Source organism: Juglans microcarpa x Juglans regia, chromosome 4D (genome assembly GCF_004785595.1).
Source record: "Juglans microcarpa x Juglans regia isolate MS1-56 chromosome 4D, Jm3101_v1.0, whole genome shotgun sequence".
NCBI lineage: Eukaryota > Viridiplantae > Streptophyta > Magnoliopsida > Fagales > Juglandaceae > Juglans > Juglans microcarpa x Juglans regia.
Window position 1 is genome coordinate 7,157,079 of NC_054600.1, and position 59,073 is coordinate 7,216,151.

Sequence of the window (59,073 nt, forward strand, 5' to 3'; positions counted from 1 at the left end):
GTGATGAAAAGCGATAAAAAAATGAACCCATGACAACGGTTAAAAAGACAAAAAGTTGTATAAAACCTATAATATTATAATAATTTGTTAAAATTTTAAAAAGATAATAAATTTACAAGATAGTGATCAACTAGATCTCCTCTCTACATGTCCATCGTAAGGTGGATGGATAGCATGACCATCTCAATGTAGAGGTGGTTGCAAACCGTCTTGAGTGGATGTTGCCACCCCAGTTTGAGGTGGTCATAGACCATCTTGTTTGGGATGGTCTTATGGCCACCTCACGTTGAGATGGCTGCAACAAATGAAATTAGAATAGTAGCCGACCATATCTTGAAAATAGGGTTAGGCCACTTCAAACAATCTGATCATCATTTTGGAGTGGCAGGCAACCAGCCTTGCATTCTTATTTTAAATTTTGAATTTGTTTTTAATTTCAACTGTAGGTGGGATAGTTTCTCATTTATTGATGAAAAATTGATGTGTCAGATTTTGGTTGAGGAGTGAAAGATCTTAACGTATTACACAAAATCGTAATTGAAGATAAATTTTAAAAGAAATGGTATTCCACTATATTAGGGGGTGTGCCACATTTTGATCGAGATCATTCTTTTAAACCTATTAAAAGGTCACATTTAAATTAAGATCATGTGTGTATATATATATATATATATATATATAAAGAGCAATGCTACATACAGTCATGGAGTATGCAAGTATCGTGCAGTCATTTTGAAAAATAGTGGGATCTACTATTAAAAAGTTAATTTTTTTTTTTCACGTGGGTTTTATATTTATTCACTTTTTCAAAATAATTGTGCGGCGTTTGCACAATCAAGACTACAACTATCATTTCTCTATAAATATTATCTCTTGAGATCAATGAATCAAATGCTAATTGATTAAGAAATTAAAAAAAATAAAAGAAATGAAACGCTTTTAGTACTCTAAAAGGATTGGTTCTCCAACCCTACCTATAATATCTTTATTTAATTTAATTTTATTATATTAGTGGATGGATAGGATTAACCTAATATTCCCGTTATCTTTGTTTTCAGACTAAGCATTAGCTTTATCTATATATGTCCGAACCTTCAAAGCAGGCAAACACCTATAATTACGAAATAAGATTATAGGTTGTATGAAATGTCAACATGCATGCATAATGCAGAAGAAAACAAAAAGTTAAACAGCTCCACCAAAACATATGTAAAAGAGCTAGAAGACCCATGCACGCAACATCTCGAAAGCTGCATGGGAACTAAGCAACTCATCTTCTAGAAAACAAATGGGGTAAGTTATTCCACATCTTTATTAAATAAAATTTAAATTATAACTTGCAAAGTTAGAATAAAATTTGGATAGTGAGGTATTTTCAGATATTCTATGAATAATAATAATAAAATATTAAATAGTAATAAATAGTAATAAAAAGTATGTAAAAAATAATAATAGAATAGTAAATAGTAATATAATAAGATATTCTCAAGAATACTCAAACTAAGCCTAAATGTCAAATTTTTATTGGGTGACGAGTGTCATTAATATCTGCGTCAACCAATCAAAGGTGGTTGACTGATACATTGATGTCACGTGGCAATCCACCCATTATTTGTTTAAGGAGAGATTGACATAAATACATAGTTTCCATTTTTTTAAAAAATTTAGGTATTAATTTTACGAAAATTTAAAACTCATGTCTTTAATTGCTAAACAAGAAATCCTAGATACTAATTTGCAATTTATAACCAAAAATTGAAAAACAAAAGTGATCTTATCACGTTATATTAATTTAGAGTAGTGCTACTTACACAAACACTAATTCAAACACTAATTCACTACAAAAAAGAAATGAAAAGGAAAGGAAAGCTATAGATGTAATTTGATTGTCCATTTACCACACTGAAATACTTGTTTCATTATCCAATCATTTTTTATTAATACAATCTCGCTACGAACTCGACAGCTGACATTGTAAATGGAGGTTGACTAAGCTCAAAAAAAAAAAAAAAAAAAAATGGAGGTTGACTAAGCCACTAAAGATAAGGATGTTTGGGAAAATGAGAATGTGAAAAATGAGAACTTAAATTATGTAAGGTCCGGTTTGGATGTTGAGAGAGTTTCATCTCAATCCATCTCCTTTCAACATCCAAACAGTACTACTCAACATATACTTTCAATTGTAAATCTTCAATTTTTCTTTTTCTTTATCTAATCATTACAATTTTTTCAAACTTTCACAAAATACAAAAAATAATTTAATTTTCTCAAATCTTAAAACAAAAATTATATTTTAATAATATTTTAACTTTATAATAGTTTTATTCAATTTTTCTCTCTCATTTCATAAAATCCCATAAAATATTTTAATTCAAACTATTTCACTACTATTCATGGTTTATAAACCATTTCACTACTATTAATTGATTTTTTTTTTTTATTTATTTATTTTTTTTATCTCATTTCATCTCAACATGTCTAAGTTAAATGCAAGGCATTGATATCCCAACAAATCTGATGAACGAGCTGGGTGATACGTGTTAGTGTATACATATATATCTTAGATTATATCTAGTATTCTTAGAATATTATGATAATATTCTTAATTTTCTGTAATTACTTTAGGTTAGAATATTTCTTCCATCATTATATTTCAACTATATATATTTCAACTATATATAGACCTGTTTTGTACAGTTTTATTGACAGAAAATATAAGTGTATTATTTTCTCCAAAACCCTCTCTATTTCAACAGTACGGAAGGCATAGACGAACATGTAGCCCACATGCACTAGTTGTACAAGATGATCTTAGGAAACGGCCATGGTCGACTGAAAAAAAAAACATGGTAAACCGAAGTAGTTTAAGGTGCCAAGAACATGAAAGATTCAGCTTGCTGTAAAGGCTTTATTTTTTTAGCTGGCTTCGGGTTTACTTTCCTACATAGTCGCACTTGGATGGCACCAATAATTTTTGAGTTCATTCGTTCTGTCAACAGGGCAGGTGAGTCAACATCGAACCACTATTGGCACCATCCTGAATTCTCTATTTCATGATAATGTCTTTCATCTCCCGACCCAAAAACAACCAGGAGTAGATGCAGTACTGCAGGTTGACCAACTTGTGAACTTCTAGATTAATCTTTATAACAAACAAGAATTAAAGCTCATGACTAGAGAACACGTTTTAGTGATTTTAATCAATTGAGTATCGTAAAATTAATATAATGCTAATTAAGAAGCAGAGCTCTTGATTTAGACCTTTCATTCCACCGGTTTTTATGAGAACGATCTACCACCCAATGGATTGCGGTTTTCTGTTAAAATAAGGGAATTTATAGCGATGAACAAGCAAGCCCATGCTTGGGAAAGCTACTTTCCCATTCCAAGTCTCTTGTTACTTTTTGGGTTCCTTTTTCTTTGACATTAATATAAAGCTAGATAGATACCAACTCCAACTTTTTTGTTCCCTTCCCAGTTTTTTCCTCTCTCTCTCTCTCTCTCTATATCTTAATTACGTAGGACTTTGTCAAATGTCTACAAAAAGTTTCCCCTATAAATCCCCCCTAATGCCATTCAACAGCTTTCATCATAGCAGGTCCTGACCATTTCTCTGCAAGTGTTTTATACAGAGAGGGGTCTTGATCTTGAAAGGATTGGGACAAAAAGAGAGAGTCAATACTAATATATGTCTCAGTTTTCGAATATTTTCCTAGTTCTTTCTCTTTTTGCCTTTGCTCCCCTTTGCTGCTTCTCTAGCAAGACCCATGGGGGCTACCTCTACCCACAGTTTTATGATCACTCGTGCCCAAAAGCTCAACAGATTGTGAAGTCCATAGTGGCCAAGGCTGTGGCCAAAGAAGCTCGCATGGCGGCTTCATTGCTTAGGCTCCATTTCCACGACTGTTTTGTCCAGGTCTTCCAACTTCCTAAAACTCATCTCATTTAACAGGTTATAAAGACTACACTACATTATCCATGCATGCATGTCAACTTATATACAAAAAACTCTTCATATTTTGCAGGGCTGCGACGCATCCCTATTGTTGGACAGCAGCGGAAGCATAGTCAGTGAGAAGAGGTCGAACCCAAACAGGAACTCTGCTCGAGGGTTTGAAGTTCTGGACGAGATAAAATCTGCTCTGGAGAAAGAGTGCCCACATACAGTATCTTGTGCTGATATTGTGGCTCTAGCTGCTAGAGACTCCACTGTTCTAGTAAAGTGACATTTTTATAGTCTTGTCATAATTTTGTTGCATGACAGAAATAAGCCAAACTATATTTTCCATCCCTAAACTATATAAAAGAAAATGAATTTTTTGCTCAGTCCATTGAGATTTTTGATACTTAAGATTGAACGTGCAATGTGTGAATTTTGTTAGCTTTATAATTTGTTGATGGAAGAAAATATACTTTTACCTAAAAACAACTCTTGGCTAGCCAGCATATGTGTGTGTGTATAATCAGAACTTGACCATGTTTTGAATATGTAGAGTGGTGGACCCAGCTGGGAGGTTCCATTAGGAAGAAGGGACTCCAGAAGTGCAAGCTTGAGTGGCTCAAACAACAACATCCCTGCTCCAAACAACACATTCCAGACTATCCTCACCAAGTTCAAGCAACAAGGACTTAATGTCGTTGATCTTGTTGCGCTATCCGGTAATATTTAAAGAGCTCGCTTGAACCCACCATTGTGCCAAACCATAATCTGGGTCCTTCATTTAAGGATAAATGATTGATGGAATGGGTGTGGAGGAATCTAAATTACCCAGAACACACGTGATTAACTTGGTTTAACTTCAAAACAAAGTCACCATCTAAATTAACCTGGTTTAATTCAATATGGCAAGAAGATTATTGAAGTTTGAATAATTGTTATGCAGGGAGCCACACGATAGGAAATGCCCGTTGCACCAGCTTCAGGCAGAGACTCTACAACCAGTCAGGCAATGGGCTACCCGACAGCACATTTGATCAATCGTATGCTGCCCAATTGAGAACCAGATGCCCGAGATCAGGTGGTGATCAGAACCTGTTTTTCTTGGACTTTGTCAGCCCAACAAAATTTGACAACAGCTATTTCAAGAACTTGTTGTATTCTAAAGGCCTTTTAAGCTCTGATCAAGTTCTTCTCACAAAGAACGAAGCATCCATGGAATTGGTGAAAACATTTTCAGAAAACAACGAGCTGTTCTTCGAGCAGTTTGCCCAGTCCATGATTAAGATGGGAAATATTTCTCCATTGACAGGCTCAAGGGGAGAGATTAGAAAGAATTGCATGAAGATTAACTCCTGATTAGCTCCATTATAATACTGCAGTTCCATCGAGTGTCGTGTGCTTTTCCTGCAATGTATTCCTGATTAGTTAATACTATATGACATATAAGTGCTTGGTATATGAACCCGCGTAAATGTGCTATATTTACAAGTGATTGGGAATGAAAAGATCTAAGATGAAAAGTAATATTAATCTTCGAAAACAATCTCAAGATTTTAGTAGGTAGGTCACCAGACAGCATAAAATAAAGGAAAATGCCCAGACACTCCTACAACGGATACAATTCCACACGAGGAAACGCTACACCCAACGGCTACATGCACTAGAATGGAAATCACATCTACCGAATCCTCTTATATTACTTTTTTTCACAAACACCTGCTGTTCAATTGTCTTTATGGTAATCAGAACCTTGTGCGAGCAAGAGAGCTTTACTCCCATGGCGTCAATCTCACTTTCGGTCAACAATTTCGTGACCTTACGGTTGAACTAGGGGAATTACCCCTTATGGAGGGAGCAGGTCGTGGCCTTGGCTGAGAGCCAAGACCTCATGGGACACCTAATGGGACACCTCACAGACGCTGCCTCCCCTCCACCGTATGATCTCATCCCCGATGAAGCCACAACAACCAGTCACAAAGAACTGAGTTCTACATACCTGAGATGGAGGAAATCTGACCGACTACTCTGTGGATGGGTTATCGGTACCCTCTCCGAGGAGTCGGTTGGCTTGCTGGTCGGACTTGAGACTTCATATCAAGTCTGGCATGCCCTTCAAGAAGCCTATGCCCAAGAATCCCAAGAAAGGTATTTCTAGCTCACTCAACAATTGACATACATGAGGAAGGAAGCCTGCACGACGTCGCTGCAAGATCACCTCCAAAGCTTCAAGACTGTGTGCAGCCACCTAGCTGCAATCGGACGTCCCGTGAGTCACAATATGAAGGTTTTTATCCCTCCTCAACAGCTTGGGTCCGAAATACGAACCCTTCACCACCCCCCTGCTCAAGCCACCGATGCCCTCCTACGCCGAGCTTGTGCCGCTGCTGCAAGGATACTTGATGCGGACTCAACTTCATAAATCCTTCAACACACAGGCGTACGCTTTTTATGGGAACAAAACTAGACACGGGAACAAGGGCAAACAACGCCCGTTCTCCTCCAGAGGACGTGGCTTCTCCCCAGCCACTCACAAGTCCCGTCTTAATGTCTCCTGCAGTGGGACCCACAATTCTGCTGTCACCAAGACCACAGGTTATGACACAGCTCTGACCTGTTAAATTTGAAGAAAAAGGCGACACGACGTTATGGATTCATTTGAATTTGGATTAAAAATTTATCTCAAATTATTTTAATTTATTTTATTTTATTATTATAATTTTTTTAAATTTTTATATAAAATATAATAAATAATTTAAACTTTATTCTAATATTCATAAATAATTTAAACTCATCTCAACTTATAGATAAATCTAAACTACTCAAAAAAAATTCAAATAATAAACTTTGAATTATCGAAACCTAAACTCAAATTTTCTAAAACTCAAACCTAAGATTAAGAACCTAGACTCCCTATTCATCCCACAAGACTTATTTGTTTTTATTAGTGAGCTAAGATTAAAATTAAAAAATTGAATAAAATATTATTAGAATATATTTTTTAATATTATTTTTATTTTGAAATTTGACAAAATTGAATTGTTTATTTTATTTTATGTGAGAATTCAAAAAAAATTGTAATAATAAGATGAGAGGTTTTCAAAATTTTGGATTTTAATCTTGAAAGCAAACCAGTTGACACCGTTTGATCATGATCTCCGATCGATGATATTTCACAAGCATTGACTTTTATGACTCTTGAAAGTGCACCGCTCAACTTACCGCCAGTTCAAAATTCTCATTTTATTTTATTTTTTAAAAATATTTTTAAAAAATATAAACAAAAATATCAATACACTAATAATAATTTTCTTAACTATTAAGTAAAGAAAAAAATAAAATAAAAAACAAAATATATGAGATGTCAAAATGAAGGAGCAAATGAAGTGAACAAAGTAGCATTTTTCCTCTTGAAAATGGCACTCATGATACGGAATACACTGCAGACACTGGTGCTTCTGACAAATAATTCAAGTATGCTTTTTAATCTTGGTCAATATCTTGGTAATGACGTTTTTTAAATTGGTGATGAAAGTCTTCACGAAATCATACACATTGGTGACACCTTTATTTGTAGTGAAGACTTTTTTTTTCCCCCTTCTCAACAAGCATTCGTTATATATATACATATAAGATGTATATATATATATATAGATGAATTATAATAAGTTTAAGGTGGGTCATTGCCACTATCTATATGAATAATACAATTAGGAATACTAATGAGTGGTATTTGACCAAAAATCATTTCAGTCGCTGCCCATTGTGCCACTGACTGCGCACACTAATTTTGTGATTGGTGTATTTTCTTGATCCTCCAGTTTACCCAGGGATGAAGATTTTTGTTGATGTCTTCTAGGATCGGTAGTATTTGCCACTGTGGTGAAAGCACTTCATCTGTTATAGCATCAATTACTGTTTGGGCATTTCCTTCCAGAATTGATGGTCTTTTTTCCAGATAATTTGCAATTTGTGCTGCAAGGAGAGCTGCTGAGGCTTCTGCAAATGTGGGGTTGATGTTTTGGATCTTAGAGGTCCAAAACTCCAAAATTCTTCCTGAGTCTCGAGAGATGGCAGAAGTGGTTGAAAAAGATTCCCTAATTACTGCATCAAATGAATAGCTGAAGTGATTCGTTGGAGGCTTTATCCAGCTTTCCTTGAGTTTCTTCTTTGCCTTTTGTTCCCATGCCTGTTTATAAGCGTGATATATGGTGTCTAGCTGGAGAGAATCCTTTTCAAGAGTTGAGGATGTATGATTGTGGATAAAATCATTTTCCCCCGCTCCAAATGAAGTCCATAGTGATTACTGCAAAGATCTGAAAATGATGTTTTTCTGATTATGTTAAACCAAGTTTGGAGCTGGATTTATTATCAGATTTATCCAATCTCGCATGGATGTAATTGGAAGTGATGCCAAGGGTCATTTGCTATATTTCCACAACATTTGAACCACAGGATATTCCACAAATAGGTGGAGCAATATTTCTATTGCCTGATTGCACATTGGACAAAATTCTTGAAGTAAATTTGGAATAATTCTGCTTAGCTTTTCCCTGGTCGGAAGAATGTCCCATACAGTGTTCCAAAGTAAGAGCTTTTGATGGTCATGTACTTTCAATCTCCATAGATTTTTGAAGCTGGGCTCTAGAAAATGTTGAAGCAAGATGGAGCCTGTAATCTTGCCGCCAGGTGATATGCTATCTTGATTGAGAATTTACCATTGTAGTTTGGGAGTCGTATCAATGTGTCACTTATGTGGTTGTTTTGGACAAGATGAATCTTTTTAATGCATTCTATGCTTTCCTGTTCAAAAAGTGTACTCATCTTCTCAATATTCCATGCATGTGGGTGGTTGCTGATGATGTCCGAAACATTCAACTGAGGATATATCTCTTCCATATTTTGGATAGGCTTTGGCTTGAAGTCTTCAATTTCTGGTATCCATGGTTCTGTCCATACGTATACTGATAGGCGGTCAAAAATTTGGAAGCATGAGCCTTTTGTTAATAAATCCCTTGTCTTTAGGAGTCCCTTCCATACCCACGAGTCCAAACTTTTTTAATCTGCATTTTTGAACGTGGTTGAGTTGAGGTATTTTTTTGTTAGGAGCTTGTGCCATAGTCCATTATTTCTTTGACTCAGTTTCCATCCTGTTTTTGCTAATAATGATAGATTCATTGTTTCCATTAGTCTGAGACCCAATCCACCTAGATATTTCAGTTGACATATTGATTTTCATGCATTTGTTGTCAGGTTATGATTTCTCCCTTTTTGGAAACCCCACTAGAAAATTTTAAAGCTCCTAGAATTTGGTGTTGAAATCTGTTGTTGTTAGCCAAGAGATTCAGGATTTTTGCCTCCACAGAGTTTCTTCATTCTTCAACTACTTTTGAAGATCAAATTGGAGTTGTTGTTCTCTCATTTGATTTTGTGGAGTTGGAGTTAATCATTACACTTCAAGAAGATCTCTTTCAATTTTGTGAATGTGATGCTAAATTTTTCCGAAGTGAACTTTATTCTAGAGTTTTAATGTTGCTTCTGTTGCCTTAATTTTTTTGCACAAAATGTAGGCTGGAGTTCCTTTGAATTGCTTGTTCCATGCTTCTTGAATAACTATCCGATTGAGGGATTCGTGTATCCAAAATTATTCAAATTTAAATGAGTGCAGCCTACTCTGATGTGCAATTATGCTCAATAGAAGTGGACTATGATCTGATGTCGTAGAAATCAGATTTTGCAAGAAAGCATCTAGATAGAGTATTCTCTATTCTTGATTGACAATCCCCCGATCTAACCTTTCTCTAATGTTTGCTTCCCCATGTCTATTATTACTCCAAGTGAAAGATGGGCCCGAATACCCAATATCAATCAATCCATGGCAATCCATTAGATTTTTTTAACCCTCCCCTTGAAGATGTCGCCACTTGTGTCCCCGCTTTTTTCTAATCGATTAATTCATTAAAACCACCAATACAACACCATGGACCTGGAAAAGATCTAGGTATAGATTCCATGTGCTTTCAAAAAATTTCTTTGAATTGCCAATGTGCCAATGCATAAACAAAAGTGATAAGCCATGGATTATAATGAGGATCAAAGTAGACTAAAATAGATATTGCATTCATATTAATATTGACCGGTTCACTATCTACACTCGATCGCCAAACAAGTAGAAGGCCTCCTTCGTTGCTTGAGGTCGGGTAATTCACAAAATTATGGAAACCCAAGCTATTTACAATAGATATGATGCGACCAAACGACACCATGGTTTCCGACAAAAAGATTATATCTGGATTATAATTCCTAATATTGGCCCTTAATGATCTGATTGCCTTGGGGCGGGCCAAACCCCTATAATTCCAAATCAGTGTCTTCATTTGGATGGGGGAGCCATGTTGGAGCTTGCCTCTTTAGTTTTTTTGGATTTCTTGGAGTCTGGTAAAACTGATCTGAAATATGGAATGGACCTTGATGCTTCTCTTTCTTTCTTAATTTTCCCAACTGGTTTAGATTTCAATTTCAGCAACCTGCAAGCCAAATCTACATCATCTGAAGAGCATATTGGGTTCTCTTGTTTTCCCTCTCTCTTTGGGCTTTATGTTTTTTCTTTACTTGCTGGTGGTCTTCAGAAATAATAGAGGATGTGAAGGGAAATATTTTTCCATATGGGAGACTTCAATTTTGTAGGGACTTTTTTTTCTGGGCTATATGTGCTTGTACTTTAATTAATGGGCCATGCTGAGTAAAAGTTGAGAGTGGAGAGATGGGCTTACATTGAATATCCAGATGTTGATTTCATTTTGGTCTTGACTTGGCTGCTGCTGTTCACTTGGAGCTTTGACTTTCTTTGCTGATGTAGATGTCCTCGTCTGAGAAGCATGCAGGTTAACTGTCAGTTTGTGGCTCCCAATTGTAGAAAAAATATCTCCCATATTTATCGCCTCTGTCATGGCTTTTAAAGAGAAATATCTTCTTTTAGGAAAATATGGTTTTGTCTATTTTGTTGATGAAAATGTATTAATAGTGTAGAGATTGAACTCTTGATTGATAAGTTTTGCAGATGAATGAACCCACGGCTCACTTGTCCCTAACAGAATTAAAGCCGATTTATCTTCTCTCCTTCCCTGCAGGTCCTCCATCACTTCAAAAGTTCATTTCACTGTATTTGATGGGAGAGGGTTCAGTGGGCTTAACTGTATTCCGTATTGAGAGACCTAGCAGTTGTTGATAAAGACTTATTGCTAACAGTCGATGAATTTATTTCTTTGAATAGTACTTCATTTGAGGAAGCCGAAGCAGTTGGGCTTGGCACGAGTGTTGAGAGTGATGTGAATTGGTCATTCCGTCGTGAAGAGGTCTGCTTGTTGGTTCAATGTTCTTTTGGAGCCATCTGCCATGCAATGTTTCGTGCATCGGCACAAATAATGCTAGAAGTTGGTCAGTTTGGATTTGTTCTACCACTTTTGCTTTTTGGTTGAAATCATTGATGGAGAATAACGCCCTGTTTTGATTTGGAAAGTGTTTCATCTCATCTCATCATTAAAATTTTTTCAAATTTTCACACAAAATATAATAAACAATTCAACTTTTTCAAATCTCAATTCAACTTTCTCAACTCCAAAAACAATAATAATATTAAAAAAATATTATAACAATATTTTTTTTCAAATTTCATCTTTCATCTAAAATATCTCATCTCATCTCTGAATCCAAACCAACCTCTTTTTGAAAAGAAACTCTCACCGCCTTTTGTTGATTCAGTGAAGTGGCAGTTTGAGCTTGGTCCGAAATGTAAGATTGCATTCCATGGGTTTTGACCAAAAATGTTTCCACTGTTTGTGTCCGATAGAAGGCTTGGAGTGATTCTACTGCATGTGAGCTCAACAATAAATCTGGGAGTGCTTCTAATTGGGTTGTTCCTTGTGATGAAGCTTCAGGGAGTTCATCAATTTTTCCTTTTCCTTTTTTTACTCCCATCAGTTTTTTGGCTTCTTGTGTTTTGTTGCTGCTTGTGTTCTCCTTTTGTTAATTCAAGCAAATTAATTGTGTATTTCTCGATTTTCCTTCCATGCTTTTGTCAAGTTGCATTGTTGCTTGAAAAGGTGCTTGATTTTGTTGTGGCGGTGGGTTTGATCCTGTATTGTACGTATTAGCTCTGAGCCAAGAACCAAAGGGTAACTCTAAGGGGAAGGTTTTTAGAAATCTATAGAAAATCTGTGAGTGTCCTAGCATCCCACAAGTATTACAAAAATCCGATAGTCTTTCCTATTTGAATGATACCCAAGTGTCTATGCTATAATCTCTAGAGAGACAAAAGCCTTGCTTGAGAGGCTTGGTTATGTCTATTTCAACCTTCATTCTTATAAATGTTTTACAGGCTATCCCAAATTGTGGGTCTCCACCCACCTCCACTAATTTTCCAATAACATTAGCTATTTTTGTTGCATTTTCCATTGTCATGTGATCTAAAGTAAGACCATGAATTTGCACATGAAACATAGAAGAATTTAGACTTATCTCCTGCCAAGTGGAACCTCGTGGCCACGATTTTAGCATGAGCAGATGGCCTTTGAAGTTCCAAGGAGCTTGGTTGAGCATCCTCTGCTTGTCTTGGGGAGTTTAGAAAGTGAAAAGGAAGAGGTTGACCCCTAAGTCTTCAATGTGGAAGTTTTTGATGAAGTTCCAAGCTGCCTTGAAGCTTGCATGCAGTGATATTTTGTTTAATGGACATGTTGCTACTATTCTTCCCACTAGTGCAAGTTCTGTGGTCACCTTTGCATAGTAATGAGCTGGCTCCAGATTTAGATCTTGTCAGGAAAGTTCTTCCAATTTTTGGATTAAAAAGTCCATATCCATGTTGAAGTTTGTTGGTGAGTGGCTTGTTTCTGTGTGGAAGGGTGAGAACGAAGGCAGTTGATGGTGTTGCTGTTACTCCAGAGGGATGAGTAGTCGTAATGGAGGCTCTATGACTAAGAACATTTGCATTCACTACCCTAAATATCCTTTTCCCTTATAATTTGGAGGAAAGTTTAGGGTTTTCACCACAAACTCTCCTCCATCCACTATACATCCCGAATTGTTCTTTTCGTTGGCTGCTATTTGTTGCTCCTACGTCTCCCTCCCTTTGACCGTTAGGTGCCTTCGTCGTTTTTGCCCCTCCCTCGCACCGCAACCACCATTGATGTCAGCCTCTCCATCGGTTCATCATTGTAAGTATCCCTATACCCTCTCGCTTTCCTCCATTGCTGGGTTCCCTTATTTTCATTTGCACATAATGACGATTCAGCCTCATGCGGTGCGGTTTTGGAATTTCATCCATTCGAGATCCTCCATGGTTGTTTGCATCGAGCTTCTCTATCTCATTTCACTGAGAATAAGGTTCCTCCATTGCTAGATTTTCAGATCCAACGTTTTGACAAAAAACTCTAGATTTCCTTCTGGTTTTCAGATCTCCTTCGAATAAATGTTTTTCTTAGATTTTTGTTGCAATGTATTTTCATCATTACTGTGATAATCATTTTTTATGCTTAGATTTGGAGCTATTTTTCATTAATTTGTGAATTGCAATTTAGGGAAAGAAATCCTAAATTTTTCTGAGCAATTGTTTCCTCCATGTACTGAGATTTCCATTTTCTATGCTTTGATTTGGGGTTATTTTCCACTGAACTATATATTGCACATTATGAAAAACAATTCTAGATATTTTTGCCTATTGTTGGATTAATCTGTGCTGTTCAATTGCTCGGTGATGTTGGATTGGTATGTGCTGTTTCATTGCTCTGTGTTGTTTCATTGCTTTGCGTTGTTGGATTGCGACCATGTTGTTTCATTGCTTTGTGTAGTTCCATTGCTCTGTGCTATTTCATTGCTCTATGCTATTTCATTGCTTTGTGCAGTTTCCTTGCTCTATGCTGTGAATTGCTATGTGCAATTTCATTGCTTTGTGCAGTTTCATTGCGTTGTGATGTTTAATTGCTCTATGTTGTTTCATTGCTCAGTGTTGTTTCATTGGTCTTTGTTGTTCCATTGCGACCCTGTTATTTCATTGTTATGTGCAGTTTCATTGGTCTGTGTTGTTCCATTGGTCTATGTTGTTTCATTGCAAACTTGTTGTTTCATTGCTCTTTGCTCTTTCGTTGCTTTGTTATGTTCCACTACGACCATGTAGTTTCATTGCTATGTGTAGTCTCAATGCTCTGTGCAGTTTCATTGCTCGGTGTTGTTTCGTTGTTCTGTGTTATTCTATTGTTCTGTGTTGCTTCATTGCTTTGTGTTGTTTCATTGCTCTGTGCTGTGAATTGCAATTGAAGGTTTAGGGTGAAAATCCTAAACTTTCGTCCAAATTTTAGGGGAAAAGGATGTTTGCGGCACTAAATGCAAATGAATATGACTTACTTTAGTTATGTCTTACTTAAATTCATGCAATTTAACGTGAATATTAAATTCATGCCTTACTTTAGTTATCAAAGGAGAGAAGATAAAAAATGTTACTGGTGTGAAAAGGACTAACAAAATGTTACCGTTGGGGAAAACACCAACAAAAGGTTATCGTTAGAGAAAGAATAACAAATGTCACCATTGGCGGAAGGTTGAAAATAATTAAACGTTAGATGAAGACAAAAGTTGTTACCGTTACACAATATAAATAAAATATCACCGTTATATATGCAGACAAAAATATATTAAAAAATATCATCGCGTTGGAAATCACACATTTAAGAAAAAATTATTATTCTTAATACTTTATTAATTTTAAAAGTAATATTGTATCCGAATTAAAGTCATATAAAGTGTTTACAAAATATAGTATAATGTATTTTTAAAAGCAAGAGGAAAAAGATAAAAAAAGTTAGTAGTTAAGAATATAAATGGAAGTGAGAGAAAAAAAGTGATAAAAAAAGAATATGAAAATATTATTTTAATAGAATAGGGAAATATAGAGAATGAGATGTATGAGGTTTTTTAAAGATAGGTAAAATTTAGGATAAAATTTAAGGAATGGGGTATTTTAGTTAAAATTTAGAGAATTTTATAGGGAACCGAATAAGGATGCTCTAAATTAAAAGATATTTTATTTGATCTTGATTTGTCAATTTTATTTTATCAATTAGCCAATTAACAACTAATTATCCTAACAATTGTGAATTTTACGGTGTTGGTTTCTCTATTAAAGAAGTGGTGAATAATCGCACATTGTTGAACGGACGACGAAAGGGTAACTTATATGTATTGTCCCTACCACTTGAAGCACACTCCTACACTTGATTTCAAACTTTTCTGAAGAAGTGTGGCATCAACGTTTGAGACATCCCCAAGCATCTACACTTGGTGTTCTTCTTTCTCAAGGCTTTATTTCTATTCTCAAAAAAAAAAAAAAAATCTCGTTGTGAGAGTTGTCAGTTAGACAAAATGAGCAAATTTACATTTTTATCCTCTTCTACTATTGGTTTAATTGTATTTGATAAAGTTTATTGTGATTTATGGGGATCCACCCTAGTTTTATATGTTGGAAAATTTCAATATTATGCATGTCTTGTTGATGCTTTTTCTAAATATATATGATTATTCTTTATAAAAAAAAAATCTGTTTTTTTAATGTCTATTTAATTTGAAAAATTTTATTGAACGTCAATTCAACGAAAATATCAAAATCGTTCAAACCGATGGTAGTGGTGAGTTCACCAACACACAACTCAATCTTCACCTTCAACAACAAGGTATTCTCCATCAATAATCATGTCCTCATACACCAGAACAGAATGGCTCAGTGGAACGACAACATCAAACAATTCGTGAATTAGGTATGACCTTATTTTTTCAAAGTGATGTTCCAAAACGTTTTTGGGTCAAAGTTTTTTCAACTACTGTTTTCTTAATAAATCATCTTCATTCCACTACATTAGATCTTAACTCACCATTTTCCCTTCTTCATGGTCATTAGCCTGAGTACACATATCTTTAGGTCTTTGGGTTCTAAATGCTACCCATATACTTGGGACAATAAGCACAACAAATTTGATCCAAAAACTCTCCCATGTATTTTTATGGGCTATAATGACAAACACCAAGAGTATAAATGCTACCACCCCACCTCTCGTCGAACCTTCATCACCTGACATGCTGTTTTTTATGAATCCACCTTCCTTTACAAACAGCTTGGGAATCTCCACCTCCCTCCCACTTCTGACCAAAGTTTGTCAACATTTATGGATTGGCATTCACCAAGCTCTATGCTTTCTAACCCAACAAGTGTCTCTTCTGTTTAGGTACCTCTTCCACCAGCTAATCCCACGTAAAGCTGTCTCCTCGGGCTTCACCCCTGAGTCGAGCCTCCTAGTGCCCAACATGATGACCTTCCCCCCTTTGCCGAGCCCCCTTCTCGCCCATTGATCCACTTGTTTCGGATCCTCCTTGCCACAACAGGGTAACGTGCTCTCAGGCTAGGATCCACAAACCCAAGGAACCAAAGAGAATATGCTTCGCCCTTAACCATGCTGGCTGGACCAAAGCACTGCAAGATGAGATCCAAGCTCTCCAAGACAACAACACTTGGACACTCGTGCCTCGTTCCCCTCACATGGATGTTATTGGTTGCAAATGGGTCTTCTAGACCAAAATCAATGCCGACTGGTACTGTCAATTGGTCAAAAGCTTGCCTTGTTGTCAAGGGCTTCCACTAAATGGATGGTGTCAATTATACATAGACGTTCTCTTCTATAATCAAGCTCGGCACCTTCCGGATCATTCTCAATATTGCCCTTGTTCGCCATTGGGATATTCGCCAACTCGATGTTAAGAATGCCTTCCTCCATGGTGATCTCTAGGAGGACATGTTTGTTTGCCAATCTCCAGATTTTATCCATCCCACTTTTTCTTCTTGTGTTTGCAAGTTAAACAAGGCCTTATATGGCTTCAAACAGGTCCCTCGCGTGTGGTTTGATAAGTTTAGTACTTTCCTTATTGCCTATGCTTTCCAGTATAGCTCTGCTAACTCTTCACTTTTCATATATCACTCATCTCTAGGCACGATCTTTTTACTCTTATATGTAGATGATATTCTTCTCACTAGTTCAAACCCCTCACATCTTAATGCCTTCACTACTACTCTTAGTCAACAATTTGCTATGAAAGATCTGGTTCTCATACACTATTTTTTAGGCATTCAAGTCACCCACAACTCCCAGGTGTAGTTTTATCTCAATCTAAGTATGCTCTTGAGATGTGATTAAGAAAATGATCATTAGTGAATTTGTATTTTTTCTTAATGATTAATGATGTTTAAGAAAATACTTTAAAAGAATAATTTACATTAGTGTGCATATTTGAGAAGCACGGTTGGTGTTGCCTAAACATTATCCTAAAATAAAATAACAAAATCTTAATAGGATTGGCTAGTCAACTTTGATCTAGATGGGACCAATAAACTGATTGCTAACTTTCTAAATAGTAAAGGTGGAAAAAGTTGGCACATTCTTTTAAGAAAAAATGCTACTTTACCCGCTCAATTTGCCCTCTCATTTTGATAACTCAAGTATTTTATTTTATTCTAAATTTTTTTCTTTACTTAATAGTTAAGGAAGTGACTATTAGTATATTAATATATTTTTTTTATATTTTTTGAAAATGTTTTAAAATGATAAGAAAATATGAATAAAAAAATTGAAAAAAAATAAAAAGGTGATTTTGTCCTCGATGTAAGTTGCAGCGGGCTACTCTGAGTGGCAGAGTAGCACTACTCCTCCTTTAATACGCCTAAATGGCTGTGAGATTTGGACGATCTCTCCAAGTGGCAGTTCGAATGGTGACTACAAAGGCTCTTAAAATTAAAATTAGGAGTGATGCTAAAAATCTTCTCACACAGTACATTTTATATGTTTTAGATTTTAATTAATTTTATTTTTACTAAACTAATTAAGTTGTTTTTCCCATAATTCATACATCACATACTTTTTATGAAAAAGAGAAAAAAATAAAATAAAAGAGATATGGTGTGTGATGTATGGAATGCTAAGAAGAATTATTATAAAATTAGAATCTATAAAAGTTTAGGGCTCTTATTTTTGGATTTATTGATTTAGTTTATTGTAAAGTAATTAATGAAATCACGATGATAGGAGAGCATAAAAACCATTTTTACAGAAAAAAAGATTGAGATCAGAGGGGTTGAAAAAAAAAAAAGAAACCCTAATGAATTGTAAATGATATATGGTAGTTATTTTATAAAATTTTAATACTTTGTTTCTGTACGTAATATTAGAAATATATTATAAACTCTTTTACACATATATTAAGGAAAGCGGTCGATATTGTTATATTAGAAATTTGTGGAAAAATGGTAAAGGAACACTGCTAAGGTCGGTCGATGTTAACCCAAGGGAAATTTTACCTGAATTAAATTTGGAATTGCTTAGCTGATCACTTTTGTACAGCCTGAATGAAGAGTTGTATCTCATAATTAATGTATAGCTGGTATAGAGCACTTGAACTCTCACACTTCTGCATTCTCAAACGTCTTGTCCAATAGCTAGCATTAATAATTGATGAAAGCCTCAATATATACATGAATTGCATCCATTTACACAACATGGCCTGGAGTACTGACCCACCACACATTTTAATTCCTTACTACGCGTTAGAAACGATAAGGTACAACAATATGACTACCCATTTCCAAACAACAACAAAGATGAGCCTAATTTCTAATTTTAAACCAATATAAGGAATAAAGGTATTATATAATTCGGAAAAAGGATGCTGATATAGAAGGCGCACCCCATACTCTTTCACCTTCACGCTCGAGCTACTTGTTTTAACTAATGCTCCAATGTAGCTCCATCCATCCAAATTATTTGATTGCTCCAAAAACCACTCGGCTGGTAGATACAGCCCAAACCCAAATGGCCCTACAGAAGGGTGATCTTTGGAGGCACGAAGGACTAAGGGTTCTTTTAGAGGACCTTCATTAGTCTAAAAATGATAAACAAACTCAATAAACTGGCCTTCAGTAGGATGACTGCCTTTGAAAATCCTTGGATCTGAATTCTCTACCTCATCATCAACTTCATAAAAAGCAAAATGAAAAATATCCCTTCCTTACTATTATTATCTAAGTTTGGATGGATTTGAAGTGTTACATGAGAACCCAAACTTCTCATGTTGAAACACTCTCAAATTTCAGCTCCCAGGGAAGAGCCACACATTAACTTGGGGTTAAAACAATTATTTTTCTCCACGTGAAGTAAAAACAAAAATAGTAAGATGTTAATTGGAGTATATTAAATAACCACTCCCACAAACATCTTAAGAAGAGATCATGGTAGAAACCAAATGAGGGAGTTTATAAAGTAAACTGAGATGCTGCTACAAAATTTTCAAAAGAAAGGATTGGCATTGGAGTGATTGCTAGAGATTCTCAAGGGCAGGTGATTGGCACATTACAAGCTCCCAAATCAATAAACTGTGATTCTTTTACTGCAGAAGATTATGGTTTTCTGTCAGCTGCAATTTTCTCCAAAGAGATGGGGTTGTCCAAGGTTGTATTTGAGGGGGATGTTATGCAAGTTGTTTCGATGGCAAACAAGGTTGAAACAAATTTCAGTTTAGTTTTTCCACTAATTGCAGATGCCAAAGGAGTACTAACAGCCCTGAATTTAAAGTCTGTTATTCATACGAATAGACAGACAAATATGGCAGCACATATTTTGGCACGAGTTGGGTTAGATTTTGTAGAAGACAAGTATACATTGGAAGAAATTCCATTATGTATTCAATCTACTGTAATTAGCGATTTGATGTAATGTCTTCTGTTATCAATGAAATTCAGTTTCATTTCAAAAAACAAAAAAAACAAAAGAAGAGAAGAGACTCACAACGTCATAGCCTTTTGTTTGCAAATTACTTTCTTCATGATTCAAGCTTCTAATGTAGTAGACTTTGTCATCATAACCAATATAGAAGGCCCCAATAGAGTCATCATTGGTAATAAACATTTCTTATGTAGAGCAAGCATCATTTGAGCAAAGCTCTGGCACTGCGAAAAACTTAGTGAATTTGATAGCAGTTCCACCTTTATACAATTGTTCCAGATACCCCTCACCATTCATGTCTGGAATTCCACCAAGTGCTAGGCAATCAGATACATCCAGAATTTTAAGAGATGACAAACTACAAATAACGTTCGGAAAAATTAAGAGCTTTTTGCAGTTATGTAAAGACAATATGGAAAGGCCGAATAAACTCTTAAATGATGGGGGTAGATCCTTTATGGCAGTACCATCCAAATAAAGTAACCACAAAGAAGTCATGTTCCCACAATGTCTAGGAGCTTCTCAAATCTTGAACAATCAGAAGATAAAAATGTTCAACAGACTCCAGGCTAATGTCATTGGGAAAGCTTTTAAGGCATTCGCAATCATGTATTTAAGGCGTTCGCAAGCATGTAGATTCAATCGTCTAAGTCGTTCGTGAACACCAATAGATTTCTAGACCTTAGATAAACTTGTACAACCTTCAAGGTCTAGTGTCTCAAAACTTGGGACTTCGGTGAAGTCTGGTGTCTCCAACAAGTTTTGAGAGCAACTAAGATCAAAGGATTTCAAGCTCCCAAAACTCTGTTATAAAATAATAAATATTGAACCAAAAGAAAAAAACATTAACTAGCTTAGTACCATTAGTAGAAAGAGGAACAAGAAGAAAACACCTTACACTAATTCCCTTCCATAGTTGCTTGATGTGACTGCATGGAAATCTAAGTTCAATAAGATTGTCTGCTTGAAAGCTATTTGACAACGATTTTGAAGGATATTCAGACCATTCTAGCACCCGTAACCCATGTGTTGGCATGAATATTAAAGGGTCGTTGTGCCAATGCAGATTCAATAACTTATCACAGAGATTAGAAATACTCATGTTGACAAAACTTGTGTTGTGAATTTTAAGAATTCTCAATTTCTTCATCTTTCAGAAGGCTCTAACACTGAATCATTCCTCATTTTGATTAGGTAAGTTTAGCACTATGCCTTCAATCACGACAGTTCACTAAAAACCAAGAACAATAAAATTGTGCGAGAAATATTTGCAAAAACCTTAAGAATTAGAATGAAAATACACTATACATGATTTATATCTAGATTAATCCACTTACAGTATTATTCTTCAACACATGAAGGACATCCTTACAATGCCACAATCTACTATGCCAACCAGGCTCTTCGGGGGATTCGTCTTAAATATTTCTTGACCCATTTTTTTTTTGTAGCAAATCATGCATCCTCAACCGTTTAGATGAGATAGTTATAAGACATTTCTCCATGAGAATATCAATATTGAGGTATGGGAAGTAACCAAAACTTTCTAATATATCCATTAAAATGTTATCTAAAACATCTCCATTGAAAAAGCACCTTATATCTAAAAATAGTTTCTTTTGCAAATCCTCCAATCCATCAAAACCTACTTGAAGTATATCTGAAATTCCTTTATTAGGATTTACTTTCAGTTGATCCCAAGCACCTTTTCCTGCATTTGTTCCTCTACCAAACAAGGAGGACCCTAAAACTTTGAGAGCTAAAGGAAGGCCTTGAGCATATTTCATAAAGCCTTTGGATAAATCCACATAATTTTCTTCAGGATAGGGTTTCTTGAAAGCTGCCAAGCTAAAGAGCTGCAATGCTTCATCATTATTCAACTCATTTACCTTATAGATATAATTCACTCCATGTCTTTTCAAAAAATGGTTATCTATGCTCGTTAAAATGATTCTACTCCTCGAACCAAACCAATCATGGCTCCCTGCTAATGCTGTTAGATGTTCTTCCCTTTCCACATCATCAAGGACTAAAAATACTATTTTATAACATAGTCTATTCCGTATCATATTCATTCACTCACGATCGTCCCAAATATTTATTGCCCTTTCCATGAAGATCTTAGAAAGAAGTTATTTTTGTAAAGAAACTAAACCATGATTTCTAGTTTCTTCTCTAATACAGGCAATGAAGCTGCTAGCTTCAAATTTGTAAGATATTCTATCATAAATGACTTTTGCCAAAGTTGTCTTACCCACTCCAGCCATACCATGAATTCCTATAAAGCGAACATCGGCCAATCCAATACCAAGTATGTTCATCATTTCCTCCACACGGGATTCTATTCCAACAAGGTCCTTGGAAAGAGTTGAAAAGTTACGACTCAATCCTTGAAGTATCCTTTTAATGATTTCTTGGACAATTGTTGATTCATATCGGGGAAAAATGATAAGATAATTAATTATTATGAGATAGTGATAGACTTTCAAGAGCCAAATGCATGATAATGTATTAATGTGCAATATAGCATATTGTAAGGAGCATGGTTTTGGGATTTTGGTTTTAACCCCCATGCTCCCTTTGTATAAGGTATTACTCTACCATAAATAAGGATTATTAATAAAATTAGAGTACCGTTCTCATATCTTTAATATTATAGTACCCTAATAATATTTAATTTTTGACCTTTACATTTCCATTGTTTTTTGGTGAGAATTAGGAGAGTTTGGGTGTTGTTTCCAAATTAGAATCCATAGGAGAATTGTAGCTTTTGATAAGGAAACCGGGTTTCTTGGTACGTTGATGATCTGGGAGTTGCTATTGATGCGAAATCCAAAGGGACAAGGCAGCATGATGTAGTTTCATATAATTGATAGTAAAGTACAAGGGAATCGGCTTTGGGAGCAATGTAATGATATGTAGTCAAAAGTAATTGATTCATATAGTAAAGCAGCTAGAGGAAGGAAGTTGTAGCTCTGAGGATGAAGGGAAGCCATAGAATGCATGTCGACTTTTAGAGGAATAGATATGGATGCAAAATAAGAAGGTAGTCAGTCCCTAGAGAGGAGGAACCATGAATGATAATACAATTAATAGTCAGACAAATATATATATTTTAAAAAAATCCAACCAAGAGGGAAAATTGGATGATGGCAATAGCTAAATGGCCAATGGTTGAAGATGAAACGATTAATATCAGGGGGCAAGCACCAATTGAATGGGCAGGCAAATCCCCCTGATCATTTCCCTAAATTTGTGGTCATCCACAACCAAAAGCAACCAAACAGATCTTGATTCAGAAACATTAAAGAGATCATCAAATATCCAATCTGACGTACAAATCTGCGTACCACGTAAAGTCATATCAATTTATAAATTTATTTTTATGAAATCTCTTCAGGGGGTTTGAATAGTGAGTTGAGATGAGATGAAAGTTGAAAGTTGAATAAAATATTTTTAGAATATTATTTTTTAATATTGTTTGAATAAAAGTTGAAAGTTGAAAGTTGAAAAAGTTAAATTGTTTATTATATTTTGTATGAAAATTTGAAAAATTTGTAATGATTTAGATGAGAATGAGATGAAATGTTTTTTTTGTATCCAAACCTAATCGTGGCAGTAGCACTTCTCTAACAAAAAAATTAATAGATCATAAGGATCAAATGTTAAATTTATTTAATTAAAGAGATTAGATTTCACATCAAGAAGTTATAATTTTTGTCACATGAGCTGGATCGCTAACTGATCAACACGAGTCTAACATGTGTGTTTATATGGATCCAATTAAATTTGATTGGTACAACAGGTTGGAATCCAATTTTATGGGGGTACAAATTTGAGAATCTCCAACATATCCATGCATGCTCTCGCTATAAGAATAAAAGAAAATTTTTTATCAAAGATGAAAATGCCATCCGGATATGTTGCCCACTTCTTTCAAAGCAACTATCCACGTTTGCATCTTCTCCATATCAATATTAGGGTCTTCTTCATGCCTAGCAAAAGCTTCTGCAAAGGCCTCTAGTTGGTTTCGTACCTCAAAGGGATCAACATGGTAGAAAACAAGCAAAACTGTCAAACCCATCTCTCTCATGCATTCGACAATCTGGGCAAGTTCAGTCAAGCACCATCTTGTGGAAGCATAGTTTTTTGAGATAATGGGGATGGCGTACATGGATTCACGAATTGCTTTCAAGAGCTCTTGAGAAATATACTTTCCTCGCGCAAGTTTCTCATTGTCTTTAAAGGTGATAATGCCTTTCTTTTCTAAAGCAGTGTATAAATGGTTTGTAAAACTCTTGTGGGTGTCTTCACCATGGAAATTGAGGAAAACATCATGTATCCATCGAGGTCTTGGAGAAGTGGAAGAAGACGGTGGTATTGATGATGAGGCTCTTTGAGTGCTTAGGGGAACCATTGGACACTTGAAAAAAAAAGTGTTTAAGGAAATGTTTGCTAGTAATTTGGAGATCACTTGGAGAATTATGAGAAGAGATTGACTATTAATGCTAAGAGTCGACCCATTCCTGACATACCATGTTTTAAAGGGCAAGTTCGGCAAGGACAAGATGATCTTAGGATGAGAAAAAGCAAGTTGATGATAAAACTTTATGACATTGTCAAACTTGGGTCACAGTCAACAGAAAAACACAATCACCTATGTCTTGCATTGGAAAAGGTTCACAAAGAGTTACTTGCAATGGATGATCATATAGAATGTTCACAAAGAGGGAAGTCAACCAATGACCTTCACATGGTAAGAAGTCAAGTTGTATCGAACTTTTCACAAACGGTCCAAGATTCTCCACCGGTGCCAACAAAAGGATGACCAAAATCTTTGAGAGTGAAGAACCCCAAAAAAAAAAACACAAACAACAAAGAAAAGACGTTGTAGCATTTGTAAGAATGAGGGACATACTAAAAGTAATTGTCTTTCAGTGAGGTATAGTAGTGTTGTAGTTATTTGTATTTTACCCGTTCTTAATGGAAGAAGTAAATAAAGTTTGTGTTTTTTGGTTGTTTATGTGGGGATTTTGGGCCAACAACTGACAACATATCGATACATTTGGAATCATAGTGGAAATTTTCTTATATCTTGTATGTGGTGATTTATTTATCTTTTGTTATGTTTAATTCAACTTGACATTATCGGTTAATGTATTCCGTCTTTATTTTAATGTGACAGGGAGTAATGTGGTAGTTTGACTTTCTTCACATGGTCATTTCTTTAAGTCTGATCAGATTGTCCTTCAATTTCTGTACCAATGTGGCAGTTTAACTGCAAGACATACTTGGATTTGATTTGGTTGTATTTTGTGGTTGTACCAATCTGGTTGTATTTTCTTTTGGTTTATCTATGACATGTATCCATGAATTTGATCTTGGTTTATCTATGACATTTATCCATAAAGAATTTCCAATCTGAATCTTGGTTTATCTATGACATAGAGAATTTCCAATCTGAAAATAAATAAACTAAGCAGCATCTTATCTCAAAATAAACTAATTCAATTTCAAATACATTCAAAATATGAAGGATGTTCTCATTACATTAACCACATTTAGTACATTCAACTTATCAAAGTGTTAAAAAAATGATCAGTGTTAAAAAAAGTACAACGGGTTAATGAGTTGTAGCACTGACCGAGATATATTGTAATTTTTTGGATACATAAAAATTACACCACAAACTATTATAAAAAATAACCATGACAAGATGAACATTTTCAAGACTCCCTTGTACTTCTTCTCCATTGCATTAAATTTAGACTCTTCGATGCGTAGCCACTCATGAAGTACCCTGTCGTTCCTCCGTTCAACTAATTCCAATGTCATCTTATAGCAATTGTCTTGCTCACTTTGAAGATCAATCCACTCAAAAAAAGCCACATTATTTATTCATCTTATAGTTTGGACAATTGTAAAATCTTCTACCAAAACTATCTACTTTTCCAAAAATCCGTAGCTTCGCTTGGTAGCTATAATAGCAAAGTGGTCTCTCCAAACTAGTTTTTTAATCCCCTCTTACGGTCCATGAATTTGACCCAGAATGAGAACCTGAACTTTTCATTTTTTTAAAAAAGAGACGACAGTCACATGTTCAAGAGTGACCCCAGCCCACATTATTAAAAAACCCTCACTTATAATGGACGAATACTGTAATAAACAATAAAAAACACTTGAGAAGCGTACAAAATAATCAATCCTATTCTATCAACTCAGGTGTCGTAACATAAACTCCCCCATTAAACCAAACTTTACACAAAAAAAAGCACTTCCCAGTACTTAACCAAAAACTGCCCAACCTGAATAAACCCATAAAAAATCAAATAAAACCATCCCACGTTCCAACCAATAAACCAATGAAAAAAAATACAATGAGTTATGAACGTAAATAAGGCAATTCCCACTGATCCGTACGTAAAAGGCCTTGAATTTTACCAGATCCAAAATCAACACCCATGATAATTCGATCAACATTCTTCGCACCCTCCTTGGGTAAAAAAGCCGTGACCATGTTAGCTTCCCTAAAAATATGATTGATAGAACCTCTTACCACCCTTAACAAACTTTGTATTTCTTCCCACATATACCAGAAATTACAAGCCCCCGTTCGGATCCATTAAAGTACAACTTTCGAATCAAATTTGATCAAAATATTAGTGAGCCCCAGGTTGGTCTTTGCAAAGGAATTCTGCCTATAGTGATTACATGGGCCTTATGGAGGAATCGGAGTGTAGCTAAAATGGAGGATGTGAAGGCAGACTGCTATGATGTTATTCGGGTGATTAAAGTTTCTCTTGTAGATATTTTTTCCAAACAATAGAAATTTAGGAAGAGACATGTTAATGATGAAAAGATTCTGAAGGAGTTAAATTGTCCAGCGGTTCCATTGATCAACAAAATTCCTAAAATGGTGTCTTGGAAAAAATCGATTACAGGTGTTTTTAAACTTAATGTGGATGGTTGTTCCATGGGAAATCCTGGTGCAGCTGGAGGGGATGGAGTAATTCGAGATGCAGAGGGTAAGGCCATGGCTGGTTTTACAAGGTACTATGGCGTTGCTACAAACACTTTAGCAGAAGGATGTGCTTTACTTGATGGTTTACCTTGAACTTTTCATTTGCTATTATAATATTGAAGAAAGTAAACAGTAACTGAAAATCATTTATTATCATTTGGCATTAATTTGAATCGTGCTAGCTAAAAAGAGCCCCCAGATCAGTAAGGACGTGCATGATGGTAGCTAGGAAAAACAATGTTGTGATGTGCTTTAACTCTCTCTGGCCTAATGGTGGGGTCCTTGGCTAGTGGAAAAGAAATGAATTCCACGCATGCATGCATGCATGGGAGAAGAAGTCTAGGCAAATGCTAGTTGGCATGAAGTCAGTGATCACGATATGGTAGTTATGATGGTGCACCAGATCCTCTGCATATAACATTTATAAGCTCTACTACTTTAGAGCAAAATGCGTTACAGTTGCATTACAGTTGCCTTACAGTTGTATTTACAGCAAAATGCATTACATCTATAAGCTCTGCCCATAATACCTAATAATCAAACTAGTTGAAGATTTTTCCCTTTAAATGAATATAAGAAAAACATAAACATCGAATGTTTTATGGCCCAGAACCTTCATAATTCAAAATACGTTTCATATAAGGCTCACTGGCTCAAAGTTAATACTCTCTCATTTCAGTAACCATATGCAAGACTAACATGTAAGAAGTTATGCTGACATCATTTCTCTAGATGTTAAAGTGGGAGAGGTGGAGTAGAAGGTAGATAACCAGTGAATACAACTCTGCAAATCTACATAAATGACAACAACAAAACCATCCTTAACACAAGAAACGAATAGGTACAACAATATGACTACCCATTTCCAAACAACAACAAAGATGATGCCACATTTTTAATATTAAACCAATATGAGGAATATGGGTATTATAGAATTCAGAATGAGGATGTTGAGATAGAAGGTGCGCCCCACACTCTTTCACCTTCACGTTCGAGCTACTTGTTTTAACTAATGCTCCAATGTAGCTCCATCCATCCAAATTATTTGACTGCTCTAGAAACCACTTGGCTGGTAGACACACCCCAAACGCACATGGCCCTACAAAAGGGCCTTTGGGGCACGAAGGACTAATGTTTCTTTTAGAGGACCTTCATTAGTCTCAAAATGATAAACAAACTCAACAAACTGGCCATCATCACGATGACTGCCCTTGAAAATCGTTGGATCTGAATTCTCTACATCATGATCAACTTCATAAATGGTAAGATGAACATATGCCTCCCACTTACTATTATTATCTAAGTTTGGATGGATTTGAAGTGTTACATGAGAACCAAAACTTGTCATGTTGAACCACTATCGAACTTTAGCTCCCAAGGAAGATCCACACATTACCTTGGGATTAAAACTATTAGTTTCCTACATGTGAAGTAAGAACAAAAAACAGAAAGATGTTAATTGGAGTATATTAAATAACCACTCCCACAAAACATCTTATGAAGAGATCAAAGAGACTCACAACGTCATAGCCTTTTGTCTACAAATTACTTTCTTCATAATTCAAGCTTCTAATGTAGTAGACTCTTTCATCAAAACCAAAATAGAAGGCCGCAATAGAGTCATCATTGGTCATAAACATTTATTGCGTAGAGCAAGCATCATTCGAACCAAACTCTGGCACTGCGAAAAACATTGTAAATTTGATAGCAGTTCCACCTTTATACAATTGTTCCAGATACCCCTCACCATTCATGTCTTGAATTCCACTAAGTGCTAGGCAATCAGATACATCCAGAATTTTAAGAGATGACAAACTACCAATAATGCTCAGAAAAATTGAGAGCTTTTTGCAGTTATGTAAAGACAATATGGAAAGGCCGCATAAACTCTTAAATGATGTTGGTAGTTCCTTTATGGCAGTACCATCCAAATAAAGTAACCGCAATGAAGTCATGTTTCCCACAATGTATAGGAACTTCTCAAATCTTGAACAATCAAAAAGATAAAAATGTTCAAGACACTCCAAGCTAATCTCAATTGCAAAGCTTTTAAGGCATTCGCAAGCATGTAGATTCAATCGTCTAAGCCGTTTGAGAACACCAATAGATTTCTGGATCTTAGATAAACTTGTACAACCTTCAAGGTCTAGTATCTCAAGACTTGGGCCTCCGGTGAAGTCTGGTGTCTCCAACAAGTTTTGGGAGCCGCTAGGATCAAAGCGTTTCAAACTCCCAAAACTCTATTATAAAACAATAAATGTATGATACTGTATTAATGTACAATACAACACATTATAAGGAGCATGGTTTTGGGATTTTGGTTGTAACCTCCTTGCTCCCTTTGTATAAGGTATTACTCTACCATAAATAAGGGTCATCAATAAAATTAGAGTACCGTTCTCATATCTACAATATTATAGCACCCTAATAATATTTCACTTTTGACCCTTACATTTCCATTGTTTTTCGGTGAGAATTAGGAGAGTTTGGGTGTTGTTTCTAAATTATAATCCATAGGAGAATCGTAGGTTTTGATAAGGAATTAGGGTTTCTTGTTACATTGATGATCTGGGAGTTGCTGTTGATGCCAAATCCAAAGCGACAAGGCATCATGATGTAGTTTCCTATAATTGATAGTAAAGTACATGGGAATCGGCTCAGGGAGCAATGTAATGATATGTAGTCAAAGGTAACTGATGCATATAGTAAAGTGGCCAGAGGAAGGAAGTTGTAGCCCTGAGGATGAAGGAAGCCATATAAATGCCGACTTTTAGAGGAATATATTTGGATGCAAATTAAGAAGGTCTTCAAGTCCCTAGAGAGGAGGAACCATGAGTGATGATACAATTAATAGTCTGACAAATATACATATTTTAAAAAAATCCAACTAAGAGGGAAAATTGGGTGATGGCAGTAGCTAAATGGCCAATGGTCGAAGATGAAACGATTAATATTAGAGGGCAAGCACCAGTTGAATGGGCAGGCAGATCTCCATCATCGTTTCCCTAAACTTGTGGTCATCCACAACCAAAACCAACCAAACAGATCTTGATTCAGAAACATTAAATAGATCATCAAATATTCAATCTGATGTACAAATCTGTGTACCACGTGAAGCAATATCAATTTATAAATTTATTTTTGTGAAATCTCTTTCGAGAGGTTTGGATAGTGAGTTGAGATGAGATGAAAGTTGAATAAAATATTATTTGAATATTATTTTTTAATATTATTATTCTTTTGAGATTTGAAAAAGTTAAATTATTTATTTTATTTTGTGTGAAAATTTGAAAAATTTGTAATGATCTAGATGAGATAAGATGGGATTGAGATGAAATGTTTTTTTCTATCCAAACCTAATTGTGGCAGTAGCACTTCTCTAACAAAAAAGTAATACATCATAAGGATCAAATGCTAAATTTATTTAATTAAAGGGATTAAATATCACATCTAGAATTTATAATTTTTGTCACAACTAGATCACTAACTGATCAACATGAGTCTAACATGCGTATTTATATGGATCCAATTAAATTTGATTGGTACAACCGACCGAAATTCAATTTTATGGGGGTACAAGTATGAGAATCTCCAACATATTCATGCATGCTCTCGCTATAAGAATAAAAGAAAAAATGTTACCTAAGATGAAAATGCCATCCAGATATGTTGCCTACTTCTTTCAAAGCAACTCTCCACGTTTGCATCTTCTCCATATCAATATTAGGGTCTTCTTCATGCCTAGCAAAAGCTTTTGCAAAAGTCCCAGTTTGGTTTCGTACCTCAGAGGGATCAACATGGTAGAAAACAGGCAAAACTGTTAAACCCGTCTCTCTCATGCATTTGACAATTTGGGCAAGTTTAGTCAAGCACCATCTTGAGGAAGCATAGTCTTTTGAGATAATGGGGATGGCATACATGGATTCATGAATTGCTTTCAAGAGCTCTAGAGAAATATACTTTCCTCCCTCAAGTGTCTCGTCATCTTTAAAGGCGATAGTGCCTTTCTTTTCTAAAGTAGTGTATAAATGGTCTGTAAAACTCTTGTGGGTGTCTTCGCCATGGAAATTGAGGAAAACATCATGTATCACCTGAAAAAAAAAAAAAAAAAAAAAAAAAAAAAAAAAAAAACCTTGTTTAAAGAAATGTTTGTTAGTAATTTGGAGATAACTTGGAGAGAATAATGAGAAGAGCTAGCAGTACTAACAGGCTAGCTAGAGATATATATAGGAAAGAGGCTCCCTTGCTTTCCAAACTATCAAACAATTAATTAACAAACATCACCATTAGTTGGAATCAGGCCAGCTTGATCATGGCCGGTTCATGTTAATTTCAGCCTAGATCAAGACGGAAGAAATTTGAGATCAGTTGACTTGGACAATTGATGAACATTAATGGTCTTGGCCGCGGGTCTTCCACTGCCAATCACGTCTTCCACGGCATGATCACAAGTCCAAACTTCCAGTTGATCTATTGTTTAGCAAACGTCATTATATTAGAAGATTTTATTCTTCATCTTAAATTTAGGTTTCTGCAAAATTTATTGGGAAATAGGCATAAAATTTATATTTGGTAAATATCCGACTGTTTTTATGTTAAGAAAGTTGTTTGGTAAATAGCTTACAAGTTATTTTTGTGCTATTTTTTTTTCTTTCAATGTATTTTGCGTTAAAAACATTTGTATAATATTAGGCTTTCTTTTCAACTTTAGCTTGATTTTCTTAATTTCAAATATTACTTATATTTTATTTTATGTTAATTGATTTTTTTTTAAAGATTTTTTAACATGGCATGTTGATTAGGCATTTTAGTTTCTTTTAAAATGCAAACTATGTATTTTAACGAAGCATATTACGTGATTTGTTTTGATACAACAAGAGGCTATGAGCTTTGTGTCATGCCGTCGTCGTCTAATCGACTCTCTCCAGTCGGTCATCCTCTGGTGCGCCTCCTGATCTTGACACATGGTTTATCATTCCAAGGGGAATGATAGTTGAGATAACTACAGTGAGATTTGAATTCAAAACTCAGCAAGTTAACAGAAAACTTCGTACTAATTGTTCTCCTCATCTCATTAAAGGCTGCATCCCAATTAACTTTGTACCAATTTTCTCTTAATCATATCCAATTTAAAACCATCAAGGACTTGTATCATATAATCGGCTTAAAGTGTTTAAAAAAAATATTAAATACTTATAATTTACAACTTAATAAAATACTTATATCAAATTCAAATAATGTAACAAGCATAAACTCATTTAATAAAATTAATAATCTTTTTTTTTTAAACTATTGAAAGTGTTGGTATTTTTTTAATAAATAGATTTTTTATAATGTTTTTAAGTGTTATTATGGTGGCATTTGAAATTAGGGGTGATACCCACATGGTGCGGGGCAAGGCATCATGCAAGGGGGAGGGTTTCCTACCCTGCCTCCAGCCCCCGAGTGGCGGGGGCAGGGCCCCCTGCCCATACTAGGGGTGGGGTTGAAACTGCACCATGCCCTACCCCCCGCTCAACCACATGACATGTCGGATCTAAAATTTTTTTGGGTCTAAATTTTTTTGACTCAAATTATAATATAATTTAAATTATAAATTGAAATTTGTACATTTAAAAAAAATATATAAACTCATTAGAGTTGTATTGTGGATTGCCTTAACTTCCTAGGCCAACCATTATATAAGAAGCCAAGGCAATACAATTGTCATATTTAGGCAATGTAGCCCCCGCTGCCCATGCATATTTGAAATTGAGAATGGTCATTTATGGTTTTATTCTGAATCCGTTAATAGTTTAATATTTCAGTTGCTCAAATGTTTCAAGTGCTTGAACGTTGCTCAATTTTAATTGCTCTTTTTCGTCCGTTTCTTTCAGTCAAGCTGTTTGGATTTTAGTTGCTCTTACCGGTTCATGTGTTAATATTTTTTTTTTGAAAACTTCAAATTTCAGTCAACAAACAACACTATGCCCTCAGCCATTACATTGTTAAAGTCAGAAACAGACACTGTATTACAAGAGCTTACAACATTGACATAAGACTGTACTACATGTGTTAATATTTCTAATTGATAGAAGCCGTTTTTTATATATTAATTGGCGTGTTTATTCTTTTTAGAGTACTAGACCTGTCCTGATAAGGATCAAAATGTTTTTGTTTTTTTTTTCATTCATGATTTTTTTAATATATTCTTAAACATTATTTTTAAATTTTACAACATTACTAAAAAATACTTCCTTAATTACTAAGTACAAAAAAAAAAAAAAAAAAAAAAAAAGAATTGTCGGACCCAACTTCATGACTCTAGCATTTTTGTCCTTTTTATTGCCCAGTTTTGAATCTCTTATGAAACGGCTACTTTTTTTATATTAAATTGAGGTTGGCGTACATAGTGTGGTTTTGTTGAAGAGTGATGTTATTTTTTCTTTATCGGACGAAACAGTGTATTTTTTGGGAAAAATGAAAAAAAAAAAAAAAAAGACAAAGTTAGGTGTGTATATATTTTTCAGAGATTTGCCAAATAATAGAGAGGTATTTTTTGAGTGGAGCTTTGGGTTCAATCACTTATGTAGAGTAAGTTTGAGCCTTAGTGCTATCAGTTGAGTTGCTATATCTTGGATGAGTCAAGTCAAGAAGAATTCTGCTGCACCAGTTAATATGAGACTTTGTACACTGGAAAGGGCTTGAATCTCTTTAAAGAAAGCAAGATTTTAGTGCCTTAGTCCAAACTGGTTTCATTTGAATGTTAATTTCGTTGTAATTTTTATTATATTATTGTCTATTTTACCAACAATTTTAAGGATATTCAAACATGTAACCTATAATTGAAAAATCCACAGAAAGCATTGAAGATCTCAACAAGCTCTTCCGTTTCAAAGTAGTTCATTTCAAGAGATGGAAATGCAAGGTGCTCCTCTATCTAAGCCTTCTCAACGTTTCTTATATTCTCACAACAAAGAATCCTAGAAAGATCACTGTTTGACAACCAAGATGAGATACAAAATTCTTATTTCATCTTATCTCATCATTACAATTTTTTCAAACTTCTACACAAAATATAATATACAATTCAACTTTTCAAATCTCAATTTAACTTTTCCAATTTCAAAACAATAATAATATTAAAAAATAATATTTTAAACTTTCATATAAAATCAAAATTTTCATCTCACTATCCAAATCTAGAGATGCCATTTTCCAGTCCTACTCTGTTTTTGTAGAAGATCAAGTAATTTCCCCTGCAATCACTGCTGAAAATTCTGCTGAAGATCAGGACAAGTAATTCTGCTGTAACCGAAGATAATGCAGTCAATGAATGTCAAAATCCTTGCTGAAGTTTAGGAAATAAATGCTGAGATCCTTGCTGAAGTTTAGGGATGAGAAGTTACGATTCTAAGGGCTTCAAGTTGTATAGCTGTACAAGAGTTTAAATATTTTTAAATGTTGCTGATCATTAGGAAATCAGTTGTAAATGTATATATTATATATATATATATATATTGTATGTAAGCTACAATAAAATCATCAAGAAATAGAGAATACTTTCTATTTCTTTACATGGTATCAGCATTGCCTTAAATTGATCATAGCTGATTCATCAATAATATTTGTGAATATAAACAAATTGAGTAGAATGCAATAATTAGTTGAAAAAATTGAGAAATTTGTGACAATTAATGTGTTGTAAAATTGTGAAAATCGAGAAATTGCCTCACTTTTGCAGGTTCACCTCGATGCTATTCTTAGATGCTATGTCGGTTGTTTTGCATTAGAGCACGACGTCTCTTGTTTCATGGGTAGCTTGGTATTATTGAGTGCAGTAGAACTTAGTCCATATCTGTATTTTTGTCCCCCCTATTGAAGTTAGAAGAGGAATATTGTCAAACACATACAAGACCACCAGATTGATGAGTCATGAAGAGATTAATTTTATTTGATGAGCTGTAAGTACACATTGTTTATTTTTATATTTCATTTACCAATCCTATGTAGCTATAAATAAATGTTGTACATGACAGATCAATACACAAGATTTATTCTCCCAACTGCTGAGTATGTCTCTGTTGCGTCTCTGTTGTGCGCCTATGCATTCTGTTATTTTCATTCTGTATGCATGCGTACGAGTCAGTTGCGTCGTCTCCTCCCTTGCTTCAGCTCCTTCCTCTTGCTTCTGCATCATTCTTAATATGGTACCAGAGCAATGACCGAAGATTCTGACGCCAACATGACATCCCGAGCTCATAATAACCCACAAAATCCTGCTATCCCATTTTTTATCCAACCAGGCGAAGGCGCTTCTTCTTCATTAGTCCCTAATCTACTGACTACCGAAAGCTATGTCACATGGGCGAGAACGATGCGTCGCGCTATCAACATCAAAAACAAGCTTGGATTCATCGATGGAACCATCACCAAGCCACCAAACTCTTCTGATCCTCTCTATGCTCCATGGGAATGCTGTAACGACATGATCATAGCGTGGATTCAACATTCAGTTAGCTCAGACCTTAGATCGAGCATTGCACATGCCGATACAGCTGAGAGAGTGTGGAATGATCTTAAGGAGCGTTTCTCCATACAAAATGCTCCTCGGATTTTTTAACTTGCTAAATCTATTTCCTCTTCTACTCAAGACTCTGATTCCATCAGCCAAGACCACAACAAACTCAAAACATTTTGGGATGAACTGGAAATTTATGAGCTCATGCCCACCTGCACTTGTGGTGCGGTCAAAACCTTGCTGGACTATACCCACACTCATAAGGTGATACAATTTCTTATTGGTTTGGATGATTCTTATGACTCTGTTCGTACCCAAATTTTACTTCAGGATCCTCTTCCACCTCTCAATCGGGTTCTATCACTTGTCCAACAAGAGGAGAGGCGACGGCAACTACACTCTGTCCCAACTCCACTTGCCATGGCCAGCAAGACCTCCGAAATTCGGAACCCACGCCGTGAACGTTTGTTCTGTTCTCACTGCAATACTCATGGACATTCGTTAGAGCGTTGCTTCAAAGCAAATTCACATTTACCAGTCTGTTCCCATTGTCACATACCTGGACACACGCGGGAAAAATGCTACAAGTTGAATGGGTTTCCTCCAAGACACAAGAACAATTCAAAATACAAATCCAATGCTAATCAATCCTCTCTTGTGCAGGAAGAAATTAACCATGGTCCATCTCTCACTCCAGAGCAGTACTCGCAACTCATTGCCTTACTAAATCCTACCCACAGCAACGCCAACACTCCTGCTGCAAACAACGCCAATGCTACCTCACTTCCCGTGTCTGGTATATCTTCCTCGTTTTATAAACACACACTAGCATGCACCACAACCACTCAAACACCTTGGATCATAGACACCGGTGCTACAGATCACATGATCTGTAGCCCAAAATTTTTCACACATAACATCACTCCAACGTCTCGCATCATCAAGCTACCCAACGGATCCATTACCACTGCTTCTCACGTTGGTGATGTCCATTTAACGCCAAACTTAATCCTTTGTCATGTTTTATGTGTTCCTAATTTTACCTTCAATTTAATTTCTGCCAAATCCTTAACCCAACATTCTAATTGCTGCCTAATTGTTTTCTCCAATTCTTGCTATATTCAGGGCCTTTCATCTTGGATGACAATTGGAGTGGAGACGGTGTGTAACAGCTTGTATCACCTGATATTGTCCAGACCAGAGCCTTCTCGCTTGCAATCTTTTTTTCACAATTTATTTCCTTCAATATCTGTCAATCATACCACCACTTCAAAATTTACTCAGTTTATGTTATGGCATTATAGGCTTGGACATAGCTCCATGACTAAGCATATTTTACATGATGTTAATCTTAATCTCAAATGCTCAGATCATTCTCACCTTCCCTGTACTGTTTGTCTACTAGCAAAACAACACAAAATTTCCTTTCCCAAATCAGAATCCAAAGCCACCAAACCTTTTGATATTGTTTCGGTTGATATTTGGGGGCCCAACTCAACATAAGCTTACAATGGTGCAAAATATTTTCTCACCCTTGTAGATAAATTCACAAGATGCACTTGGATCTATCTTCTTAAAAACAAAGCTGAAGCTCGAACATCTCTAATCATTTTTTTCGCACTCATTGAGACCCAATTCAGCAGCCAAATTAAAACTCTTCGATCAGATAATGGCGCCAAATTTAAAATGCCCATTTTTACAATTCCAAAGGCGTCATCCACCAATTAACATGTGTCGCCACACCTCAACAAAACGCCCTTGCCGAACATAAGCACCAACACATCCTCAACGTGGCACATGCTCTCAAATTTCAATCCGGTTTACCCCTGCAATATTGGTCTGATTTTATCACAACCACGGTCTACCTAATCAATAGAACACCAACACCAATCATTCCTAATAAAACCCCTTTTGAAATCCTTTATCAAACCAAGCCTTCTTACTCACATCTAAAAGTTTTCGGGTGCTTGTGCTTTGCCTCTACTCTATCACACTTCCGAACAAAATTTGACCCTCGCACCAAAATATGCCTCTTCCTTGGATACCCATACGAAGTCAAAAGATATAAATTGCTTGATCTCACCACAAAACAAATTTTTATCTCTCGCGACGTCATCTTCCATGAAGAAATTTTTGCACTAAAAACTCAAACACATTTTTCCACCGAAATCATTTCATCAACACCCAAAAATTCTTCTTCCACCGACACCCCTTCTATCCCCCTTCATTCTCTCAATTCACCCATTCATAACAATCAACACGTGGACTCATTTCCCACCACCCAAAATAACGAAAACGTGGCCTTTTTCTCCCAATACACACATTGACGAATCAAGCCCCACCAACAATTCACTCTCGTTACCACCTACCCTAGCCACGTCTAGCCAACATCTAGATGATTCAACCCCAACGCTCCCTCCACCTCACAGAACACCACGCACTCGCAAAGCCCCTGACCTTCTTGACTATCATTGCCAACAAGCCTCCACACCCGCTGTCCACCATTCGGCATCCATGATGACGCGTCCTGAATCACATGATTCCTCAGGTAATGTCCTTTTTCTCATCTCATCTATTTTATCTTATGCTTCCCTCTCACCTTCATTTCGTGCCTTTACCACCTCTGTTTCCATCCATTCCGAACCCACCTCATACAGCCAAGCTATCCACCAACCAATTTGGCGTGAGGCAATGAACCAAGAGCTCACTGCACTTGAGCTCAATGAGACCTGGACCATCGTTGATCTTCCTCCAAACAAGACATCGATTGACTGCAAGTGGATTTACAAGTACAAATTTCAAGCTGACGGCAAAATCGAGCGGGCTAAGGCTCGCCTAGTTGCAAAGGGATTCACCCAACGTGAAGGTATTGACTTTCACGATACATTCTCCCCTGTTGCTAAATTAGTTTCAATCCGTTGTCTACTAGCCGTTGCTGCCATCAAAGGTTGGGATCTCCAACAACTCGATGTGAACAACGCCTTTCTCTATGGCGATCTCGACGAGGAAATTTATATGGGACCACCTCCTGGTCACTATGCAGCAAAATCCAAACAGGTTTGCCATTTACAGAAAAGCTTGTATGGCCTTCGACAAGCTTCTCGCAATGGAACACAAAGCTAACCTCCACATTAGCTGAGTTCGGCTTCACCCAATCAAAGGCGGATTACAGCTTGTTTACCAAATGCACAGATAATTCATTTCTTGCCCTCCTCGTATACGTTGATGATATCATCCTCATGAGTTCAAATTCCAGCTCAAGCCTTGCGGTCATACAGTTCTTGGAAACCAAATTCCGCATCAAACGGTTGGGGACATTGCGTTACTTTCTCAGAATGGAGATTGGACGTTCCAAAATAGGGATTCAAATTTGCCAGCGCAAATATGCACTGGATGTACTCTCAGAGACAGGCCTTGTTGCTGCAAAACCCTCCCCAATGCCAATGGAACCAAATAGCGAACTAAGGAAAGATGAAGGTAATCCTTTCCATGATCCTACACTCTATCAGAAATTAGTTGGCAAACTGCTTTATTTAACCAACACACGACTGGATTTTAGTTATAGTGTCAACTTGCTAAGTCAATTTATGGAAAATCCATGTGTTCCCTATTATGATGTTGTGATCAAAGTTCTTAAATACCTTAAAGGAACCCCTGGCCAGGGTATTTTTCTTCCTGCTAGTGCCAATATGGAACTTATAGCATATGCCGATGCCAATTGGGTAAATTGCCCAGACATGAGATGGTTAACCACCGAATTTTGTGTATTCATTGGGACCTCTTTGGTTTCATGGAAATCAAAAAAATAGAACACCATTTCCAGGTCCTCCGCCGAGTCGGAATATAGAGCAATGGTTGCCGTCATATGCGAACTTACTTGGATTCGCTACCTACTCTGTGATCTGCGCCTCACCATTGGCACTCCATCTACACTCTATTGTGACAATAAAGTTGCTCTGCATATTGCCGCAAACCCCGTCTTTCATGAATGCACGAAGCACATTGAACTTGACTGCCATGTAGTTCGCGATAAAATCTCTGAAGGTCAAGTAAAAACTGCTCATGTTTTCTCCTCCTTCCAGTTAGCAGATTTGCTTACCAAGCCATTACACTCTCCTACATTCAATCGATTATTGCTCAAGATGGGAGTCATCAATATTTACTTTCCATCTTGCGGGGGGCTATTGAAGTTAGAAGATGAATATTGTCAAACAGATACAAGACCACCAGATTGATGAGTCATGAAGAGATTAATTTTATTTGATGAGCTGTAAATACACGTTGTTTATTTTTATATTTCATTTACCAATCCTATGTAGCTATAAATAAACGTTGTACATGATAGATCAATACACGAGATTTATTCTCCCAACTGCTGAGTACGTCTCTGTTGCATCTCTGTTGTGTGCCTATACATTCTGTTATTTTCATTCCATTTGCATGCGTACGAGTCAGTTGTGTCGTCTCCTCCCTTGCTTCAGCTCCTTCCTCTTGCTTCTGCATCATTCTTAATATGCCTCTAAAGCAATCAAATTGGACTATCAATAAGAATATGGGAGAGAAAAAGCAATACCTTTAGTAGTAGACAAAATATGATCGAAATGAAAATGTGTTTCTAAATTCCAAATAATCTGTTCTAAGCTCAGTAGACAATACCAGCGAGTGCTTGATACCTTAAGCAGTAGAAAGTAATAAAGTTAGCATTGTTTAACCTCTTAATTAAGATTTGCCAATACATTAAATAGTCAAATGATATTGACGTGAGAGATATTATTAATGACACAACGTTTTTGTATAATTATTTTAGAATTTTAGAAATATCATTATTTTAGAAAAATGCCATTTATTTAAAAGAGAATTGTAAAACAAGTTGGAAAAGAATTATCGCTCCACAATTTCTTATTTTAAACTTTTTTGTTTCCTTCAGCTAGTAATGCTTATGGGGAATTTTAAACTCGTTGCAAGAGCAAACTTATCATTATTATATATCCTTTGAGGTTAGGTGTAAAGATTGAGGCATATGATCATATTGGCTGTGATAAAATATCATTATTCTGATTAGATTGAATTACACTTCACTTCCATTATTTAATATTATTTTTGAAGTTTCATGAGCTTATGGATTTTAATAACTTGCTCAGGACATGTTATTTACATATTAATGGTAGAGTCAACTAAAATGAGTAATAAAATAGGGGGTAGGCTATTTTTGTAGAATTCTTTTGTAACTAATACATTTCTCTTAGGCTATGTTTGAGTATAGAGGTGATCATAGATATTCTGTGAATAATAGTGAAAAATTAATAAAAAAAAGTTATTATAGAATATTGAATAATAGTGAATAATAGTAAAAAGTAATAACAATGATATCATTAGTAATGGAGTATTCTAAATGTAAAAGCCCTTAGGCAAGAGACACCACAAAAACAACTAAGTGCATAAAAAGAAAAGTAAAAAAATTAGAAAATGAACCAAAGCTCATACACAAAAACAACTGTAAATAGTGATGGCCTCCACACTGTGCATTCCACAAACAGTTAGGATTCTTGATATTTAATTTTCCATTCTTCCATATTGACCAGGATTCCTGATGCTAATTAGCATAAGCTTGTTCCTCTCTTGTTCAATGTTATTATAGTGTCATGATTTGCTTACTAGCTTATTGGTTCCTCCAAATGTTACTTTTCGTCATGCTGTTCTGCTGTTACAGTTTGGTTCAGAAACAATTAATTCTCATGCATAATCTTTAATAGGCCTCTGTTTTGTCCACCAATTGCTTACCTGCTTTATATGCTTTTTGATTGGAAGCTGAAATGCGAGCGGCTGGATCTTATATGGAGAAGTTGTTAGCTAAAACTACGTCCCCTCATACAACACATGCAACAAGTATTTTTTATAATATATCATCTTCCCAATCATAAATATAACTAGCAAGAGGGTGCCTTGATTATTTTTTAGAACTTTCTACTATCTTTGCAAGATTGTGGTCTACTTTTACGTATAGAATGATTGTTTTTGGATTTAGTTGATGGATACAGCTTTTATCTTTATATCCTTTTCTCCTGCAATGTGAGAAATTTGGGTTAAGTTCTTTGTGCAATTTTTGAATACGCTTGACCTCGCAATGTTGAGTACTGTGGAGTCTGGTCCACACTGCTCGAGCGGAGTCTTTAGTTGCTTGAGCGGAGGTGGTATAGAGACTTCGCTCAAGACCTGATCGACAATGAGCTCGAGCGAATGCAATACAGAGAGTTCACTCGACCTCGCTCGACATATCGCTCAAATGGGGTTCAAGTTAGAGAGTTCGCTTGTGAGTCGCTCAACACATGATTCGAGCAATTGACAGGAAACAAGTTCACTAGAGGCATGCTCAACACGTCGTTAGAGTGAACATCAATTTTGTTGAAATATTAGGGTTTCCGTCGTGTACCCTATATATTGTGTTTTGTGGTTCTGTTGCCGTACAATGTATGGATAGTAGTTGCCCAACTATTGTATTGTGATTCCTCAAGTAATAAAAACCCTCTGCAACTCCTGTGGATGTAGGCAAGTTTTTGAACCACGTAAATCTTGTGTCATATGATTATTTGATTGTTCTTTTCGCATTTACTTTAAATTTTTGTCATTATTTTTTCACAACAATTGGTATCAAGAGCCAAGATTCGGATCTGAGGAAAAACGATGGCTGGAAAAGAAGTGAAGGTATCGAGCATTCAGAAGTTCGATGGCACAGATTATGGTTATTGGAGGATGCAGATAGAAAACTACCTCTATAGGAAGAGACTTCATCTTCCATTGTTGGAGAAGAAGCCGGATAGCATGGCGGCTATTGATTGGAACCTGTTAAATCGACAGGTTCTAGGGGTTATTCAGCTAACCCTGTTGAGATCCATGGCACACAACGTCATCAAGGAGAAGACGACTGTGAATCTCATAGCGGTTTTGTCAGGTATGTATAAAAAGCCATCAACGAATAACAAGGTACACTTGATGAAAAAGTTGTTCAATTTGAAGATAGCAGAAGGTACGTCTGTTGCACAACATCTAAATGATTTTAATACTATTACAAATCAATTGTCCACTATTGAAATTGAGTTTGATAATGAGATAAGTGCATTGATACTATTGGTCGAACCTACCAAATAGTTGGGAGGCCATGAGAATGACTGTCAATAATTCTGTTGGGAAAACTAAACTGAAATATGATGACATATGCAATTTGATTTTGGCTGAGGAGGTGCACATGAAGGATTCAGGTGAGACCTAGGGTTTAAGTTCAGCACTGAATGTTGATTATCGGGGGAGATCACAAGACAGGAACTCAAGTAGAGGCAGATCAAAATTAAAGAACAGGGGCAAGAGCAAGTCAAAACTTGGGCAGCAGGCAACTTGCTGGAACTGTGGCAAGGCTGGTCACATAAAGAAGAACTGTAGAAATCCGAAAAAGACGGAGAATGATAGTGCTAATCTGATAATTGAAGAAGTACATGATGCACTATTACTTACAGTACATAGTCCAGTTGATGACTGGATACTGGATTGAGGGGCTTTTTTCCACCAATCTTCCCATCGGGAGATAATGCAGAACTATGTTGCTGGTAATTTTGGGAAGGTTTAATTGGCTGACAGAGAGGTTTTAAACATGGTGGGAATGAGAGACATTGATATTGCACTCCCTAACAAGAACAAGTGGACCTTGCAAAAGGCTAGACACATTCCTACGTCGAAGAAGAACCTCATCTCTGTTAGGCAGCTCGATGATTGTGGCCATTCAGTAGTGTTTTCAGATAGCACTTGGAAGGTTAATAAATGGGCATTAGTACTAGCTCAGGGTAAGAAAATTGATATTTTGTATATGACTACTGGTTTGAATAACATTGTTGCTACTACTGTTGTAGAGAGCATAGCAGATTTGTGGCATTGTAGGCTTGGCCATATGAGTCAAAATGGCATGAAAGAACTACTATCTAAAGGCAAGCTACCACAACTGAAGTCAGCTGATCTCAGTATGTGTGAGAGTTGTATTCCGGGGGAAGCAGAAAAAGGTCAGTTTCTTGAAGAGTGATAGAACACTGAAAACAGGAAAGCTGGATCTTGTGCACACAGACGTGTAGGGGTCTTCTCCAATGGCATCTCTTGGAGGTTCTTGGTACTACGTCACGTTCATTGATGACCACAGCAAGAAGGTATGAGTTTATTTTTTGAAGTATAAATCTGATGTATTGTGATTCCTCAAGTAATAAAAATCATTTGCCGCTCCCGTGCACATAGGCAAGTTGTCGAACCATGTAAATCTTATGTGGTGTAATTGTTTGATTGTTCTTTTCACATTTACATTCAATTTTTTTCATCATTTTTCACAACACGCAATGAGGAGGATCTCATTGGAACTATTACTGTAATGGCAACAAGTATTTGTTGCTGCCATTGTTGTCCATCCAGTGATCATTCGCAGGTTCCCCCACTTGATTTTATTGCCTTCTAGAAGATACATAACAACTAGTATTTGCAAATCTGGGCAATGTTGAATGAAGAGGACAGGTGCAAGATTGCATTCTCCCCCACAAACAACATCTCCAATTAACTAATTAGTATTGAGTTATTAAGAGGGCAAAATTTGCAAACCATAATATTTACTTGCACCCCCACCCCCTTTGTCCATGTGAATTAATCCCTAGCTAAATCTGCGTACTTTTCGACCCAAAAGTATGCAGATTTGGGATATGTACTTAGCTTATACCTCATCTAGTCAATATATATTGAAAAAACTCTAATTATAATTACGTAATTCAGATCGGGTGCTTTGTCGCACCCAATGAGCTGCATGCTTAGATATAAAGGGGCACTGTAGTCCCATATTACGTTCAAGTTGTTAGTTCGCTAATGCTTTTCTTTCTTATAGATCCATAATAGAAAGAAAAACATTTTCAGATTTGTTGATTAATCACACAAGCTATATTGTTTGTGACAGAAGAAGTAAGATCACATCTAGAAAAGACTGCCGTATATTCCATACGTATTTTGTGGACATTAAATTAGAAATCTAAGAAATCTGAAACTTAACTAATTAGATTGATTTACCTTATTAAGGTGTCATTTTAACCTATCTTAAGGTCCTCGTTTGTTAGCACACTTTTTGTATGTTTATGTCGGATTACACATCATTGATCATATTATTTGAAATACCTAATAATTACTTTTCCTTGTGAAAAAGATCACATATATGCATGGTAAGACGTCTGTTGCAACAAGTTCAGTTTCAAATGTATGTACGTACCAACTATATGCGCATTGTTTTTTTTTTTTTTTTTTAATATAACCTCTGCACTTCATTGATAAATTAAGTAATATAATTGTTGTCTCTATTCAGACATCCACAATAAAATTCGGGACATCCTCTATCCACATTTGTTTTTCATCTACAAAACTAAAGTATGAGCAACCATGTTTTTTTCTCTATGAGCAAACTGTATAGACGAGTTTATACTGTTCTTGAAATAGAATCTAACATCTTTTACTAAGGAACCATAACATGTCAGCAACTCTTGATCACTACAAACTACCATGATGACTTCCTTTGCATCCCCTTCAAATTTTGCTTTTTGAATGTTAAGATCACAGCACAACTCCACTACTGTTCTCAAAGCATAGCATTCTGCAACAGCCATGTCTTCTACATTTTCTTTCTAATCACACACAGCAGCTAGAGCCTTCCCTTCCTCATCTTTAATCATGATACCAATTCACATTCTCTTCTTTTTTTTATCCAAAGAAGCATCCGAATTGGCTTTAACAAATCCTCTTTCTAGTTTTTCCCACCTCAGATTGTTTTTCACCCTGTTCTGCACTTGTCCACCTATTCTACCAGAATTCTGAATAGCTTGATAATCACTTATAGTAGCCTTTGCAGATATGATTAATCTCTTGGGACATTCCACTCTTTTTTAGTAGGCAATAAGTCATTTCCAGCTTTCCATAAAAACAATTTGTTACGCCAGGTACATCTAAATCCCATATGTTTCTCCTCCTTTCATCCTCTTTAACTTCTCTTGAGCTCTCTCCTTTAATCCTCACCCTTCTGTCCATAAGCAAAAAAATATACACTTCTCACCGAGAAAATACCCTTTTTTTATGGACCCCAAAACATCTTATCTTTTGCTCTACCTTTACTCAAAGGAATGGTAAGTATCTTCTCAGCCTCTTCATTGTGAAAAATGGATCTAATCAAATCTTCATCCCACTCACCCTTCTGTTTATCAATTAAAACATTAACTCTTGAATCTTCTTGCGGCATAAAGGCTGGTGATTGAACCATAAATAAGGTCTAGGAAGCCACTTTGAACCCCATATCTTGATGTCTATCCCATCACCGACTCTCCATCTAATATCCCTACTTGAACATATGCTTCTCCATAAAAAAGAAGGCTATGAAGCCAATTTTGCTTCCATAAAGCTTCATTTTCTGTAATATTTCTCCTTGAATATCGTGGCTACAAGGGAATTAAGAAATTTAAGAAGCCTCCACCCTTATTTAGCAAGCAGAGCTATGTTAAAGCTCTCCAAATCCCTAAAACCCATGCCACCCCCACCTTTCTGCAGTCTTATCTTATCCCACTTCCTCCACATGATCCCTTACCTTCCTACTGTCTACCCCACTAGAATTTTGAAAATAAGCCATTGATCCCCTGACACAATCTCTTAGGAAGCTTAAAAACACACATGATATATGTAGGTATAGCCTGCAAAATTGCCTTGATCAAAACCTCTTTACCAACTTGTGATATGAAATTGTTTTCCTAGCTATTCATTTTCTGCCATATCCTTTCTTTGAGATTCCAAAATGTATTAAACTTTGATGTTCCTACCATAGCAAGAAGACCAAGGTACTTCTCATAAGTTCCACAAACAAAGGAATTCCTAGCTTCCTTTATGGCTTTTGTATCTGCAGCCTTTGTGTTACTGCTAAAAAAACTAGCAGCCTTGTCTTTGTTGAGAAACTGGCCTGATGCATTTTCATATATTTTCAACACCTCTTGTACCTCTTGTATCCTTCTCCACTCCTCTATCCTTGCTCTACCAAATAAAATGTAATCATCTACAAAGAGCAGATGATTGATACTAGTACCCCTCAAGCCACTTGCACCTCTCTTGTGATGTGCATCTTCTCATAATGGTTTAATAGAGAACTTAAAAACACAAATAAAAAAGAGATAGGGTGACAAGAGATCACCTTGTCTCAACCCTTTTGAAGGGTTAAACTTATACCCAGGGGATCCATTTATTAACACTGAGTATGCAACAGATTTAACACACTTCATCACTAAGCCCACCCACTCACAAACCCAAATTTTGTCAAAATAGACTCCAAAAAATCTCACTTTACACGATCATAGGCTTTAGACATATCTAACTTCATGGTCATACTCTCCACTTTACCCTTCTTCCTAGTCTTCATGGATTGTAATAACTCATAAGCCACCATTATATTGTCATTAATCAATCTTCCATGGAGAAAGACATTTTGGTTTGGGGATATGATTTTAGATAAAAACTAGTTTAAACCTGTTTGTGATAGTTTAGGAAACTATTTTGTACATGACATTACAAAGTTATAGGTATGAACTCACTCACTTTTTTTGTATTCTTTGTCTTAGGAATCAAAGCTAGATAAGTGTAATCAAGAGAAAGGTCTAGAAGTTTACCATTTAGAATAGCCATTGTTGCTTTACACACCTCTTCTGAAACTATGCTCCAATGATTATGCTAAAAACATGGTACAAAGTCATCTGGTCCAGGAGCTTTTAGTGGGGCCATCTGCTTCACAGCTTCTTCCCCCTCTATTTCAGAAAAAACTCTAGATAACCTTTCATTCATTTCAGCTGAAACCCTTGTATTCATTACCACAAGATAGTTCTCAATCTCTTCTTGGCTTGGCTTTGTAGTTTGAAACAGTTTCCCAAAACAATTTCTAAAAGTTGGTTCAATCTTCTTATAACCCACAGCCATTCTGCTATTCTCATCCTCCACTTCTTTAATGAAATTTATTTTTCTTCTGTTATTAGCACAAGCATGGAAATATTTAGTGTTTCTACCTCCATGCTTGTACCAATTATTTTTTGCCCTTTATTTCCACCAAAGATCTTCCTTATCTAATAACATATTCAGTTCAGTAGTGACCCTTCTAATTTCATCCACATTGCTATGAAATTCCTCTACTTGAAGACTTTTTAACATCTTAGTTTTCTCTCCTATTTCCTTCATCCTCCCTTCCTCCTAATCTTCCACCTCTAAAAAGCTACTCTACTTTTCTGCAATAAACCAGTCATTCTTATATGCTGTGAACCTCCACCTTCCCCTCTCTTCCATACTTGTTTTAAAATCCCTTCACAGTCCATTTCTAAAGCCCAACTGACCTCATATTTGAAAGGTTTTTGCTTCCGCCTACAGCTTCTCTTCTTGAATTTAAATGAATTAACAAAGGTTTGTAATCTAATGTTCTAGCCACCAGAACTTCTACCCATGCCTCCTTATAAATTTCCAAACACTCATGATTAATCACTGCTCTATCTAACCTTTCTTTGGTAAAAGTTTCATCATTGTGAGAGTAACTCCACGTGTAATTATCCCCCTTCCAGCCTAGGTCATATAAGTTTCCTTCACTCAGTGCATCCCTAAGCATCTCAATTTTTCCCTCGGTCTTGCCTTTCCTTCCCACTTCTCATCATTTGAAAGAATTTCATTGAAATCTCCTACCATGCACCACCCTTCTCCACCTTTTGGCTTCATTGTTTTCAGCATCAGCCATGTTTCCTTCCTTTTTACAATCTCTGGATGTCCATAGAAACAAGTAAGCATCCATCTACTCTCTCCTTCATCTTCTACCCATGCATCTATATGTCTTAGCAAAAAATTTACAATTTCTACTTTCACCCTTAGATTGTAACGCCTGTCTTTGTGGTGAGATTTTTTATAAAATATTTTTATAAAGGACGACGGGAATTACCATTCGATTAAAAAAATTTTACTTGCATACCCAGGGTGCAAGACTCTACATTTATCACATAAAAATGTGCTTTTAGAATAAAATAGGTTTACATCGGAAAACATTAATCTTACAATAAAAGGGTCCCTCGTACGATCAAAACTCATGCCTAGACTTCCGTGCTCTTCCCCATGGGCCGTGTGCGTGCGTGCATACGAAAACTTTACTGGACGGGGTTTTCCTTTGAAAAATGGACTTTCTTTTCTTAAAATGTGTCCCCCGTCAGTGCCTTCATTCTGCAAGAATACAGTGTATTCTTATATATGTGCGTTCATTCGAAAACAACCCTAGACGGGATTTTCCTTTCAAAAGGGACTTTCTTTTTGTAAAACGTTTCCCCCGTCAGTGCCTTCATTTCTTAAAAGTTCGTGCGTTCGTGCATACGTGCATACATGCGTTCATACATGATTTCTCATCACTTTCATAGGCCGGTACACACTGTTACGCCCGTGGCCACTGGTTGGGACTCCCTTTCATAGGGGGCAGCACTGGGTGCACTTCCAGTACTACTTACCAGGCATTACAATCTGCCCATTCATTGGTACCCTTTCATTCATTCATGTAGCCATTACGTGTCTTCATACATTTTATACTTTCATGTCTTTTCTTTGTTTTTCATTCGTTCATACTAGCTCTAAGGAGTTGGAGCTTTCATTCAATTATTTCTTTCATTTAACAGTCCTTTCATGAGAAAACATTTCTTTTCATGAGAAAACATCGTTTAGGGGCGTAAGCCCGAAAACGTCTTTCCTTTTTTAGTTCATTTCAGTTCTATCATTCGTTTAACAGTTCGTTCATGGAAAACTTCATTTTAAAACATACATGAGCTTAAACGTCAGCTTTCATGGTGTCCATGAGCGTCACCTTAAACGTCCTCTTTCATGGCATTCATGAGCATCACCTCATGGCGGTCATGAAAGCATCGATTCGTAGGATCCATAAAAGCGTCCGTTTTCGTGCCTTTCGTGGATTTTCTTAGAAAATAAATATAATAGATACATCATATAGTCACCCATTCACATGCGTATAATTAATACTTTCGTTGCATAAAAAAGGGGCTACCAAAGAGGGCCGTACATACGTATACCATTGAACACTTAGCATTTTCTTTCGTAAAACGTCTTTCGTGTCTTTTCCTAGAGCATCGTGAGGAAAAGCATTTCGTTTCGTTTCTTTATATATTTTAGAAAGACTCTAGAAGAGTATGAACATAACACTTACCTGGACTCCATGCTACTTGCATATCATGCTGTCCATTCATGTGCGTGTCAGATGACAGCCTACATGCATACACATAACCTTAACGTCATTCTCTATCTAATGCATAAGCAACTTAAACTAGAAATAGAACTACACATCACTTGGAACACTATCCTTCTATCCCATGCGCTTATGTGCCCTTTACTATGCTAAACCCTTCGGGGACCACTTACGGTCACCATATCTTTCAACTCAAAGTCTTGTCTTGAGTGCTCATCCACTAAAGTGAACCCATGATTCATCTTAGGATTAAGACACTAAGACCTTAGTCTTACTCTTCTTACTAACCACATTCGATGCATGATTCCGACCGATGGAATCAAGCATCCCAATCCTAACAATACACCCGTCACTACCTTCATGCACCTTAGCCCATACTAAATCTTCATTCTCATCCATACAAGTCACACGGCTCTAAGCCAACTCTGAGGCTTAAGCACTGTGTAACTGTGCTCACAATAAATTACCCATTACATAGGGTGAATTCGTCCGGCACATGTGTCTAACCAGATTATACATGTACCTTACCCCTTTATCACCTAAGATCAACATATAATATGTTGATCACCTGCTCGGAGGGACAAAGGCCATACTCCGATATCAACCTTCTCTTAACCCGGCTAGCATGACTCTTCACGCTACCCGTCCGTCCCTTTTGACAGTTCATCCAAACACTTAACACGACAAGACCACTACATCTTATGTCATCTCATACAGCTCGAGACTATACCCAAGCTACACCATGACCTTGTCACGTCACCTGACATCCCGCTATGTCATTCTTACATCAACCCCTTAACTCATCATGAGTATGGTTCCTCACGTACTCCTGTCACATCGTGACATCTCGTCACCTTACTGCTATACCATTTCTACACTAACTCCTCACCCATCATAAGCATAACTGTCAATAACCACGTCACTTCGTGACGTTGCCCAATCATGCTTCCATTGCGTACTCTTATACTTGTCTGCTATTTCACACATACTCCTAGCCATAAGTCCATCACGGTGACACTTGTCGCCTTATACTACAGGCTACGCCATAACTACTTCGAAACACTGTTCCACAGTTCCCGACACTAATTACCACGTTCTACGCCTGTCAACCGCACAACCATCCTTTCCTCTGCGACACGCCACACGGAGTGTCTTTGCCTCGTGGAGTACACTCCACGTATACTCCCTTTTCATACACTACGACTCATCACCATTATGGCACACGCCCCACATGGTGCATTGTTCTACCACATGGAGTACATTCCGCGTGTACTCCCTTCACATGCACTACATCACATCACCATTATGGCGTACCAGTCATATGGTGTATCACTCCACCGCATAGAGTACACTCCACGTGTACGCTCTTCACACACGTTACGCCACATCACCATTATGACATACCCGCCATATGGTGCATCACTCTACCACATAGAGTACACTCCATGTGTACTCTCTTCACACACGTTACGCCACATCACCATTATGGCATACCCGTCATATGGTGCATCACTCCACCGCATAGAGTACAATCCACGTGTACTCTCTCCACACACATTATGCCACATCACCATTATGGCATACCCACCATATGATGCATCACTCCACCACATAGAGTACACTTCATGTGTACTCTCTTCACACACGTTATGCCACCATTTCACAATATGCCAGGAGGGTATATTCTACATATACTCTCCTTATTCCACACTACGCCACACACAGAGTACACTCAGCGTGTATTGTTCTCATTCCACATACCACATCACCAATACGGCACATACTCAACAACTACACTACACAGCACAGTCCACAACACTGCACAACACAATTCCCAACTACACCGATATGCCCAACACTTCACTACACAGAATGCCCAACACTTCACTACATGACATATTACAATACAACAAACTCCATAATACTAACAGCACAGTCCACAACCTAACCAACTAATCAACAACTAATATAATCAACGAGGGATAGAGGGTTATACTATCGATGGGATAACCCGTGCGTTGCTCGCTAATCGTCACGGTCGATAATGCTGAAAGGGTCGTACGTGGTGGCTAACCCACGTACGGTGACAATTTGGGCGTTTCAATAGCTAAGTGTGATCTTGGAAGGCTCGTGGTGACCTTGTGATGGTGGCAAGGAGGACAACACGACGGATCTGGCCGTGTGCAGTGGTGGTCAGTCACGCGCAGTGACTGTCCATCACGAGCAGTGGTTACCCACCACATAAAGTGGTGGTTTGGACCTGGGGTTCAACTAAGGGAGGTGCGGTGGAACTCGTGGTGGCGTTGAGGTGGCACACGACGGCGGATCTGGCCGCAAAGTGGATGAGAAGTCGTGGGAGAGTGAGAGAGAGTGTGCATGCATGGGTGGCAGATCGTGGCCGTGGGTAGTTGGGATGGATCGGTGGTGACTTAAGGAGGTTGAAGGTGGCGGTTACCCGTCGTGGTTGGCGGCGTACTGTGGTGGAGGATGAGCAACCCATGCGTGAGAGAAGGAGAAACCGTGAGATGGAGGAGGGGGCTATTGGCCATGGGTCACGTGGAGGAGGAAGGAGGAGGGAAGGGGAAGTTCATGGCGGTCCTTGGTGGCCGTGGGCGGCCGTGTATTGCAGCACAAGGAGGAGAAATGGGTTAAGAACCCATTTCGGCTACTTACCATGAGGGGAGAGGGAGGCCTGCAAGATGGAGGCCAGCTTCGGTAGAGGATAATGGCTGGTGGGAGGGGAAGCTGCTATGAAGGTGGTGGCGCCGGAGGACGGCGCATGGCGGCGCAGTAAGCACTAAGCTCGTTCGGGCTGTGCACGACCAGTGGAGAGAGAAAGGGAGCATGGGAGAGAGAGACTGGCATGGGGAGGCTCGCCGGAGGGAGGTGGAGCTAATGGTGGTGGAGGTGAGGCTCACCGGTGCACGGAGGCGCCGGGCTGGGTAGTGGAGCATCGGGCGAGAGAGAGGAACAGCGTACGTTGTACACGTGAGCTGAGGGAGGAGAGAGAGAGGGCTGGGGAAAAGTGAGGGAGAAAAAGAGGGGTTGTGTATTTAATCCAGTCCCTTTGTCTGAGGATCTTCAAAACGATCTAACGATGAGAGATTAAAACACTAATTTGAAAATGCGTAAACATTAACTTAATTAAAAGCACTTAGAGGAATTAAGGTAGAATATTATTTATACTAACTTTAGTTTATAAAATAATATTCTTCATCATTAATAAATGATGAAGTCTTATTTAATATATTTAAAAGGATAAAATCATTAAATTAATTAGAGCTTTCAACATTATTTAAATCTTATAATATTTTAAATAATTGATATCATTTTAATAATATTAAAATAATTTCCGACAATTATAATATTTTTGGAGTTCTTCAAGAATATTATAATTGTCGTATTTAAAATCAAACTTAATTCAATAACACTGAAAATACTCCTTATAAATATTTTCAGTACATTTAAAACACTGAGCGTGCCTTCGAAGTCACATAATATCTTTTGAAACACGCCATTGTGGTTCGGCACACATGATGAGGCTCGAAGTCGCTAGATGGAAGGGGCAGACAATCAATTAGTTTCTGCTCTCGGAGTTTGCTTACGTCAGAAAGAAGGAATGTACATCAAAAAGAGAGAAGAGTACATAAGAAGGAAGGAGCAAAGTATTACATAGATCCCACAATAACATCAGTCCACCCCCTCTTCACACTGCCTCCACCTCAAAACATCCCTCACAAGCCAGCCATTTTTTTATATTCCAACAGCTTTTATTTTTAATCTTAGTTTCCATAATAAAAACTTAGTTGGGTTTATTATTCTCTACCATAGAACATAAATCTTGAAGTATCCAAAGATTTCCCAACCCTCTGCAGTTCCAACTCAATATTTTCATAATACTTGGTGGGGCTGACTTTCAGCCACTGCCAATAAACCAGTAATATCATCTGAAAAAGCCTCCACCTTCCAACTTTCCACTCTTACTCTTCTTCTCATTACCCCTAACCTCCACCTCAACACTACTTCTCTTTTTCTTAATTTTTTCCTTTGTAGTTGGCACCCCTTCTTGCTGGAATTTACTCCAGCCTTCCTCCTCCAAACCCCCTTCTTAACAAGCTTCTCCACCTCCACCATACTCCCCTCCTCAAAAGTTACTACTAACTCCTGCAATCCTCCCTCACCCCTATTAATCATTTCTTCTTCTTGTGGCTATATTGAAAAACAAATTCTCTCCCCAACCCCTTCTATCGAACCCCATTCACCTTCACTCCTCTTTCTTCTCCATTCTCTCCATTATTTTTATTTCCTTCTGTTTCTTCCCCATTTTTTTGCATCCCCTATGGATAGTCTTTTCCACTTATATTCAAATTATCATTTTTTTTTCTCCCTCACTCACTTCCCTTCCCCTTCTTTCCTCCCCCTCATTTTCATCCCCTTTTCCCCTATTATGAGTTAGATTTCCCCCTTCCTTCCTCCACAAGCTACCCTCTTCAAACCTACCAACCCCATTGTTAAAGAATTTGTTTCTTTGAAATTGTTTGGCCTTCATCCATAATCCATATTGTTTCTCTTCCCTACGAAACTCTCCCCTCCACTATTGCATCCGTTGTTCCCATGCACAATACACCCACATGAGAAACATATTTTTGGCATTTTTTCACAACTAAAGGTAATCTATAAACTATTGCCTTTTACCTTCAGCATTCTACCTCTTGCCAATGGCTGAATCAAATCCAAAAGGATCTGAACTCTTAAAAAATTTCCCCAACCACTTCCATCATCCCTCACATCCACCTCCTCTACTTTACCCACCGTACCCCTAATTTGCTCACTTCTCGCTTTTGTCATACATGATAACGGTAGGTTATAAAAACTTACCCAAAAACTTTTTGTGTCAAATTTAATGTTCTGTAAATGAGTATACCCATCAAACTCCTTCATAACCAGCAGCTGGTTATCAAACAACCAAAGTCTCCCTGACCAAACTTTCTGTTTATCAACCAGATTTTTAAATTTAATGACAAAAATGTTTGGACTCACCCCAGTGAATTGGGTAGCCTTACTTATCCTCCAGAATTTTGCCATCGTTGTTCCCACCACTTTTTTACTCATCAACCTTGTTGAGGAAATTTTCCCCATCGTAGACCTCTATTCCTTCAACACCAATTCACTTGACAGTTCCTCCACAATCTCGATCACAACTTTCTCCTCTTCTTGCAGCCGGAATCCCCTCCATTTTTCCTCTAAATCCTCCACCCTTTGCTAGTAGATCCTCCCCTCTGTCACCAGATTTTTCCTATTCCGCCGTGGGCATTCGTACCCTTGGCCAAGTGACACCAATAACCACCGAATATTTTCCGTAAACAGCTGGGACCACCTTATATTTCTTCCTTTTCTATTATAACCACCTCACACACATTCACGTGCCACTTGCACTAACTCTCACTCCACCCCTTTTCCAGAGAGAAAAGAGAGGAGACTAGCCATTCATTAAGAGCAAGCCCTTAGTTAATTTTTTTGCTATATGCGCAATGTTAATTCTCAAATTATGTGTTCTTGTTTGATTAATTTACTGGGAAGGTGGTAGAAGTAACACCTTCTTTCTACCACCTTCCCACAACAAGTATTTGAGACTTATTGGAAATTTATAATGTGTTAAAGTCTCAAAGGATCTAGCTACCCAATAATAGCGATTGGTTATTAAAGTCATGGTTTATCTTTAACTGATTTCAATGGTCTTTCCTCTTGCTTATGGTTTATCTTTAACTGATATTTTGCTCAATTACTAGTCTATTTGTTGCACTACTTAGGTGAATTAATTATAACGTATATTATAATAATTATGCTATATATATTATTACTTTCTTCTTCCATCCAGGGAAAACATTAAAGCTAGCTATTTTTGCCCAAGAAAATAGGTTGTCCAGTGTTTCATTTTTTAGATTAACCTATCCTTCGTATGCAGGATAATTAAGTTCTTCGATTAATTAATAATGTCGCAATCAATCTTTCTTTCTTTTTTATAACAACTTCATCAATTTCATTACAAAAGTAGTAAGAAGAGTTACAACTTGGCTTCATGCCAAACAATTTGGGATACACACTCAGGAATTGAATCCCAGAAAACTATTAAACTCTTTACATACTGTAATTTTTGTTCACTACGAAACAAGGGCCAAAATTTTTGAAATGGGCCAAAAGTCCAAGCCCATGAGATCTGGTATCGCCCCCACAACATGCATGTTTGTTTCTTCGATATGAACGTTTCTTTCCGTTAGGGTAAACTGCAACACTTTATTTTCACATGTTACACAAGTTCGCACACAGCCCTCGCAGATGTCCTCTTCATGCACGGCCTCATCATGTCAATTTTCCAAGACATGCATGATGCACGTCACCCATGCACGTTGATCTCTCTCTTCTCCTTCATTAGGGTTTTCGACAACCTCTATTTATATACGGATAACATAAACTTAGATCATGCACAACAGTTTCCTCCCACCACGAAGACCCACGTCTCCACGTCAGGATAGCACCTAACTCACACACATGTACAACACAGTTTTCCTTTTTTTTTTCTTCTTCTTCTTCTTTCATAGCCACCAAGTCCCACAAACAGCAAGTTTCCTCAAGGCCTCGCACCTCCCAGCCCACGCATGGTCAATCCATGGAGGACTCTATTATGGTCATGCAAAACACCACCTCATGTTGTCGAGGCCTCCAAGCTTTGCCCTGCAACACCTCCAGCCGCAACCCTCTATTCTAAGCCAAGCCAAGCGTCGTTGCACCCATCACCACCATCGTTGAACCCAACAACCCACAACTTTCCCCCACGATCACAACTTATTGCAGACACGCAAACCACCCACCCAACGCTCAGCCCCAGGTTCGACCACCCATGCACATCCCCAAACATCCATGTTTTGCACCATCTTAGATGCAGCAACCAGGGAAACCACCTCCTACAACCATAGCAAATAGCAACCCATGGTTTTGCCAAGCCAAATGCCCTTGTTTTATAACACCACAACAGAGCAAAATTCCCCCACCGTGAGCTACAAAATTGGTGCCACCTTCTCACATTTCTCCAATGCCAGATGGAAACCATCCCTACACCGTATCCCAGCCTTGAACCAGCGGTGGAGCCACCACAAACTGCCATGCTCCTTTCTCCATGATAGATCCTCTCCCCACGCAACACCATAGCACACAGGGCCAAACCGAGAGCCATGCCTTGCCACAGTTGAGGCCACGATGCCACCGCCAGCAGTAACAAAATTTGCCAAAGAACAAGCCTCCACCATCAGATGCTACCCAGATGACGTAGAGCACCACTATCCCGCAGCCCATGCCATTTTTTTCCTCCCGGTTACATGAACACACTGTCTCTATGTAAGACTCTCCCTCTCTCTCTCATCATCTTCGTCCTCTCTCAGTGCTCCGCCATCGAGCTCACCACCGTCGTCCTCCACCTAGTCCCTTACTCCACCACATGCCTACTTCCCTCTCGGTATGTCTCAGTCATATCACCCCTGCATGTTTTCATAGTTTTCAAATAGAAACAATTATGTTGCCTTTCCTTAAGGCTTATCTGGTTTTCATGAAATTATGATTTTGCCCACTTAGTTGTAAAATCAAACATGAGGATTTTAAAAGTGGGTTGTCTTTACTTTGGGCCACATGGGCTTGTTTTCTACTGGGCCCCTTTTTATTTATTTATAGTGTGTTCAGTTAAGTTATTTTGAAGGTAAATGTTTTTGGGTTGGGCTCGGGTTCTAAATTATTTTTGGTCGGCTAATATTTTTTTTACAACGACTTTTCATTACTTTAAGTGGGTTGGGTTCGATTTCTTAAATGGACTAGGGTTTGTGTTGAAATTAGATTAAGCATATTAAGTGGATATTGATGGATTTGAAAAATGATGGCATGTTAGGGTTATGAGAATTTTAGGTTTTGAGGAATTAAAATAGGACGATTTTTAGCATTTCAAGTTTAAATATCGGGATACGTGTTCAATTGGAAATTTACCGAAATTATGTGATTATTTTATAGGTGACGATTTATATTGACTTGACATTTTGGAAAATTGGTTATATTGAGGAAATTAGTTTGAATCAAAATTTATATATGATATTGAAAATTTAGAGTCTATAATTATATTGTTGAAATGTGAGTTTAAGTGATAGAAAGTAACTCTCTGACCCATGCAGGACTGGAGCATTACAGTAAATCTGCTAAAATTTAAGCTTGGTAAATAAATATATTCAATCTTCCCATGTCAGGCCTCGAGGTAAGATTATTTCACTCTTTATGGCTTCCTTCAAGTGATTGGGAAGATTTGAATTCGTGCCATGTAAATGATCATGTGCTCGGTCACAGAGGAGCTTAGAAATGAAGTGCACAAACATGGCATATATTATGAGGCTAAACTTCCAATGGGTAAAAATAATATTTTTAACAAGAGTTAGGGTTTATTCCCATCGATCGTCTTGTTACTTGAGTTCCCTAGTGGGGCCAAATGTGAGTGTATTTAATCTGAAGGCTTGGTGTGGTAGATTAATGTCAAAGAATTGGTAATTGACATAAAAGATTGTTCCCCTTGAAGTTATATATGATCCTTTAGCTTGGTATACCAATAAGTTATACAAATGAACTAAATTTTTCTACATCGTTATATACGGTATACTCTAGGATCCGAAATCCATGCATGCATGATGTTAAATATTGTGATTAGTTTTTCTTTTTCCAACTTCCTTTCACAAAGAACAACTAGCAGTTAAAAAGTATGAAATGAATTATGCTTCTAATCCATATGAATTGGAAACAAACCAAGACTTGATGATTTGTAAATTTTTTATAAGAGAAATCTTTGGTCTACAAAATAAATCATAAAAAACTAATTTACAAATTGATGGAAATTGATGTTGCGCATCAATTTGTAAACTGCTTATTATATGGTGTATATCTGATATATATCCCACATCATCAATATGTACTCGTCATTGTGTGAGATTTATTTTTGCAATTCTATTTATACATCAAACACGTAGTGTGAGATCCCTAATTTTGGGCCTTTATTACTATTATTGTTCATTTATTATTGGCACTTTTATTTTGGTTTATTATTTTTATTATTGTGATTTTTATTACTTTATTTATTTAATTGTTAAGGTTATGGTGTATTTTATTTTGATGTCTTTTGTTCATTTTATTTTGGTCTTTTCAGATTGGGCTTTGGTGTTTGAGTGCGTTTTATTTTCTATTGGCTCGAATTAGTGTGAGAAACAGGCCCAGCCCTTGTGGCAAAAGGGAGTCCAGCCGCTGTGGCAAAGGGGAGTCTAGCCCCTTAGGCCTTAAATGGTGCCGTTTTAGCTTATCAGTGCACAGTATTACATAGTGCGCCGCAACCCTCCTTTCTCCTCTCTCCTTTTCTTTCTCTTCTTCTTCCTCCATGTCGAGCCCCCCACCTCAGCCATCTGCATCGTAGCCCATGCCCTTCACCACCTC

The 59,073-nt window shown here is 37.0% G+C and overlaps 1 protein-coding gene, 3 long non-coding RNA genes and 1 pseudogene across 4 annotated transcripts; all 5 read right to left on the reverse strand.

The window, feature by feature from the left end:
* Positions 1-3,493: 3,493 nt before the first annotated feature.
* Positions 3,494-6,474, reverse strand: LOC121259238. The gene is made up of 3 exons (XR_005939538.1): positions 5,937-6,474; positions 4,476-5,344; positions 3,494-4,209 (listed from the first exon to the last, which is right to left on the reverse strand). It is a non-coding gene; the product is annotated as an uncharacterized LOC121259238 (long non-coding RNA).
* An 11,937-nt stretch (positions 6,475-18,411) lies between these two features.
* LOC121259239 lies at positions 18,412-20,238 on the reverse strand. Its single transcript, XR_005939539.1, has 2 exons — positions 19,807-20,238; positions 18,412-19,164 (listed from the first exon to the last, which is right to left on the reverse strand). It is a non-coding gene; the product is annotated as an uncharacterized LOC121259239 (long non-coding RNA).
* Positions 20,239-21,161: 923 nt separating this feature from the next.
* Positions 21,162-22,227, reverse strand: LOC121260097 (annotated as a pseudogene).
* A 1,411-nt stretch (positions 22,228-23,638) lies between these two features.
* LOC121260098 (TMV resistance protein N-like) lies at positions 23,639-24,160 on the reverse strand. The gene has a single exon (XM_041161949.1). The coding sequence runs from the start codon at positions 24,158-24,160 to the stop codon at positions 23,639-23,641; it is 522 nt and encodes a 173-aa protein (XP_041017883.1).
* A 3,872-nt stretch (positions 24,161-28,032) lies between these two features.
* On the reverse strand, positions 28,033-28,797 carry LOC121259240. Its single transcript, XR_005939540.1, has 2 exons — positions 28,285-28,797; positions 28,033-28,184 (listed from the first exon to the last, which is right to left on the reverse strand). It is a non-coding gene; the product is annotated as an uncharacterized LOC121259240 (long non-coding RNA).
* Positions 28,798-59,073: the final 30,276 nt, after the last annotated feature.

Excerpts from the sequence above, each read along its gene's own strand:
- LOC121260098 (XM_041161949.1), bottom strand. The coding sequence starts at position 24,160 with ATGGTTCCCCTAAGCACTCAAAGAGCCTCATCATCAATACCACCGTCT.